This window comes from Schistocerca nitens, chromosome 4, assembly GCF_023898315.1.
Source record: "Schistocerca nitens isolate TAMUIC-IGC-003100 chromosome 4, iqSchNite1.1, whole genome shotgun sequence".
Taxonomy (NCBI): domain Eukaryota; kingdom Metazoa; phylum Arthropoda; class Insecta; order Orthoptera; family Acrididae; genus Schistocerca; species Schistocerca nitens.
This window is the reverse complement of record NC_064617.1, coordinates 850,996,260-851,068,348: the sequence shown is the minus strand read 5'-3', so window position 1 is coordinate 851,068,348 and position 72,089 is coordinate 850,996,260. Positions and strand designations below refer to the sequence as shown.

General features: G+C 40.3%; 1 protein-coding gene and 1 pseudogene across 1 annotated transcript; one reads left to right on the top strand and one right to left on the bottom strand.

Annotated features, from left to right (window-relative positions):
• The first annotated feature begins 7,312 nt into the window (after positions 1 to 7,312).
• LOC126253901 (5S ribosomal RNA) lies at positions 7,313 to 7,431 on the top strand (annotated as a pseudogene).
• Positions 7,432 to 28,007: 20,576 nt separating this feature from the next.
• LOC126253288 (ribosomal RNA processing protein 1 homolog) lies at positions 28,008 to 61,041 on the bottom strand. Its single transcript, XM_049954514.1, has 8 exons — positions 60,803 to 61,041; positions 60,514 to 60,593; positions 60,239 to 60,382; positions 49,215 to 49,568; positions 38,422 to 38,690; positions 35,434 to 36,472; positions 34,936 to 35,200; positions 28,008 to 28,254 (listed from the first exon to the last, which is right to left on the bottom strand). Exons 1-8 carry the CDS (start codon positions 60,954 to 60,956, stop codon positions 28,106 to 28,108), a joined length of 2,454 nt encoding a protein of 817 aa, XP_049810471.1. The 5' UTR covers positions 60,957 to 61,041; the 3' UTR covers positions 28,008 to 28,105.
• Between the last annotated feature and the right edge of the window lie 11,048 nt (positions 61,042 to 72,089).

Sequence of the window (72,089 nt, the reverse complement as noted above, 5' to 3'; positions counted from 1 at the left end):
TGCACTAAGCAGTGATTTGTTGAGTATAGCTGTAAGTGTAGATGGGCACAAGTTACATAACGATCTACAGAAGGCGTCAACAAGAGCGTACTCTGGATCTGAAGAGGGAGGCAACTCGTAGTAGTTTCTTGAAAAGCGGATGGTTGAAGGAAACGAAGCACAATTGCTTTCAAAATACAAGTCTGTCCTATTGAAAAACTGTGCTTAATAATAACCTAACATACTACGCCTAAACCACTTTACAACACATATGGTGATTGATTAATGTTCCGTTCCAAAACGCACATAAAAAGCAACAATGAAATCGGTTTTTTCATTGTAGTGAGACTAGCACAAGACAGGTTCAAAATACTGCCCACCATTTCCTTTCACAAGATGAAATCGAGAAACAGCATGTTCCATAACAGATTGGAGTGCCACAAGGGTCACATTCAGGATGCGTTGCACGATGTGTGCCTTCAGTTCAGCTATGTTCGTAATCGGAACATTGAACAAGCGTCTTTCAGATAAACATCGCAGTTTCACCGGTTGCATCAGACTGGTTTACTCTCTCCAAAACCAGATATTACCTCGCACTGCCTAACTGCAATGTCAGATATTTTCCCTCAGCAGATGGCAGGAAATTATTCTCTGAGTGGGTCACAATGCTCAGTTATGCTATCAAATTCGTTTTTTGCATATATATTGATTCACTACCTGATGACCAGTCACCTCACCCGCATCAGGTGACTTTGCACCAGTGCCTGCCGCGTCATGCATCACCTGTGGCCATTGCTTGCTCCCTCTCCCTCCCCAAGTCGACCTCGGGTGACACAGCAGATCAGACTCTTTCTCCACATTGCACACTCAACCCAAATTTTGCTTCTGCCGTTGTGGATAAATCACTGCACACTTCTACATTGCTGACCACGTCTCACCACGTGTTGACTCAAACTCCAATGATACAACACGTCCGAATGTGCAGGTTCCCAAAGCTGCATCAGTTACAGAAGGACAGCCCCAAAATGTGGTTTGTGCTGTTGGACAATCTACTTGACATACACGGCATTCTCGTTGACAACATCTGATGCATATGCCATATCCACAATTCCACAGGCCTCATTAGTGACTGTTGCATCTGCCAGTTGAAGCAATGCATCATATTATTCACAAGAGCATCTCGGTTCAAGATCGTCCTTGCAGCTTTGGTGCCACCAATGTGCACCAGTGGATCCAGAGGTCATGCCTGACGTAACTTTTCTGGGCACTGTGGTTAGTGAAACTTCTGCATGAACTATAACTCTAGCCTCTCTTGCAGTCATCAGACCTGTTGGAAAGATTATTTAGTTATTCATGTACTGTAAAAATATAGGTATATAACATTAGTTTATGTATATAACAAGAATACTGCAAGACAAAACTACATATAAAAACTAACTAAATATCTATATCTTAGTTCCTAATCCATATAAGAGCTGTGTCATCAGCTTTCATGAGGTTGCTCAAACACCCCTGACAGGAACGCAAGGGGCATTCCTCTCTAATGTGCTTGAGTGTCTGGTTTGGAGCCCCACAGTCACAAACTGGAGACTCTGTGGCACCCCATTTCTAAAGTGCGTCTATGCATCGACCATGCCCAGTGCAAGCTCTGTTTAATTTGACCCAGGGCTTCCTGTCAATTTCTGTGCCAGCAGTATCACAGTTATACTTTTAGAATGACTCATGCTCTTCAGGATTTTTAATAAGTGGTCAGTTCTGATTCTGTATGTCTCTCACCTCGATATTACTGGCATCTAGCTGTTCTGCTTGCTATTATGGTGAGTTTCTCGAAATGAGTCTGTTTTGTCATAGACTTTGTATGTCTTCTTGTATGGATGATTCCAGATACTCCTGTAGCTTGCGGTGTTCCCCAAGCAAGGCCTCGCTTCTGTGGAATGCAGGTGGATGGATGTTACTCAGCGGAGGAAGTCAATAAATTGGTGTTTGCTGGGTCATCCCAGTTATTAACCACATAGTGTGATTCAACTGGACGTCAACGAGATTGGTGTGTGGCAACTGTTCAGTTACACTGGGGCACAATGCTTGGCTGCTGAGAAGACCAGGACAATGGATGATGTGCACAAGGTATCTGCTGAAGCTTCCCATGTCATTCCACACAATTTTTGAATAACATTGTTCTGAGTTTTTGTCTTGGAAGTGATATTTTCTAGCTGCTTTTTATATGAAAGGGCGCAGTCAAGGGCGACACCAAGGTATTTAGGGTATTTGTTATGACAAAGAGTGTTTTCATTAAGTTTCACTCTGAGCTCTGTGTTAGCTTGTTTATTGTTCAGATGGAATGTACATACTTCAGTTTCACTTATACTGGGTTTGAGTCGACACTTTATAAGATAGGAGCTCATAATGGCTAGATCTTCTGTGAGAATTGTCTCCGCTTGTCCAAGATCTTTGATTCTACAAGCAAGAGCAATATTGTCTCTGTAGCAGAATTTTGTAGACCTGGTATTGGGGAGATCGGAGATATGTAGGTTGAATAATAGGGTAGCTAAGACGGTGCCCCTAAATACTTAATTTCCTCTTCTTGCTCACATTTTCTCCCAAGTAAATGCAGAAATATCTATTGTTTATTGTAGTGTTGATGAGAGTTACAGTGTTTCAGCATAGGATTGTTTTTAATAATTTGTATATCACCTCTTCACTCCAGACTGTGTCATATGCTGTGCTTAGGTTTGCAAACATGACAGATATCTTCACACTGTTTTGGAAACTAGCTTCCATGAAAATTGTATCTGGTCGCAGCAACTTCTCTGTAGCCTGAAACCAGCTTGCTCAGCTAGGATATGTTCTCGACTGAAGCCGCTAATTCTATCATAAATGAGCCTCTCCAAAAGTTTATAAGAACAGCTCAAAAAGGAAACTGGTCTGAAACTTTGAGGGCAGTTAGCTGGTTTACCCAGTTTCAAAATTGCCACTATTTTTGTTCTCTTTAGCTCATTGGGCAGTGACTCATTATGTAGGATGTTGGAGAAGAAGCAGACCAGCCCTTTTTTCCACCCTTACCCATGTTTATCAGAAATTCCAGGTGTATATTATACAGACCAGGTGCTTTACCATGTTTACTTTGTTTCAGGGCCTCATACAATTCAGTCAGTGTAAATGGTGAAGAGAAACTGGATTCGTTTAGGCACTGAGCTTTTAGTGAGGTAAGTTGTTCTTTTATGTGGAAGCATGCGCTGCCTGTTGGAAAGTAAACTTGACTTACAGACCAGGCTCACAGAATTATTTGCCTTAGATGGTTACTCCCAGTCGCAAGTACACTGGCAGTAGACAAGGTTGGTAATACTGTACATGCCACCCCACCTCCTCTGATATGCTTGGATGGCAGGGGATGTATCAGAACAGACTTGATACATCAGAACAATCTGCAGCCACCTGGCAGCTGCTGACAATGGGCACTACTTGTATTGGATTCCTGAACACTGACACTCCGCCTAAACATGCAACCAACTTAACAGCATTCCACAACAGATGGCATGGGTGATGAATGCCTCACCCTCCACCCTACCTATCTGCTCTGGTAGCATTTAATGACACAACGAGAAACTGCTGGCTGTCCTGCACCTATGCAAACTCTACATGCTAGCCAGTCTAGATAGCACAGCTCGCGACGAGTGTGCACGGTGCCGTCGTGAGCAGCAGTCAGCAACACTGCCACCAGACTCTACACCTTGGATCTTATGATCTTATGAGTCTTCACTTTCTTGGTGACACAGGGGCAGATGCCAGCATCATCGCCACCATTTGCATGCTCCCACCCACCATTCTGGCAAAACCCTCCTTATGCGTAGCCAACAGATCCCACTTCAGTGTTAACGGTGCAGCCGAACTTCTGGTCCAACTTACAATGGGGTGGAGTTCACTTGGACATTCCACATAGGTGACACTGATGAACCAGTACTCTCAAGCATTTCGGGCTACCACCGAATCTACAAATGGCAGCCTTACTGCACCATGCTACTGGCACGCACATCGAAGGTTCACTTGGTGCTTTGACCACCACCCCTTCACAAAATAGTGATCTACTTCAGCTTGCCCTTTCTGAGTGCTCTACACTGACTGCTCACTTTACTTCCTCACTGGTTGAGGTCAAGATTCAGAGCTTCAAGACTGATGCCCCACGCACTCACAATGTCGAGCTGAAACAGCTGATGGACACTCACTACACAATCTGTCACCTATCCTGTTTGTGACCAGCAAACGCTACTGACACAACTCCTGCAGTCGACACGCACCTATTGGTGCCTCAGCATCGACACCCTAAGGTTAGTGACATTCACGTCCCCAGTGTAGTGTCTGATTGTGCCCCCATCCCACACGAGGACACCTGTACAAGATGTACAATTAGGTGCAATCACTAATAGCACCTGCCCTGGGATAATGACAACAGAAGGCCCTCCTGTGTGCCACAAGGCTCACCACCTACAACAAAAAAAAAAAAAAATGACGCCATGAGGAATCGGCTGTTAATGACCTTTTAAACACGAGTATTGTACATCCCTTAAACAGTAAGTGGTCATCACCTATTCACCTTGTACCTAAGAAAGACAGCTAATTCCAGTTATGTGGTGGCTATTAGAAATGCTTGCACCGTTATCAACAAATGCACTATCTCCCACATCTTGTACTTTGCCCAACTGCTTAAAGGGGCATGAGTATTTAGTATTCTTGATTGCTGTGAGTGTACCTGCAGGTCCCTATGTTCAAAGATGACCTGCTAAAACAGCAAGCATTATGCCATTTGTTCTATGCCTTGCCACTTTATGCCTTACAGCCTGAAAAATGTGGTCCAGACATGCCATAGATTCATTGACTTCTCCTTCGTCTTGTTCAATCTCCCATATTGCTACACCTACCTCAACAACATCCTCATTTCTCCTCAGCTGTTGAGGACCATGAACACCACCTGGACCAGGTTTGGGCTGCCCTACATGACAATGGCACAGAAATTAACTATGACAAATCACAATTGGGCAGCACAATTGCAACCTTTCTTGGACACACTGTCACCGCTGACTGCGTCCGCCTGACTACTGATTGCGTCAAATTCATCTGTGATCTTCCACTAGCCATGACTTACCACAATTTATACTGTTTTCTCAGTATGAAAAATTTCTGCTGCAAATATTTACCCCATGCCTCTTCTATTCAAGGACCACTCATAGATGCTTTGGCTGGAATAAACACCTCTGGGCAATGTAGGGTGCAGTGGTTGGACAAAACGATTCAAGCTTTCAACACTCTTAAGACTGCATTTTTGAACACTGTCACACTTGCGTACCCTGTCCCAGACTCATGTATCTCTGTCACAGCTGACATGAGTGACACTTGGATGGGCACTGTCCTTCAGTAGCATGTTGGCAATACAACCCAACCACTCTGGTTCTTCTCAAAAAATTTACGGCTTCCCAGTGTAAGTGGGAAGTTTATGAAGTCATGAGATACTTGCATGAGGACATTGAAGGGTATGCAATTACGGCTTTTACTGACCATAAGCCGCTTGCTGATTCTACTTGCAACTCAGCACAGGACCTGCCTCTGAGGAGACTCCACCATATGGACATGATTCGCAATATCCCACTGCCATTCAGTACACCTGGGGGTCAGACAACGTGGTTGTGGATTACTTTTACAGACTGAACTTCATCACCTCTCCTTTGGACTTGGACGAGCTGGTATGAAGACAAGCAGACAAGGTCGAACTTCAAAATCTGTGACAAGACCCCAACGCAGCACTGATCCTGGTGTCCCACCGCGTCCCAGGCTCTTCACTTCCTGTATTATGTGCTACATCTATGAGTCCCCTTATCCCGGCCCTTTCCTGTCCAACAGTTTTCCTGGCTATCCACGACCTCGCACACCCAGGTATGTGCTTGTAGTCCATATCAACGGACAAGGCCAGATGTCACACACTATCACCACTAGGCAAATACAGTATACTGAATGGATACATTAACGTGTGCATGTCGACAAAGTGGCCCCCTTCCATCTTGCTCTCTTCTTTATTTTCCAAAAGTTAAAAGTTGTACTGGATTGTAATGTAATGCACGTTAGTAAGACCGAGTGGCATCTTGGGAGAAAGATGATAGAAGCAACCAGTAGGAGCCAAGCTAAAAGAAGTAGTGGTGGTAATGCATAGTAAGTTGGCATAGGTGTTTGAGAGTGGAAAGTGACTTTTTTTAGACTTGAAAGGTCAGAGATGTTTGCCTATAGAATGCAAGTTTGTAAATTTTGTGAGTTTGCATTTCTGAATGATAAGTAGCAGCATAATGCCAAAGTTGTGATTTGGATTTTTTCATGAGCCCAGTTCACATCATGACTCAGAATTTTTCTGTGAGTGAGTCTATACAACAACTTTGAAGGCTTCATAGGGAAGAGTATTGGTTCACATAGGGGAATTTAACAGTTTGTTCAATTATTTGCGAATTATGAGAGATGCTTCAAGGCTGCTTTCTGGCTGCCTGCTAGAGTTTCTGAGATTATTAGTGCCACTAAAAAAGTGTTACGTTTTTAATGAATAAGCTATTGAGTTTCAAAGGTATTCTTCGTTTCACCTAGCTCACTGGATATAATCAACTCTAGCTACATTCATTTATTGGTTTTGCAGTTAACAAGTCCGCAAAGATTTTAAAAACTTGTGAATTTTTTAATTAGGAACTATTTTGCAGTGGTGTGTGATTGTTCTCTAAGCTACAACCATTGGGCGAAAATTAATGCAGGTAAATCCAATTGTGTGTTTATGTTCTCCTCCCAAAATACATTTATCAACCCAGGCTGGTAGCTATGAAGGACCAAAATTTGTGACAGAAGCATTCAGGGGGTTGCCAGACACAGGTCACCACTGTGTATGAGCAGGATACCGGTCAGCAATAGCAGCCAGTATGAGGTCATTGGTACAGCCTGGTGAAGGAATCACATGGCATTTGGACTCAGATGATACTACAGTCAAGTTGGTGCATCCAGTGACAGTATGTGGTGACTCTACACAGAATTATGTGCTAAGTTGGCTCGTAACACCTATGTTGCAAGGATTACAGGGGTAATAGTCTTAGAAATAAATATGGTTGCTGTTTTTCTGTGCTACATAAAGGAATGAATTTCTGTCAGATTTGTAAAAAAATGCTTTTCGTTTCAAAGAGTGGCTGGAATGATGTTTTTATTAACTGATCTTAATGCTGTAGTAATGGTTCCAAATTTCAGTTACCTAAGCCATTTTGTTTGCTAAGAATACATAATTGATAAAAGATACCTTAACCTGAAGTCACTATAAATTACTCCCAATGGCCTTGCCATTTTGGATACATTGGTTCTCACCTGATCACCAAAGGTAAACAACGTTGGGCCTGGTTAGTACTTGGATGGTTCACCACATGAGAACTCTGGGTGCCTTCGGCTCAGAGGCATGCAATTTGATAAAGTGGTGTCCACTAGAGAGATTTGTGCCAGGCTGTTGAGGCACACAATATTATTACTATTATAATTATTACTTCTTTCCTTTCTCAGATGTTATGCCTGGTTAAAAATGGAAAGTGACACGGACCTTGATCAAGTGTGACTTCCTTTTAGCTGTACGGTATATGCTACATTGCATTTAGGAACTTTTGGGTAATTGAACATGTATCAATAATTACAGATTTCTGTAGTTGTATATATACGTTTGGATGTAGCTGTATTGTGTTGATGTACTGGTGAATATTGTGTGGTATGACTCCTGTAGTTGATAGTATAATTGGTATAATGTCAACTTTATCCTGATGCCACATGTCCTTGACTTCCTCAGCCAGTTGGATGTATTTTTCAATTTTTTCTCCTGTTTTCTTCTGTATATTTGTTGTATTGGGTATGGATATTTCGATTAGTTGTGTTAATTTCTTCTTTTTATTGGTGAGTATGATGTCAGGTTTGTTATGTGGTGTTGTTTTATCTGTTATAATGGTTCTGTTCCAGTATAATTTGTATTCATCATTCTCCAGTACATGTTGTGGTGCATACTTGTATGTGGGAACATGTTGTTTTATTAGTTTATGTTGTATAGCAAGTTGTTGATGTATTATTTTTACTACATTGTCATGTCTTCTGGTGTATTCTGTATTTGCTAGTATTGTACATCCGCTTGTGATGTGATCTACTGTTTCTATTTGTTGTTTGCAAAGTCTGCATTTGTCTGTTGTGGTATTGGGATCTTTAATAATATGCTTGCTGTAATATCTGATGTTTATTGTTTGATCCTGTATTGCAATCATGAATCCTTCCATCACACTGTATATATTGCCTTTTCTTAGCCATGTGTTGGATGCGTCTTGATCGATGTGTGGCTGTGTTAGATGGTACGGGTGCTTGCCATATAGTGTTTTCTTTTTCCAGTTTACTTTCTTTGTATCTGTTGATGTTATGTGATCTAAAGGATTGTAGAAATGGTTATGAAATTGCAATGGTGTAGCCAATGTATTTATATGAGTGATTGCTTTGTGTATTTTGCTAGTTTCTGCTCGTTCTATAAAGAATTTTCTTAAATTGCCTACCTGTCCATAATGTAGGTTTTTTATGTTGATAAATCCCCTTACTTCTTCCTTTCTGCTTAATGTGAATCTTTCTGTTGCTGAATCTATGTGATGTGTTCTATATTTGTGGCATTGTGATCGTGTAAGTGTATTGAGTGCTTCTAGTGCTGTGTTACTCCATTTCACTGCTCCAAATGAATAGGTCAATATTGGTATAGCGTAAGTATTAATAGCTTTTGTCTTGTTTCTTGCTGTCAATTCTGTTTTCAGTATTTTTGTTAGTCTTTGTCTGTATTTTTCTTTTAGTTCTTCTTTAATATTTGTATTATCTTTTCCTATTTTTTGCCTGTATCCTAGATATTTATAGGCATCTGTTTTTTCCATCACTTCTATGCAGACGCCGTGGTTATCCAACAAGTAATCTTCTTGTTTAGTGTGTTTTCCCTTGACTATGCTATTTTTCTTACATTTGTCTGTTCCCAAAGCCATATTTATATCACTGCTGAATACTTCTGTTATCTTTAGTAATTGGTTGAGTTGTTGATTTGTTGCTGCCAGTAGTTTTAGATCATCCGTGTATAGCAAATGTGTGATTTTGTGTTGGTATGCTCCAGTAATATTATATCCATAATTTGTATTATTTAGCGTGTTGGATAGTGGGTTCAGAGCAAGGCACAACCAGAAAGGACTTAATGAGTCTCCTTGATATATTCCACGGTTAATCTGTATTGGCTGTGATGTGATATTATTTGAATTTGTTTGGATATTAAGTGCGGTTTTCCAATTTTTCATTACTATATTTAGGAACTGTATCAATTTTGGATCTACTTTGTATATTTCCAATATCTGTAGTAACCATGAGTGGGGTACATTATCAAAAGCTTTTTGGTAATCAATGTATGCGTCGTGTAGCAACCTTTGTTTAGTTTTAGCTTGACATGTCACCTCGGCATCTATTATCAGTTGCTCTTTACATCCTCGTGCTCCTTTGCAGCAGTCTTTTTGTTCTTCATTTATAATTTTGTTCTGTGTTGCATGTGTCATTAATTTCTGTGTAATGACTGAAGTTAATATTTTGTATATTGTTGGTAGGTATGTTATGGGGCGATATTTTGCTGGGTTTGCTGTGTCTGCTTGATCTTTAGGTTTCAGTAAGTTATTCCTTGTGTAAGTGTATCAGGGACTGTGGATGGGTCTGCAATGTAACTGTTAAATAATTTAGTTAAATGTGAATGTGTTGAGGTGAATTCTTTAGCCAGAAATTTGCTATTTTATCTTTTACAGGGGATTTCCAATTGTGCATAGAATTAATTGCTCAGGTGACTTCATGTTGCAAAATTATCACTTCAGGCATTTGTGGTATCATCTTGTATGTGTCTGTTTCTGCTTGTATCCACCGTGCATGTCTGTTATGTTGTACCGGGTTTGACCATATGTTGCTCTAGAAGTGTTCCATGTCTGTTATGTTTGGTGGATTGTCTATTTTAATGTGTGTGTTATCTATTGTCTGATAAAATTTCTTTTGGTTTGAGTTGAATGTTTGGTTTTGTTTCCTTCTATTTTCACTTTTTTTGTATCTTCTAAGTCGTTTGGCCAATGCTTGTAATTTCTGCTTCTTTTCATCTAATTGCTCTATCGCTTCTTGTTGTGAGATTTTACCTAACTTTTTTCGTTTTTTGTCTGATATTTCATTTCTTATAAATTGTGTTAGCTGTCCGATGTCTTTTCTCAGTTTTTCTATTCTGATCTGTAGCCTGTGTTGCCATGCTGGTTTTGTGGGTTTCTTCTGTGTGTTGGTTGGTTCTGATCTCTGCCTAGTATGTATATTTAGTGTAGTGAGTGCTCCTATATAAACCAGTAGTTGTAATTCTTCCATAGTTGTATTTTCATTTATTTTGTTGTGTATGATTGTGTTGATAGTTGTTATTGTTGTTTCGATTTGTGGGTTATTTGGGGATCTATGCAAGAATGGTCTACTGTCTGTATTTGTGTCTTTGTATTCTATATATGTCAGCTGAAATTTTTCTTGTATATCTAACATGTGTGTCACTTCGTGTTCTATTTGTGCTTGTTCTGGTGGCTGTCTTAAGATTTCGTTTTCCTCTGATTGTTTAATTGATGTGTGTTGTTATTATTATTATTATTATTATTATTAGTAGTAGTATAAATTACTGACTCTGCCCCCATTGTAAATTTTCTTCCAGAGAATTTAGTGGAGAAACATACGAGAGCAGATATGTATCGGCCTGGCATCATCTCACTGAACTCAGTGTTATGAAGACATTGCAAGTAAGTGTACCTTCTGACTACAAAGAACTGTGAGCAAGACAATTTGAAACAACAGAATTAACTGTTTCAATTAGTTTTTGCTTAATTAACTCTGACACTGCATCAACTTCTTGTTGGAACACAAACAGCTAACTGCTGTTTTTTTTAATAATATCTCATTAGAAAAACTGGTAAGAAACTTTTATGTTCATATAACTTGCAACAGAACATGAAGTCCCCCAATATTAATCCTACCAGAAATTACTGTGCCCTAATAAAAGATTAAGAAAGCTGATAGTTTTTAACATAATACACAAGTTCTCATGTAAATTTTGAAGTAACTAAAATCATAAAATTGTAAGTATTCTGTAAATTAACTAAAATTTTATATCCACACAGAATGAATCAGTTACTAATAGTCACCATACAAGTATGCAAGCCCCACAATAGATTTTTAATTCCACAGTATGACGAATAATGATATATAAACTAATACCATTAACACGCATCTATCAGAATCAAAGTTTTCCAGTGAGCTAAATACTTAACCAATGAAAACACACCTAATCTTTTTTGACTGGCAACAGTCAACTGACTTAATGGAGGACATTATAAAAGATAGGCACTTCACTAACACACTGCAATAAATAGCACAAATTTCAACACACAAATTGGATGAACTTGCAGTATGCAGGAGTAACTTTTCACAAACACTGCAATTACGTATAAGGGAACGAGATACGATTATCTGTCGAATGCAATAACTATCACCATTAAATTCCACATAGAGATATATTTCGTAGTTAGTCATAAATGTGTGCACAGCTTGAGACACAGAACAGAACTAAAAACTAACATGGAGGCTTGGCAGAGCAATAAGAGTCCAAAGATGGTGTTAATCTTGGTCGATACAACCTATCAACACCACACAGCAGTCCCCCGCCCCGCAGTATGGAGTACCACCTGTGAGGCTTGAGTGGAGGTCATGTGGGTGTCGGTGTCGGTAGTAGTCATGCGAGGCAGCAGGTGCTGGACCGGGATTTCCGTCTTGGTCAAGGCGGAGTGCGGAGGCGGAGTGATTGGCGGCAGGTCCACCTCTTAGTCAGTCAACCAGCAGGGCTGTACGACGCGTCGGCTGGCCCAAGAGCAGGTGTGTGCAACAGCCTGCGGTGTGGTGCAGGAGTGCCCACCCCGAATTCAGATTGAGTCATCCGAGGAACTGAACACGCGAATTTCTGACGGGTCACACTCACGGGGGAGGGACAGGCTATGCACTACACTGACATTTAACTGCCCGTTGGTGGGCGAGGCCGCTGTGTCTATTAGGAGCACGAGCACACGGCCATCGAAGGTGATGATCGACACGTCGTCCACATGGTGTGGTGGCACATTGCAGCACAGGTTGAATGTGGGAGAGCGAGCCCCCGCAGTCGGTAAAGTGGCGGTGAAACCCGCAAATGGGGTGGATGGCGACGTGCCTGGAAAACCTGCGAATGGTGACGACGAATCATGGGTTGGAGAAAACAGCACCGTGAGATGAGACAAAGTATTTTCAGTCTCCGCAGTGGAAAAGTCATCAGGAGGGTTCGACTGAGAAGGCAGAGGAGTGTCGGAGTCCACGAAAGCAGGTTTGAGCCTGTGAAATGAAACAGTTTGAGGACGATCTTTAATCATAATGCCGAATGTTGTGTCACCCTGCTGGAGTACTTTAAAGGGGCTGGGGTAGGGTGATTACATGGGTTGTCTAATAGAATCATCCCTGAGCATAATGTGGGAGCAAGTGTCTGGCAGGGAATGGCTGATAGGCAGGTGTAGCTGTTCATGTTTGAAGTGAGTGCACATGCAACTAATGAAATCTGGGGAGGGGGGAAAATCCCTGGATGCTTGAGGCAGGATAAGTTCCCCTGGTAGGACTGGGCTCTCTCCGAAAATGAATTCAGAGATGGTTCCCTGTAAGACTGGTTTAAAGGTCGAACGGAGACCGAGTAACACCCATGTAAGCGCCTCAGACCAGAGGCAGTCGTGGTACCTGATGGCAGTTTTGAGGGTGCAGTGCCACCATTCAACTAACCCGTTACTTTGTGGGTGGTAGGCTGTTGTATGAATTTTTTTAATGCTGCAGATGTTACATAAAATGGTGAACAGGGCAGACTCAAACTGCCGACCTTGGTCAGTGGTGATGGTGGTTGGGCAACCGAACCTGGCAATCCATGAGGAGACGAAACCCTTGGCCACGGTTTCAGTGGTGATGTTGGGTAAAGGAACAGCTTCCACCAAGCGAGACATGTGGTTGATTGTGGAGAGAATATATCTGTGACCCTCCGATGGTGGTAGGGGCCCGATAAGGTCGATATGTACATGACAAAGTCTTCCTTGCGAAATGTGGAACTTGCCTAGTGGAGGGGAGGTGTGGCGGCCGATTTTGTTGCGTCGACAGTAGACACAGCTGTGTGGCCAGGTCTGACAGTCCCGCTTAATATTTTTCCAAATGAAATGCTCGAATACGAGCCGTGTGGTGACACGGACGCCAGGGTGGGCGAGGTTATGCAAGGCGTCAAAGGATTGCTGGCGCAATGTGGGCGGGTGCAATTGCCACATGGTGCCGGTAGAAGAATCACACCACACATCATCCAAAATGCCGGGGAACTTAGCTTTGGTAAACACAAGAGATGTTTGAGGATGTACAAGGAGAGCTTGAGATTCCTCGTCAGAGGCCTGGAGAGTGGCCAGGTTGGATAAGTTGATGATGTGTGAGACAGTATTGATTCAAGAGAAAAAATCAGCGGGGATGTTTTCTGTGCCTTTGATGTAGTGGACGTCTGTTGTGAATTGAGAGACTAAATCAGAGTGGCGGAAATGCCGAGGGGGTGGGTCCTCAGGAGGGTTGCAGAAAGCGTCCACTAGTGATTTGTGATCAGTAAGGATGAAGAAAGAATGGCCCTCGACGTCAGGGCGAAAGTGTTTGGCGGCTTCATAGACCGCCAGAAGTTCCCTATCAAAAGCGGAATATTTCTTCTGAGCTGTAGACAGCTTTTTAGAGAAGAAATGAAGAGGAGAAACCATGTCACCTTTGTGTTGCTGTAGTACTGTCCCCACCGTGATGTCGCTGGCATCCGTAGTGATGAACAACTCGGCCAACGGGTTGGGATGGGTGAGTGTCACAGCGTGAGCTAAGGAAGTTTTTAGAGCCTTGAAAGCCTCCAGCATAGGTTCAGTCCAGCGAACTGGTTTAAGGCCTGAAGTCTGTTTGCCCAACACCTAATCTGTCAGCGGGGCCTGCAGGCGGCAGCAGAAGGCAGATGCTGACAGTAGTAATTTATTGTATCCAAGAAATGTCAGAGCTCTTTTTAGGTAGCCGGAGGCGGAAGTGACATGATGGCCTGCACGCAGGATTTGGGAGGCTGTATTCCGTCTGTGGAGATGGTGTAACCCAAAAATGTGACAGAAGACTGGCGCAGTTGGAATTTGTCCTTGTTGACCTTGACGCCGTTGGAGCTCAAGGTCAGGAGGACCTTGGATAAATGATTTTCGTGTTCCTCAGCCGATTTTCTGAAAATGAGTATGTCATCCAGATACGCAAAGCAAAACTCGAACTGTCGTAAGATTCAGTCGATGAAATGTTGCCATGTTTGTGCTGCGTTTTTGAGGCCAATTGGCATGAAGTTGTATTTGAACAAACCGAGTGGCGTGATAATAGCTGTCTTTGGAATGTCTTCTTGTGCAACAGGAATCTGGTGATAGGCACGTTTACAGGCAATAACACTGAGGATTGTGGCACCCGATAACACATGAGTGAAATCATTTATGTTCAGCACTGGGTAATTGTCCATGATGGTACGAGCATTTAAGGGTCTGTAGTCACCACACATTCAGAAAGAACCGTCATGTTTGGTGATGAGGTGAATCGGTGAAGACCAGTTGCTGTCCAACAGTTGCAGGATATCTGCCTCCAAAAGTTTGTTAATTTGCTGTCGGGCCGCGTGCAACTTAATGGGGTTGAGGCGTCTAACCTTGTGCCTAATAGGAGGGCTGACAGTAGTAACTATCTTGTGTGTGTCAGTGACGGAAGAAACTGAGAACTGCACATGAGACTGCGCAATGTCCTGATGTGAAGTTTTTTTGGACGAGTGGGGCGCACCGAGGTGTAACTGATAGTGCAAGTGGGAAAAAGCAGCACAAAAGTCACATGTCTATTACGTGAGTGCGGGGTGTGCTTGTTCGGCGAGGTCGGCTGTGCGTGCAGTGTGGAGTGGGTTGGGATGTGTAGAAACTGTCTGTTGTCAGCCTTGCAGTGGGTAACCAGCGCGGGCGAAGGAGGCATTGGCATTGCGTGGGGAACAGCGATGTCTGCCGAGTCACATCGCTGGTGCGCAAGAGAGGGGGAATGTTTATCAACACGCGGGGCGGCTACCTGCGCTGTGGGTGTGGTCGTATCGCGCATGCAACTGTCATTAGAACCACTGTTTGAAACACATGGCAGTGAACGTGGCAAGCGTGTCAGGGGTGCGGTGTCACCGGACGTGAATTGTCACACGCAATTAATGTTTTTGGACTAACCAGCTGAGTGTCTGAGCTGGTGTCTGCTGGAGAAACACAATTAGGTGGCGGCACTGTGGACTGCAGTTTCAGCAGCGAGGTACGAGCCGCGACAAGCTCGTTGTAAGTGTGTGCTATTCGTTGTCACAGCTCATTGTTTTCCTGGCTGAGTTGTGCCGCCAAGTTGTATTCTGACAGTATGTTAGTGACGCAGGTCACAATATTGCCCACGAGGGCGGAGCATTCACGAACTAACTCACATGTCGCAAGAGAAACAGAATGCAGAACATAAGTGCGGGAGCACAGTATCTGAGTGTTAGTGGGATGATCCCTGAACCATGTTAGGAGAGAGTTTGTAATGTGACAAAAAAATCCATACCGAGAATTGGTTCATCAATGTCGGCAATGTAGAAAGTCCACGGAAAACACGGAGAAGAAGGTGTAGACGGCACGGAGGTGGAGCGAGCTCTGCCTCTGCCCACAGACAGCTGGTAAACAGGAGCAGTTGTGCCAACCAGTGGTGAGTGGTGTGCTGGTTGGTGTTGTCGTAGCAGTGCATACAGCTGGTCTGCGATGTGAAGAAGAGAGCCGATTGATTCGAAGGAGAGCAGTAGCAGGTGATTCTGTAGGTCAGTAGGTAACTTGGCAGACCATACCCCCCACAGATTAACATCTGGCACCGTATGTTCACTCACAAGTAATCGAAGGCGGTGCCAGAGTTGTGATGGAGTTCGGTCCCCAAGGTGCTCTTCGTACAAGATCTTGATGATTAATTCTTATGGTGAGCAGGCAAGTCGGTCTAATATTGTTTTCTTTGCGAACTCGTACTTCGGTGGAGGTGGTGGCAAGAGGAGTAGATCACAAAAGTCCGAGTGATCACGGAGGTGCGTGACGAGACATAGGAATTTAAAGTTGTCGTCGGACACATGATGTAACTTGAACAGTTGCTCCACAAGCATATAAAAGGGGCAGCTCTGGCAGATGGCCAGGGGACGGAGGGGGGCGATGAAGGCAGCTTCAGTGTATCTTGAAAGGCCTGCTGGTCCATGGTAGGAGGGGCTGTACTGCAGCCCGGCACCACAGGCGTAGATGTGCCATTGACAAGTACGTCTGAAGCAATGGTGGCTTGCATTGTCCTTGATGTGTCATGAAAACATGCCGCGGCATGCATGGACGGTACTGTGGGAACGAGCAGTCGTAACACGTGTGGCGGTCCCGTAAACTGGGCCGGAGGTTAGAGTTACAGATTTGAAACTGTCCACCTCGGAAATGACACGGAAGGCCAGCACAACAGACACAGGTGGAACTGTGGGAGAGGCGAGCGGCTGAACGGTCGGAATTGGGGCCCCCCCATGCGGGTGGGGAGGGGGGGATAGAGAGTCGGGTTAGTACTTTGTGCGACAACAGTGTGCGTTTTCTGTGCACACTGGGAACACACCCCGTGTGGTTGGACTATAAATTACTGGTGAAACTTGTTGAAGATCACATAGTTGCGTTAAAATGTTCCTGGAAGGTGAAGCGCCGTAAGGTGTACTTGAGCCCAAGTGGTCGAAAAACTGAGCAACAGGTCTGGTGGGTGAGCAAGGGGAATATGGTGCTTGAAAATGCCCATTTTTAGTTTGTGAGTGAGGCAAAACTGGAATAGGTTGATAGCAGTTGATAGCATGTGCGTTTTGCACAAATGGTGACATTGCATACGGCACGACTGTAACTGACATTGCAGCCCGTTGAGAGTCAAAGTACTTGTGCGATTGTAGATCACTTTGAACATTACACGATCAGTTGGCAAGTACATAGTTCTGAAAATTATCCACATCACATTTCACACGTTGGCGAGCACAGTCTGGTGACACGAAACCTGAGTCCATTATTTGAGTTAACGGTGTAGCACTCAACCATTGTAGAACAACAAAGTTTGAGGGTAATTTTGTTGGAGATCGCAAATCACTGTCGATTAGTGGAGAGCCGGCCGTTGGCAAAGGATTGGAGTGGCCTGGTTGTCGTAGTTGGACCTCCAAATCTTCGAACAAAGTGTTGGGTGAGGTGGCCATGGCGTCGTGTGCATAACCTGTTGATTTACAACACCTGGTTCGGAAGTCGCGGAAGACGTAGAAACGTTGGGGGCCCCAGTATGGGAACGAGATATGATTATCGGTCGAATGCAGTAGCTATCTCCATTAAATTCCACATAGAGAGATATTTTGTAGTTAGTCATAAATGTGTACACAGCCTGAAACTAACATGGAGGTTCAGCAGAGCAATAAGAGTCCAAAGATGGTGTTAATTGTGGTTGATATGACCTATCGACGCCCCACATATTTATATGTAGCAAGAGAGGAAGAAAACACAGACTAAAAAATTCTGTACTACAGCAAACAGGTATGAGGTGCATGTAAATGCTGTAGGAATGGAAGCAGTATCAAAAGATAAAGTATTCACTAAAAAATGTAATATTTGTTATGGAAATTCATTTAATAAAAGAAATTAGTTTCGATAAATTAACACCATCTGGATCACAACCTTTTATTTACTGACAACTGGTTTCAATTTGCACAGCAGATCACCTTTAGGTCTGGCACGACAAAGTGCAGTTTGTCAATGTTGTGTTAACTGGACCTTGCAGCATCAGACCTGAAGATGAGCTGCAGTGCAGACCAAAGCCAGTTGTAAGTAAACAATAAGTTGTGATCCAGATGGTGCTTGCTTGTTTACTATAACAAAATGGTCACAGAACTATGATATTAGTTTTGGTTTTAAGCTTTTAAAAATTAGAGAAAGTATTATTCAGAATTGATTGGTGTTTCAGTCACATGAAAAGGTAACAACAATAAGATGTACAAATAACTTCAGCCCAAATTAATTGTTTATTAAAAAATCCCTTCTGTCACTTGTCTACAAGAGAAAAGCTTCTATCGTTTATAAAGTTCAGTAAACAATCACTTAGCTGATGTCATCGGTGTGTCATCATTACACAATGCCGGTCTGCAAACCATAAGTGTAATCCATATAATATATGCTGCTGTAATTGTCCTCTTGAAAATTACCACTAGTTTGTAGATGTAGTGGGATAGTGCAATATTTACAGAGACTACTACCTTAATGATTGTTCTGTTTAATCATAGTGAAGTCAATTCTGCGACAGTATCAAAATCATGGCCTGTTGTATGTGGTTTTAAAACATTTTGTGACTCTGATGGTTTTCAACTTATCTAATGGAATTGTGGGTGGAGCTGGGAATAGTCTTGATAGTGCCACATAGTATGACATATGAGGTGACCTGGAAAAGATAGCTACTCAAACTGGTGGAACAAATGTTCACCTAATGCAGCTGTTTCAGCATCATGATAAGATTCTTCTTAATACAGCTGTTAGGTGTATTAACATGGGGTTTGAGAAGGCACTGATGATGGAGGGTGTGGCTTACATTGCTATGATGCCAGTTGAGTCTGTTTCATCAGGCATAGACTGGACCTCAATAGGTGTGGGAAAGGGAAGTTGGCAAAACTTATAGGTGATAAGGGTATCGGGGTGCACTGACATCACTGATGAGAAAGTTCCTGTCATAACTGGTTTTAGACTGAAGTCAGCTGATTGGTATCCCTGCTTTATGGATGTCTCTCTAACAAAGTACTCCCCTTCAAAAAAGGCAAGGTATCAAAATAATGAAGGAACTAGCATATTTCATCAAAATATAAGGGGTATTAGAGATGAGGTTAGTGAACTGCTTATAGATGTTGATTCGGACATTACTGACATACCAGAGCGCCACTTACTGTGCCAATTCAGAGGCTGCTTATACTGGAATACATATTTGCTGGCTATTTTTCATGCAGCTGCTTTTGGAGGGTGGGAGTGGCCATGTATGTGAAAAACGGTTCCATTTGAATCTGTTGATGTATCAAAGCGCTGCAGTAAACAAATCATTGATTGTTGTGCAGGGGCAGCTAAAGTTACTGAAACTGAACTTTTAATTATAGTTATCTATAGGTCTCCTAGCTGTGATTTCAGGACGTCTTTGCTCAAGCTAGTGTTTTTGGATCACTTTGTAGAAAATATCAAAAATTAGTGGTATGGTGACATTTAATATCAATTGTGTAAGTGATTGTACAAGGAAAAACATGCTGGAAGACCTAAGTTCATATCATCTGATGCAGATTTTCCAGACTGACTGCAGGGGACCAGTAGCACAACTATAGACATTTCTGTTTATTTTTCACTATCAGAAGAGGTATCTTCTTAGTAACATGCACACACATGCACGCGCGCACGCACCCACACACACACACACACACACACACACACACACACGCACGTTAAATATAATTAACAGTATAAGGAAAAGGATAGATTGCTACTCATCCTAAAGAAGACACGTAGAGTTGCTGGCAGGTGCAATGAAAGGATTGTTACACATATAGCTTTTGGCCAAAGCCTTCTTTAGCATAGACACCATGCACAAATTCACACAAGCAAGCAAATCTCAAGCACACCTGACTGTTACAACCAGCAGCTTCAGTTGGTGAGCAGCAATCCATCCTTTTCCTAATACTATTGATATTTCAACCTGGAGTTTCCATTGTTTGAAAACACCTGGAGTTTCCACTGTTTGAAAACACACACACATTCCTTCATAGAAGCAAGCACACCCCATGCACATACGACCACCATCTCTGGCAGCACGGACTGGAGGTGAGGTGTGCTTGCTTGTGTGGATGAATGTGTGTATGTTTTCTTTTCACAAGGAGGCTTTGGCTGAAAGCTAAATCTGTATCATAAAGAGTCTTTTCATCGTGCCTGTCTGCAACTCGGCATGTCATCTTTAAGGTGAGTAGGAAATTATCCTTTTCCTTCTACTGTTCATATTACAACACGAGGTTTCCATTGAATATCATTAAACTATTTAGAAATGTTATTCCAGTATAACAAAGATATTTCTGAACATCATTAAAGAATCAGAGTGTCTTGACTTTTATAGAGCTGATAACATATAGGATAAAGTTAATGCTTACCTCATTACATTTCTCATGCGCTTAGAAAGCAGCTTTCCATTAAAAGGTCTAAAACATGGTACTAGCACTAACAGGCAACGTGGGTGGCTAATAACTAATGGGATAAGAAAATGACATCTACATCTATACTCCGCACACCGTAGTGAAGTGGATTGCAGAGGGCATGTCCCATTGTACCAGTTATTAGGGTTTCTTCCTGTTCCACTCATGTACGGAGTGTGGGAAGAACAATTGTCTGAATGTCTCTGTCCATGCCGTAATTAATCTAATCTTACTCTCAAGATCCCTATGTGAGCAATACATGGGGGGTTGTAGTATATTTCTAGAGTCATAATTTAAAGTCAGTTCTTGAAATTTTGTTAGTAGACTTTCTCGGGATAGTTTATGTCTATCTTCAAGAGTCGGCCAGTTTGGTATCTTCACTATCTCTGGGACAACCTCCATTGGATCAAACAAACCTGTGACTATTCATGCTGCCCTTCTCTGTATATGTTCAATATCCCCCGTTAGTCCTATTTGGTATGGGTCCCACAAACCTGAGCAATATTCTAGAATGGATTGCAAAAGTGATTTGTAAGCAATCTCCTTTGTACACTGGTTGCTCTTCCCCAGTATTCAACCAAAAACTGAAGTCTACCACCTGCTTTACCCATGACTGAGTGTATGTGATCATTCCATTTCATATCTCCACAAAGTGTTACACCCAGGTATTTGTGTGAGGTGGCTGATTCCAACAGTGACTCATTGATATTACAGTCATAGGATACTGTTTTTTCGTTTTGTGAACTGCACAAGTTTACATTTTTGAGCATTTATAGGAAGTTTCCAATCTTTGCACCACTTTGAAAGCTTATCAGTATCTTACTGAATATTTATGCAGCTTCTTTCAGACATTATATCACTACAGATAACTGCATCATCTGTAAAAAGTCTGTTACTATTAATATTGCCTGCAACATCAATAATATATAACGTGAACAGCAAGGGTCCCAACACATTTTGCTGGGGTACACCCAAAATTGCTTCTACGCCTGACAATGAATCTCCATCAAAGGCAACATGCTGCATCCTCCCCACCAAAATGTCCTGAATCCAGTCACGAATTTCACTTGGTACTTGATATGACCATACTTTCAATAGTAAGTGTAGGTGTGGTATTGAGTCACATGCTTTCCACAAATCAAGAAATAATTCTTCCACCTGCCTGCCTTGATCCAAAGCTTTCAATATGTCACGTGAGAAAAATGCAAGTTTGCTGGCTGGCACGGAGGAGCTCATTCTGTTCAAGATACCTCATTATGAAATTTCAATGAATTACAAACATCAGCTGTGTACAGGACATAGATAACAAGGGGAAGAGTTGAAAATGTGCCTGACTGGGATTCGAACCCGGGATCTCCTGCTTACTAGGCAGGTGCTCTAATCCATAAGTCACCGAGGACACAGGAAATGGCGCAGCTACGCTGACTTATCCCAAGCATGCCTCCGAGCAGACTCACATTCTCAACTTACTCCACACACTACGGCAGTAGTGTTCCCTGTCCATTAATCTCAATGCTCATGGCAAGGTCTATTCCCGCATGAGTTCGAGCATATGTGTGCATCCGCACAGAAATGATCCTTGGCTTGTGATCACTGTAATTATATATGTATGGTGTCTGTTCTTTTGGACATGTCCGCGGAAGAGACACCATATATATGTAATTCTTTCAGACATGTCCGAAAGAACAGACACCATACATATATAATTATGGTGACCACAAGCTATGGATCATTTCTGTGCAGATGTATACATACACTCGAACTCATACAGGAATAGGCCTTGCCATGAGCATTGAGATTAATGGGCAGGGAGCACTACTTTCGTACTGTGTGGAGTAAGTTGAGAATGAGAGTCTGCTGGGGGGCATGCTTGGGATAAGTCCGTGCATCCACGCTAATTTCTGTGTCCTCAATGACTTAGGGTTTAGAGTGCCTGCCCAGTAAGCAGGAGATCGCGGGTTCAAGTGCTGGTAGGGCACACATTTTCAACTCTCCCCAGTGTTATAAATGTCCCGTACACAGCTGATGTTTGTACTTCATTGAAATTCCATTCTTCACGGCTGTCATGATCCACCGTGGTGTCTGTTCTTTTGGACATGTCCAAAAGAGCAGACACCATACATATATACCTCATTATGTTTGAGCTCAGGATATGTAGAAAAAAGTGAGCATTACATCAAAATGTCAGGAGTAGTCACAACTGAGCTGCAGTAGCCCATTACAAACATCACTGTCAGCTCTTTACAATGTCTTTAGAAAGGTTAAAAGCATGTGGTATGCAAAGGAATAGTTAATTCTCAAAATAAAACTAAAACAATGTGGTCAGTCACGAAGTAAGTGTCTTGCCAACAGCACAGGGTCAAGGATATAAGGTCAATACATAGTAAAAATGTTTTTGTTACTCATAAGTCAGATAAATGCACATTAATTAACAATCCCTTTTGAATATAGCAGGTGAGTTAAATACAAACATACTTGCTACAAGGAATCACAAAACTCTCTTAGAAAATGTAACAATATTGTGAAATGCTGAGTCGTAGTTAGGCACAACAAAAAGACTGTCACAAATATAGCTTTTGGACAGTAAGGCCTTTGTCAAAATTAGATCACACACACAAACACACACACACACACACACACACACACACATACAAACGCAAACACAACTCACACACATGACTGCAGTCTCAGGCAACTGAGACCATACTTTCACAATCTTGTTATATTCCATCCTGGATTTTCTGTTGTTTGTCTCTTAGAAAATGGGTTTCCAAGGCTCTTTGAAACATAGCTAAGGACTCTCATGGATATGATGGAGTTTCTAGCATGATACTAAAGTACCGAGCTGCATATGTTAGCCATATATTTAGCCACATTTGTGATTTTTCCTTTAGAAACAGCCAGTTTCCTGGAAGATTAAAATACTCAGTTTTGGTGGTGGTGGTTAGTGTTTAACGACCCGTCGACAACGAGGTCATTAGAGACGGAGCGCAAGCTCGGATTAGGGAAGGATTGGGAAGGAAATCGGCCGTGGCCTTTCAAAGGAACCATCCCGGCATTTGCCTGAAACGATTTAGGGAAATCACAGGAAACCTAAATCAGGATGGCTGGAGATGGGATTGAACAGTCGTCCTCCCGAATGCGAGTCCAGTGTACTAACCACTGCGCCACCTCGCTCAGTATACTCAGTAGTGAAACTGCTTTATAGGAAGCGGTAAAGGGATAATTCAGACATATTGAGACCTATTTCTATGCCACTGGTATATAACAGTAACTGATCATTTCATTTCACATAATTTGCTGTTAAGCATACAGTTTGGTTTTAGAAGTAGTTTAACAAATGAAAATGCTGTATTCTCTTGCTCTGTGAGGCAGTGAACAGAGTAATCAAAAGTTGTGAACATTAGGCACCTTGTTTAATTTAATTAAGCTGTTTCTTGTGATCGCAAAACATTACAGCAATAAGATGGATTGTTATGGAATAAGTGGAGATGAGTATTAAATGATTAAACTTAGAACTGATGTCCACCATCAACATCAGTATGAGGTCTGACACCTGTGGGCACGAATACCCTCTTACAGTTCATGAAGATTGTTGGCTGGAGGCTAGCATCAAAGAATGCTTCTTACCATTGTATCCCAGCCACAATCTATGGGGACACACAAGGGGCATTTGCTGTGTGAACTGCTGTGTGGGATCTTATCCTGCTGGAATGTGGTATTTGGTACCTGGTCATGAATGGTTTACCATTAACGTGGTTTAACATTCTTGCCACAAGCTGACAAACATACAGCCTTCTTTCGACAATTAACAAATTAGTTCAGTTGACATATCCAACACCTTCCCATACCATGATGTCAGCAGCTTGAGAGAGATGGATCTCAAGAATTGCTGCTTTGTGACCTGTCACCAGACATCTATGAAGATGGTGGTACCAATCTGACTATTACAAATAGAAGCAAGACTCATGGCTCAACTAACATCACAGTATGCAGTGCAGTATCCCACATGATTCTGTCTGTAGGCCATGCAAGTCTCTGTTACTGTGGTATGATGTCAACGATAAATGTCACATGGCAACTAAAGATAACACACTTTGCTGTACTCTGTTCGTGGAGTCATTTTGCGTGTAAGGTCTGCTCAGATCTGAGGTGTTGTCATCAGTCTATTTGTTAGAGCCAACTGAACAAAGCTACAATCTTCTCATGATGTAGTCCACAAATGAGCAACAGGGGACCCACAGGATTCACCCCGCAATTGGTTTCAATCTGACACATGGAAGAAATTCGTATGACATAAAGCAAGGCACTCGAATTGCACCCTGCCTAAGAAATATTAGAACACTACAACTGTTGAAACTGAGGGTAACTTACAGTGAATTAGCTGCAACCAGTTGGCTTTGAGGGCATTTCGTTTTCCGTGGCGCCATTTCAAGATGCCTGGTATCCCATATTTGGATGTTTACAATTATTGTCATGTCATGAACATAGTGCATTTAGAATTTCGCAATGGAAGTTTTTAAGGCAGGTACTGTAAAATGTCTTAAGTAAAGAAACAATGTTCACAGTGTGTGAACAAAAAATGCATGTTTTGAGGTATAATTTGTCGGCTTGGCTTGTTGCAAAAGGGGTGCCATTCATATCAGTGGTTTTATCTATAAACATTAACATCATGAACACTAAGTTTGACATGTGCTATGAGCACTGCTGTGGTGTCACATGACACAGCAGCCCAAGAGCTCAGTATGTGTATCAGGCCTAAAGGTGACAGAAGATTGTCCATGTGTGGTGTAGTTCTTCTGGAATACAGTTGTTACGAGTCCAGGGAATGTTCTGCAGTCATTGCACTACAGCCGACTGTCTTGGGTGATAGGTATGATGCTGCTAAGTCCACCATGCTAATGATTTGACATATTTCAAAGTTGTTAACGTGGTCTTAACTGCATGTGCACATAGGGTTAGAATCACCACTTGAAAAGTTCCAGTAATGTTAGGACGTATCCAACAGCCACCATGCACTCACACTATTGTTCATCTATGGGAGTGACTTTTCCATATTGAAAATAAGCTCACATAAGAACGATAGTTTGATGAACATACGGTGTACTACAGGCACTGAAATACTTTAGTATCAGTTCAGCAGCATTTAGTTCAGATGTTCCCCTTTAGATTTCTGTCATTGTATCTTTCCTTCGATAAGAACCAGAATGTTCATATCACATACTTTCCTTTCGATAAGAACCAGAATGTTCATATCACATACTTTCCTTAGCCTTTATTTAAATTCTGCACCATTTTCCTTCATGGTATACCATTCTTTTCATTTCTTTTACCTTTCCTCATATTTCCTCCTGCTTCTCCTCCTTCAGGCAAACCTTTATCATAACCTTTTCTCCTTCATTTTCTTCATAACTGACAGTACTTTGGTATAACAGAGCGACACATCTAGGGGAGCAAATGTAGTGTGGTTGTGCATATGCACAGGCACGTGATGCAGGAGGGAAGCAGACAGTGTTTTCATTGCAAAATGACTGAGGAGCAGTGAAGCGTCATCAGATTTTTTACTGCGGAAGGGGTTAAACCACCGATATTCTTCAACTTATGGTGGCTGTGTAGTGGGGGGGGGGGGGGGGGGGGGGTGAGACAGTGTGTCCAAAAGGTCAGTGAGAAAGTGGTGTGCCCATTTTTGTGAAGTGACAACTTGAGACCAGGCCAGGCACACACAGTAATCATGGTCGAACTCATCGACAAGGTGAATAACCTGGTAGAAAGTGTTTGGTGTGTCAAAATGCAAATGTTGGCAGTAATGGTGGAGGCCAGTGTTGGGACAGTGTGGACAACTGTGCACAACAGGTTCGGTTACTGGAAGTGTGTGTGCAGTGGATTCTGAAGCAGCTCAGTGAACCGCAAAAGGCGCTGCATACAGGGCTAGCACTGCAATCCTGCTCTGGTATCACAAAGACTCTGCTTTCCTGGAGCAGATTATCACTGGTTTTGAGAGCTGGTGCCATCACTCCCGAGCAAGAGACAAAGCGGGGCAGCATGCAGTGAAAATATGTGTTGTCACTTCTCCCTAAAAAATTCAAAGCTGTGCCCTCAGCAAGCAAGATGATGCTCACTGTCGTTTTCGACATTCGAAGTCTGATACTCATCGAATTCCTCGAGCATGAAAAAATCATTAACAGTGATGTGTACTGAGAGACACACCGTAGCCTACAAAAATCCATCAAGAGCAAACAGCCTGGGCTGATTACAGAGGGACTGAGTCTGCTCTATGATAATGTGTTTCCACACATCTCTGTGGTCACACCCAATGTAATGGTCAAGTTCAAGTGGGAGCAGCTTGAGCATCTGCGCTGTGACTTCAATGTGTTTGGCTGCTAAAACATCTCAGAGAGAAGTGCTTCATGTTGGACAGCAAACTGAAGGACACAGTGGAGGACTGGCTCCTGTCAGGGCCATACGAATTCTGGAACATGGAATCCTTCAGCTTGTGAAACAGTGGGATAGTTATACTCAGGCATCTGGTGATTACTTTTGAATAAAGACCTCAATTATACCCTAGTGTTGTTTTGTATCTTTCCCTTTAAACACCCTTTACACTGTACAATGTCAGAACTATTAGTTCATTGCTCCTTTTGTAATCAATTGTGTATCTTGAAATCTAGAGATTCAACTGTATCCCTGTATGGCCCTACAAACTGGAGTTCAAGTTATGTAGTTGAACACTTCTTTCAGTAACTTGACCTTATAGTTTGATATAAAGTAGCTTGCATTAGTAAAATATTCAGCTGGATAGCTCTCACCACCAATACATCACTGGGAGCAATAGTGCCATCGTCAGCCCGTGTTGTGTTGCCATTTCCACAGTGCAAAGCATTGTGCCTGCCAGATCTCATGTGGAAACTGTCCTGAACACATTCATTTTGCGCATTTCAATAAAAAATGTAAAACTCTGGCCAAAATTAAAACTAAGAACAGATTTTTGACATGCTTAGAGACGTTATAAAAATGTATACCATAAGATTTAACAATGTACGAAGAGAAGACAGATTGATACTTAACTTTTTAAGACACGTTAAGTTGCAGACAGTTACCGTTAAAAAGCACTTACATAAAGCTTTTGACCATAGCTTTCATCAGCACTTCAAAAGTGAGACATACACCATTCATACACAAGGAAGCACACGACTGGTGTGTCTCTCTCTTTTAATGAAGGTTGTGTCCGAAAGCTTTATGTAAGCGTCTTTTAATTGTGCCTGTTTGCAACTTCGTGTTTTCTTTATGGTAAGTAGAAATCTGTCTTTTGCTACATTGTTGATTTTCCTACGTGGAGTTCCCATTGTTTGATATTGGACTTTTTTTTTGTTTTTTGTTTTTTTAAGGAGGTAGATTTTTTGACAATTTTCTATCACTGCAACAACATTGGACCTTAAACATCAGATGCCAACAACTGTAAATCACACTGCAACTGTTCTCATATAACAATGAAACCTTTTTGTGTGTGTGTTCTCCTGCCACCACTTGGTGAGTAGGTTTTTATCTATCCGTTTACATATATAATTGTTCTCAGGAATTTATAACTACTGTCTCCCATAAAGAACCAACAAATTAATTAAAATAATAAAAATATTGCTTTATTACATTGAGGTCCTTTACAAAAGTATTTACAATTACAAGAAAAACATTGTTAAGCGCAAACAATTTCAGCAGTTACAATTTAAGTCTTTGTGACTTTCTGTAGAAAGGATTGATAGGACTTGGTAAATGACCTGCTTTAAGCACTCCCTGAACTGGTTTCTTGTTGGCATCAAAAGGAATACTGGGACTCTGTTTGACAGCTTTGGGGTAGTCACGGAAATCTGGAACAAGATAAAGTGATGTATATTTCATTAATAAACGTTTTCTTTATTAAAGCACTTAAATTAATATTGCTTGTTACCCTTTTCTCTACACAGTCCAATTTAATCAGTTAAGTACAATATTATTATTTTGAAAGTTACAATGAAATACATCCACTATCATGCTTTTTATAACAGGCTATGTGAAACAATGTTATATCACAAGTTAAAATTAAGTGTTGGTCTGGAATTTAAAAATGTACAACTTCCTTTTGTTCCCCCTTAGAGACTGAATCAAAGCTGCAATCTCCTATGACCTGGTAGAACACAGTTCTAATTCAGCACATATAAACACTGAATATACTATTTGAAGAAATGTAAATATTCCATTCAGTGCAACACAATGTCCTGTGTTCCTAATAAGAAGGAAGGAAAGTCAAGCAACTACTAACTTTATAATATGAAGGAATCTTATTGTTATTTTCTCAATACTCTGCTGTTTCATTTAACTTGATATCTGAAAGTAAAGAGCAAGGAAAACTTGAATGAAGCATTAAACCAAAAATCAAGCATTTTCCTGTATGTATGTAAATTCTTTACAATCAGACCAAGGAACGCAACATGAAATTACCAAACAAATCACACTGGAATCAGCTCGTAGACACAGTTGTGTTGTTACAACAGCAATAGAGCTTAGAGCCGTAAGTTCTGTGAGAGAACTTAACAGTTGCTAACATGGCAAACTAATCACAAGCAGAGTCCATATTCATAACTAAAAGGCAGCTGTGACAGTAGAGGTGCTGTCTGGCGGCCAATGCCAGTTATTGGGCAGCTGTCAGATCTCCATCTTGGGTGGTGGTGTGATTCACGGCACAACAGTCAAAAAATGCTAAAGTGCATATCCACATATGGGCTTGGTCATCAAATCAACTGGAGACTTGAGCACTTTGGAAAGCTCGTGTATTAACACGTTCACTGCCACTGTAATTGGCCTTGCTTTGCCACGTAACCAATATTTTTCTTAATAGAATCTGAAAATATATTGCTAAAAGTAATATAACATGTATTTATTTTATAAGTACACAATCAAATTTACTCTCGTGAATCAAAGTTGTTTTGGGGCGCACTAAGGCGTCAGTGGCATATCAGGCCATATTCTGTAGCGGGTGGCCGTGGACGCGCCAATGCGTCTAGTGTATTGTTCCTGGTTAGTGTGACAGTTTAGGTTACTACAATTTCATTTTATATTCATAAATGAAACGAAACATCCTACTGACAAACGACATATTTATTGGACAAAAAATATAGTAGAAACATTCAAATACAAACACAAGATCTCGAAGAAACTTCTGAAATAAAATGTATGTCAAATCTAAGAAAAATACAATCTAGAGCTTTATCCATTACTCTCAAACAAATAAAATAAATACAAAGTTTAAGAATAGTACCGACACATAACTGTCGAAAAATAAATGAGCAACGAAAGTGCTATCTGCCTTTAGAGGTGGTGAATAACACAACAATTCAAACAATATCCTGCTTTATTTGGGCAATCTAGGCACTCGTAAATCGTGTCTGTTCGTTGTCCACGGCTGGCGCATGATCTGCACTTTTTTCGCGGTGTTTTTGATTTTCCATTTGATTCTCGTTTTACCACAACATGTTGGGGATTTCTGACTGGCCGTTCTACCTGCTTTCGTGGCAATAGTGCTCTTATAATACTGAGTCTAAATTCTTGGAGGGGCATTTTTGTGCCACAATATTTATTGTGTAGGGCATGTGCGTTTGTCAGTATCATTTCCACAACGTGGATAAAAAGTTTCTTGTACCAGCGTATGGTTTTGCGTTCCGAGAGGTAATATGATAACATCTGATCGTGCCGATCAACTCCCGCCATAAATTTATTGTAGTTTACAATGGCCAAGGGCTTAGATTTCTTCTCCTTTCTTTTGGTTTCAACCTCAACCATTTCATTTGTAAATGCATTAGAAATGTAGCAAACCTCCCTCTTATCACGCCACTTACCTATCATAACTCCTTCCGCAAATCTGGCAACGGCTTCACCTTTTCGTAGTTTTGCTTCCTGTATTTCCTTGGGTGTATCCTTCCTATTCGCCCTCAGAGTTCCCGTGCAGTGGGTCTTCTTATCCAGGAGCAGCTTTGCCAATGCGAAGCTGTTATAGTAATTGTCCATGTACACATGGTGACCAGCATTCAACTTTTCATCTAGTAAATGAAGAACAATTTTTTGCGCATGGCCTCTTCCTCCTAAATCGTCCAGCATGCCAGTGTATACCGCGAATTTTAGGACCATTCCAGTGGGAGTTGTCAAAATATATAGCTTTATGCCATATTTGTGCTTTTTGTTTTTGATGTATTGGCGGAAAAGTAATCGTCCACGCCAAAGGATCATTGATTCGTCCAGAGACAGTTCCCGTCCAGGGTAGTAAACTTGGCACATCCTTTCATTGAAAAAATTGATAACGGGACGTATTTTATACAACCTGTCGGATGGTGTTGGTTTGCCCTGTTTTGGATTTTCAGAAAAGTGTAATGCACGTAGTATTAGCAGAAAACGATTTCGTGAAATACTATCGGCAATTCCTTTCACGTTGAATAAAGCGTCCTTTTTCCAATAGTCCTGCAAATTCCTCATCTTTACATTTCCCATGTGCAGGAAAACTCCCAAGAACACTAACAATTCGCCAACAGTCACATCTTTCCAACAGTTTATTCGTGATTGTCCTTTGGTTCCCGCAGAAAGGAATAATTCAATCGCGTTTCGATTTGTTTCTTCTACAACTGTCAATAGAAATTCGTCCGTCAGCAAAAGACGAAAATAATCTAAGGGAGTGTTTTCCGTCGGTTGAATAAGCAGTCCCTCTTTTTTTATAAATGGGCAATTTATCATTCCAACTGGCTCTCTTTCCCACGCAACAGTTGTATCAGCTGCGTTATCTCTTGTTACCACTCCTTCTGCCATTTCCCTGTCGCTAGGATTCACAGCCATTTCTACAGTCTCATCTAAAACAAACTCGGCTCCGTCAGACTCTTCACTGGATTCCACGCCGTCCTCCTCACTGGCCAGTTCCGTTTCCGAATCGCTTTCTTCTAATATTCGTAATAATTCCGCATCCGTTAGTTTTTGTACGTTTCTTGTGTCCTGTGTTTTACGTTTCTTAGGTTCTGAAGGGCCCGCCGTGTCACGATTGTCTTCCATTTTCAGTCCCACAACAGAGAAAAACTGTAGGGAAAACACACGAACCGCACCCGCAAAAATTGAAAACAATACGTTCTTAGAGTGCCTGCGCAATGAACCACACCGAATGGCTGTGCCCGACTAAACTGTGGCGCTGAGAAACAGCTGAGTGTCTCGCCGCGCAGGCGCGTCGACGGCATATGCACTAGTATCGGCCGGACGCGCTGGTGCGCCGATGGCAGTGAACGTGTTAAATTGTGCTTCTCTCATTTACCCTGCTGACAAATTGGTAAAGAATGGAAGAAAATGCCTGATCCAACTCAATGGCTGTAAGAAATGCTGTTTGCCAAGCTAATGACAATGAATGAGTTAACGTTAATATCTTAAAAAGGGATTGCAGAATGAAATGCAAAATACAGAAATGAATCAATACAGCAAAATAGCATGACAGAGTGCCACGAAAGAACAATGAATGAACGAAGTTTCACAACTGGTTAATTTTTTATCCTCAAGCTTTTGCTGATGTGTAAACCATATTTAAGTCCTAATCCTCCATATGGTGCAGCATCAAATTGTGCATAATTTCAAAAATTTAATAGTTTCCCCCCCCCCCCCTATGGAATTACTCTGTGCTCTGCCATCAACAGTTTTCTCTTCTTACACGAATCCAGCTTAACCAAGGGATTCTAATGTCTAGACTCAAATGAGACCAGCCACAGCTCTAACAAAACAGTTCCCTTAGTTTGAAACTCTGCTTCTGCAACTTCTCAGAACTGCCAAAAAGTTTTATCTCCAACTGTGCCCCCAGTTTCATTAAACTATTCCTGTCAAGGACTGATTATTTTTCATAACACAGCACGTATCCATCTCCTCTCCCCCCCATATGACTAAACTTAACCCAATATTGAGAACAACAGCACTGAACCCTATCCTTCATTTTTCTCGAACATCTCTTCTTTCAGGCTCTCACTGCATCTAGCCATGTGTCAATACCATTTCCAATCTCTTTAGAATACAAGGCAATGTAATATGAGTGCCATTTACTCATTGGAAAGTGGCCACTATAGCATGAGTATTCCTATAGACATGGTAAACTGTAACAAAGCTAGCCATCTATATGCATATCACAACTTTCTGCAGTGTAGCCTGAAATACCAATCAATTTTCTTTGTTTCTTCCTGTTAAACAAAAAGGCTATTTAAAGTGTTAGTAGTGCATGGACAATGATGATTCAAATTTCACTTTGTATTCACTACAAGGACATATTGTGGTATGCCTTACTGTGAAAGAATATCAGAGAGTACTGTAATAATTAACAGTTGCAGCAATTCAGGTCTTCATTTGCCTTTGATTGAGGAAAATCACTTTGATGTTAACAAAGCTTTGGTAAATTCATATTGGACTGAAGAAAACAAAGAATAAAAATGTGTGCTGTCAAGATAGCCAACTATGCAGTTATTTCAATGAGAAACTTTCTGTAATGAAGTGACAGTATTTTACTTACAGTTAATAGCACGTTTGAATCATCTATTCATCAAACCACAGATAAAATCATTAGCACACAGAAAAATAATTACAGTTTTTCTCTACCAATGAACAATAGTGCAAGTTAATGGATTTAGTAACTTTTCAAATAATTACATTCATTTGGCCAGTTATACAATACAAATGCTTTCATTGCAGTTTCTATATTACAAAGGGCTTCCTTTCCCACACTTTTGCTTTCTACCAGCTTTTTAAAGATATGCATACAAAATCATCTATAGTTTTACAATTTTCTTGTTTTAACAACACATACAACTGACTGGTATCATTCATCCTATGTTTAAGACATTTACTACTTCCTGTAATACTTGAAATAGTTTTAGCCCTACTTTCAAGGACAACCGTCTTCAAGGACCTTTGTCTTTGTGACTCTATTCTAGTATTCCTTAACTTCGATTAAAATTAACTTTGTGGCTGATGCTTTCATGTATCCAAAGGTAAGGGTCAACCATTAAACAATTGTAGTTTTTGCTCAAGTGCCCTGTCTTGCCTGTATTGTTGTGCATGTGTTTGGGTTATACACTGGCAATTACCCCCCCCCCCCCCCCTCCTACTCAAATATTCTTACATGTGAAGATAAAGAATTAAGGAAACGGGTACAAAAGTTACTCTTTCACACACTACATGCTAGTCCTATTTATGATACTTTGTACACAACAAGGAAATGAATAGGATTTACCAAGTTCCAGTTTAACATGTCAGAGGAAATCCTATATACTCAACTCGTAGATGCTCATTACGTGAGGTAACAGTGATTAAGGGCGTGCATTTGGGAAGACCACAGTTCAAATCCTCATCAAACCATTAAGAAACAGTGTTCTGTGGTTTTTCTAAATCAAAGGTGATTGACGGGGTGCGTCCTCTAAAATGTATACAGTCAATTTCCTTCCCCATCATTGCCAATCTGAAGATGTGCTTTGTCTCTAACGGTCTCATTGTTGACAGCACATCAAATTCTAATCTTCCCTTTTTCTTCGTAGATGACCCAAGCACGGGAGAAAATCTCCTAACATCCAAGGGCCAGTCTTGGACCTATTCTCCAACGAACATTCCACCAACTGGCAAGATGGCTGGGCTTGCAGTTGTAGAATATGATATGGAAGAGAAGAAATGTATTTTTGCACTCAAATGCAAGGATGTCTTAAAAACAAACAGTTTCATAGTTTAACATGCAGAAATGGCTTATAGGAAAACACTTATTACAGATAATCTCTTTAAATATTTACAGTCTCTGCATCAAGTGCTTTGTGTAAATTAATAATACCACCTAACAACATTCTGTTGCTGAACATGGAATGCATTACAATAGCAGGGCCTCCCATTATTAATGATTTGAAAAAATGTGGATCCCATCCAATTCCTCAACAAGTACTTCCAAGCTACAGAGATGGCTACTGGCCCTCCAATATAAATATCATTTTTTAAATATATGCAACTTCTTTCTTTTTCTTGTTCTCAGTTTCTTAGCATATCTCTGTATTTTTTATCAGAATTTTCTCCGTTTCTGACATACTACTACTGCTACTACTATTTCCACTACCACCACTACACCTTTCTCTTTACCACTTCCTCTACAAGCATGTGGATTTTTTCCAAGTTTTAGTTCTTTCTAACTGTCTACAGCTCATTATTAAAACTCTATAATTTAAATCTCTGTTGCTATAATACTAGTGCCATGTACAAAATGGCCTTTCACTGTAATCCAGATTCAATATCACAAAGGTGAAGCAAACATTCTATTTTTTGCCACAAATCCATGAACAAAGCAGTCTCCATCTATTGCTAAGCTATTTCTAGCCCCCCCCCCCCCCCCAACCTAATTACAGTCAAAAAGTCTCAGATCGTTACCTGTGAAAAATAAACCTTATGTTCATACCCTGATGTATCCCACATTTCTAATCAGTAAAAATAGATTTTTTTTTGCATACAGTAAAATTAGACTAGTTGAGAATTTTTACCATGTGCTATGTTTTTATTGAGAACTATGTTCACTTTCTTTGCACTTTTTGGTGTTTTGGCACAACTGCTGTTGGAGTCCAGTGTGGTTGTTAGCAAAGAATTTTCATTTGGACTGGTACTATATTCATTTTCTGCTTTCTTTTCTTTCTTCGGTGTTTTAACAGAACTCTTCATGATTTCTGGTGCGGTTCCTGGCAAAGAATTTGTAGCAGTGCAAGTGGTTGATTCTGGAAGTTCTTTTGTAGTTGCATTCATACTAAATGGCTGTTGAGGTGAAAAACTCATTAGTAATAATTTTTTACATAAAAAATTACACAAGTAAAGTCTATCAGTCTAAATAAACCACATAAAACTACAACATTATAAACCTATAAGATAAAAAACAATAAAGTAGATACACAGACTTTAATTTCATTTTCACAAATTAGTTGGAAGAGATAAGACTCTGAAAGAAGTTCCAGATAATTTTATTAATGTTTCAGACGTAGTTGACTTACTTGTGATACTTCTGTTACAATCCACGATGAAAGACTGTTTCGTTTCTTTGGGATGTATGGCGAAGAGGTCTGCTGTAAGGGCAGGCTCTTCCTTGTGGCCATCTTAGTTACATTTACATTATTTCTGAGAGATTGGAGGGTATTTCCTATGCACAAACCCATTTCTTCTCCATGGATTGAGCCATTTAGTTTCTTTTTTGCACGTGTTTCTGGACTCTGCCTAGCAGCAAGTAAAAAGTTGCTACCGCCTGTAACAGTATTTGTTGTACGCACATTATTAATTTGATTACAATCTGATGCACCACTAACTAAATCCAGATCAGAATGTTGGAAGTGGTTCTCATCATTCTGTGCTACATTGAAGGCTTTACTATGCTGTTTACTCTTTTTAGTTTTCCTTGTTTGACTGGCATTACTAGCCGTATGTGTGAGCAGTTCAACAGGAGCAGCCTTAAGTTTCCTTTTCTGCCTCCCCTTCAGAAGTTTGTCAGATAACTGCACTCCAGCATTAACTTGTTTACTTGGTACATCATCATTCTCATTTCTCTTCTGAGACAGTACTATTCTGTTAGATCTTTTTGAGTCTGCAACACTATTGTTAAATGTCACATTATCATTGCCCTCCGATGTTAATTCATTTCCCTGGCTTTCCTCCCCAGCTTTTTTAACAACTGTGGAAGACTTCTTTCCTTTATTCAAGTTGTGGGTGCCTTTCTTTGGTTTCTTTAGGTCACCACCGCTTTTCTGCAAATCACGTGGGTGCTCTGAATTTTCCTCAGACAATTTATGCTTCTTTCTTTTGCCTTGAACTGTTTCAGCATCAGCATCAGGACGCTTCCTTTTCTTGAGTGGTTGTGAACTACTGTTATCATCACCTTCATCATTAGGGTCCTTTCGCAGCAGATCTTCTTCAAATCCAATTAGATCTTCTGCTGCTTGCCAGAGTTCTTCCTGGTGGTCAGCACGACTGGGACGATCTGTGGATCCTGGTGGTTTCTTAAACCCAAGTGGATACTTGCCATTAGAAAGAGTAACAAATCTGCCAAGAGAATTGGAAAAGTTAGTAAAAATGCTTGAAAGATTCTACTAGTTTCAAAAGATAAAAAAATTACGCACCTTATACAGAGCACAAATGAAAGATGTTAACTAGGATTGTGTAAGTGAATACAAAATTCATAATTTTAGAACCAACTGCAAAGCAGAGACAATATCATAAGTTGCTTTATTTTTTGTGGTGATGTAGTATGGTTTATGAATACACACTATTTTCAGTGTAGTTGCATACTGAATATAAATTTGCAGTACTACCAGTCAACAAATAAAATATCTTTAAAGCAAGATTGGAAACAGTATACTCAGCAGGAACACTTTCTGCTACAGCAAGATGACCAGGAAGAAGAAAACACACACACACACACACACACACACAGACACAGAGAGAGAGAGAGAGAGAGAGAGAGAGAGAGAGAGAGAGAGAGAGAGAGCACTCCTCCCACCCTGCAAAATGGAACAGTTTGCAGTTCCCTATGACTGGGATGTCTCTTGACTGGGCATAAGTGTGACAGTCAACTTCAATGTGGTCAATGCACATGGTAAACACACAGCTCATTGTGGGTGACTGAGCACGTAACATTACATGTAAGGCATGTAGGCACTGGGAATTTCAAGTATCAAACTGTCGAAGGTGCACCTCAGTTTGGGACAAAACAAATCAGTCAACTGCCACAGGAGACAACACGCTGATGTCACGGGCCACCACTATCATATATCGTATCAGTGGATAGACAGGTCACAGTGTAGGAAATCACTTGCTAATTCAATACTGAATAACCACAAACTGTGAACAGCCACACCAAGCAAAAATTCACCTCCTCCTTGTAGCATACAGAAGCCACTGTACAACAGGTGTATCTCTGCTAATTGCATGCCACAGGGGACAAAGATTTTATGGACACAGGAAAACTACTTTTTATGCTCACAATTTCAACTGGATTAATGAGTTACAGCACACCTTACAACTTATGAAGTGGTAAGAATACTTTGAAAAACAGATGAGGCAGTTCATTTTACTTGACAGACACTGGTCAAACAAACAGTGGACATATTCCACTGTGAAGGACATTTGTGTGTGAAGAAACTGGACCCCAGATACACCTGCCTTCATGGAGGGAGAAACACAGGAAACTACTGTGAATCATGTCCATCTAATTGTTTGCCTACAGCACCGCACAAGTATCTGCCCTCTGAGCTGTCAGAATGGTTTGAGGCACATTTAACAGATATTATGGCACTTGTAGAGCAGGTCAGGTAGGAGAGAGATATGCTCATCTTGAAATCTGCTCTGAGCAGTCGCCCTGAATTGTAGCCAATGGCTGAGCTATCGTGGAGCAGGCTCATTCTCAGTGTCCATCCTAAGATGCATAGCTTCTGTTATCTGTTTGAAAACAACCATTATACCCTACTAATTCTGTTGCTCATAAGCAATATAATATCTGATAAATTTGAGGACTTGGACCCCATTCTTCCTAGCTTGGAGCCCACTGTTTTAATCATTGAGCTATCTTTCCCAAATTTTGGCTCATGAATTGGGAAGTGCAACAAATGAAGTTAGTGGTGTGATTATTATTGTCTATATAGTGTAAGGCTTGTGATCAGAGTGTCCACTAATAGTACATACAATTACAACTATACCGCCAGCTTCTGGAAGAAAGTTGCAATCTTACAACTAAAAATAAGAATTACAAAGTAATAGAAATCAGTGGGCATCATCTTTGGTCATACTGGCCTGTATAATTAAACAGAGTACACAAACCATTTGATCAAGTTTGTAAGCTATATTGTACAATGTAATCAAATACTTGTAGTTTATTATCTTTCATGGTAATTAGATTATTCCAAGTTTTATAAAAGTTTGTGTAGCCTGTTGTACATGAACAGCAAAGCAGGAAAAAAGGGGTAGCATAACTAGAATTTCATCTGTGCACTTACTGTGATACAAGAACATTCAATGCCTTCCTCTGTTTCACATTAGCAGCCTTCTGCATTTGTGACTTAAGTAATGAAGCAATTTCAACAGCATCAAAGTCTATAGTTGGCAACACTATATCAACCTTCCCAGCTCTAGGGTCAAGAAGCTTTTCTCCAGTCACTGAAGAAGAAATTTCATTTTCATCCTGTTCTTCATCTGGTTCATCACCTTCATTATCACTGACATCCACTGGTACCATGTCACGCCAACTGTTCCCTGGAAATCCAGCCTGAAATGACACAACAAACACAACTGTTTCATTAGTTATTATATGACTACGTTTTCCTCGTCAAGATATTTTACCTGGCCGACAGAAGTAAATATGTGGATGCAGGCTGTCACTCCCTCCCCCATTTGCATATGTACAAGTTCCCCTCCCCCACCTTGTAACACCAGTATCGAGTGTAAGTAGTTTAAACAATGTAATTATGTGTATGTAACTATGAAGTAGTTGTTCTTTACTGATTAAGATCTTTGAATTGTCAGAGGGAAGTGGAAGTTTGTAAAGTATATCTATTGTAAAAACTTAATAATGTTTAAAAATAATGAAACTTTAAAAAATGTGTGTGCTCGTAAAAGAGAAATTGTGCTTTGAATACTGGTTCATAATTAGGGAAATTGTACGATGTAACTTAAAAGAGGTAGTGAACCCCCCTGTACTATGGAAGGGCTTGGTGCCTGGGAAAAGGTGGATTTGGCAGTCAATCTGGGCGGCAAGAGAGAGAGCATGTTACACAGTCAGTGGCTAGATGTTGTACTGTTAACAATGCAGGTGCCAAGTAAGGCATTGGGAAGCAAATTTATGTTGAAATTGCCTCGGATGTGGTTTTGGCTGGCGTATGGTGCTCTTGTTTTCATGGAATGGCTCTGAAATGAAGGAAATATGTTGACAAGAAGAATTTATAAAGAGCATTCAACTTCAAGAGCATGGGACCACTTAGCCATCATGTCCTTGCCACCACTATTGCGCCACTGCTCCACCAACTGCAGGAATTCAGATATGTATCACAGTATGGACCAGTATATTGATGTGAGTGTTTTTTTTCCTTTTTTTGTTTTTTCCTTCAATAACAATTCCAGTGACATAAAACTGTGTTTGCACCTTAAAATTTGTCCTAATTACAAACTGCAGGGTCCTGCCCTTAACATACAGATAACCAAGCACCATGTTTCTGAAAATATAATGGTTTGTTGTTGCACTAAAGGTGTTAAAGTTCAGTGCTAAAATATTTGAATGTTATCAAAGCTACCTGCTTCACAGGTGGTGAGAAAGGCACTTATGTTGGACTACGGTGAAAAGTAACGGGAATTGATTAGTATTATGAACTATTTTCTGAAATTGTTTGAGCTTAATATTTGACTAACTTGTGTTAAAGCTTTAAAACATAAACTACTGCAAGTGGGGCTAAAAATGTAATGTTATTAAACTGCAACTGGTGCCAGAGTTTGCATGTAGAGAAAGTAACAGTTTATGGCTCCCCACAGTAATCTATTCTCAAATTGAAAGATAATTGGGTTTTTCGTTGCTATTAAAAGAAATCTGTGACATTGCTAATAATGAAGGCATAATAAGTATAGGTGTAGAATTATTTAATTTCATTTGTGGTATGTATGTGTTAGCTGAAATCAGAACTCTTTCCATGCCCAATTTCAGTCCAGTGTGTCTTTAGTAAAATTTTAATGTTGAATTAGTACTGAATCAATTAATGATTGCAATAGTAACTTTTATTACTATGAGTGAAGTATTATTTATAGGGTGGCGCACAAAATGTGTTACCATTTTGTTTTTGAATATAAACTTTATTGCCAATACAATCTGAAAGGAACACATACTACAATGAAGAGCCGTCCATGGAGATTTGTTCTAACTCAGCACATGCTCAATATGTCCACCATTTCGTTTCCTAACTTCCTTCAAACGAACACTGAAGTTAGTGATTACCCTACAGCACACGTCTTCCGTAATTTCACTGCATACTTGATGAATAAGTCTTCTGAGCTCCATTAAATCATGTGGATATTTTGGGAAAATTTTTTCCTTTAGGTACCTCCAAAGAAAAGAGTCACATGGATTGAGGTCTGGACTACTGGGGGGCCGATTTTGTCCATCATTGAAGCGACCTGGAAACCTGAGCGAAATGATCTGCATGTCGAAATGCTCGTGTAAAAACTCCAATACAGTGTTTGCAGTATGTGGCCTTGCTCCATCTTGCATGAACCACTGCGTGTTGAAGGGCAAGGCAGTAACAAGAAGCTGTGGAATGAAGCTATTGCGAAGCATGCTCAAATAACGCTCACTGTTCACAGTTTCTTCAAAGAAAAAGGGTCCAATAAGTCCGTGACTGGAAATTGCTGCCCACGCTGTAATCCTCGGAACATAATGTTGTCGTTCATGAAGCACTTGTGGGTTTTCAGTGGCCCAAAAGCGTACATTTTGTTTGTTAACCACACCGTCTAAATGAAAATGCGCCTCGTCTGAAAACCAAACGTTGTTGAGAGTTTCTTCCCTATCCTCTGCCCACTGAGCAAACAGTAGTCTCTACTGCTTGTGTTCTTCAGTGAGCTTCTGTGCACAGGTCATCTTGTATATATGGAGGTCACTTTTAAGAATGCGTTGAACGGAGCGTCTGGATATTCCCAGTTGCACTGCTCCCTTTCTACACGATTTCCCGGGACTTCTCTGTACAGCAACTCGTACTGCTTCAATATTCTCCGATGAACAAACGTGCTTAGGCCGAGGTCACTTCGCTTCCAATACTGTTCCTTCCTGTACAAATTTATCGTACAACCTGTGGATGGTCTTCTTGCAAGGGACCCATCGTGTGTTAAACTGTTGTTGAAAACACCTCTGAGTCACAACAAGGCTTTTCGTTTCATGCAAAATTAACACAATGGCCGATCGTTGCTGTGTTGTCAGTCTTCCATTGTCAGTCATTGCTGCTTATTAGTCTCCTACCGGCAGTATCGTGAATGACACGTCATTTCGTAACTCATTTGTTTTTCCAAGCTCTGCTGGTACTGCTGTAGAGATCCCAGCGGGATATCTAATGTGAGTCGTAAATTGTGAAAGAAACAATTGGTAACACATTTCATGCGCCACCCTGTAGTTCTCTATGTTTGCTGGTTTGTGTAAAAGCTATCTATTGCTAGCCACTATGTAATTTGTTCGTTAGTTGTGTGTATCCATTGTACTATTGAAAAGGAGCATTAACAAAAGTCACTTCAGCAACCCATGTTCATTTTTCTTTAAACTTAATGTTTCAAAGTATTATGCCTAATTAGGTTGGTGACCGTAGATTATTTTATTTGTATGCATTTTATTACTTTCATTACCTCCAAAACTCAGTCTGTTAGTCTTTCTATTACTTGCCATAGAAACGAAAATACTGTTTGATACCCTCTTCCTATTAGGTTAGCACATGGTCAAACTTCAAAAAATCATCCCAGATGGTAATGCTAGATTGCAATAGAGCATTATACTATACACAAACTTGCAGTAATAGTGTTAAAAATTGAATTACTTTTTCCACACTAATTAATTTTTACTCTAGATGATAATACAGGAAGATCCCAAATGTAAAGCCGTCTAGATATTGCAAGGTGAAGGACAAGATTTAATCACACAAATTAAGTTACCTATGGAAACCATCAACCACTATGTATATTTCAAGTATATGCTATGACTAGAGGTCTGCGCGGATGTGGATATCCGTGGTATTTGTTACTTGGCAGATAAAATCGCAACCGGTATGATTATGGATATTTCAAACAGCCTGTAATCATGCAATTGTTTTGAAGAATACAGTGGCATGAGTGCAACATTAAATTCTGAATGTTATGTCACAATACTACACAATTTTTTGTGGGCACAACTTGAGGCTTTGGGGATCAACGTGGCAGAAATGTAGTTCCAAAAAGATGGAGCCACAGTCGAAATGACTAATTCATTCATGGCAGTTGTACGAGAAATGTTTCCTCAATCTCACATTTTGGTGGTCTCCACTGTCCGGCATGCCACGTCTGTTGGTTTCTGACTATTTCTTATGGGGGTCATTCAAAATACAAAATATATGGCTGCAAACCTTGTTGGCTCTCAATGCTCTAAAGGCTGCAATATGTGAAGAAATTTCTGCTGTTTCACAGGATACTTTGACAAAAGTTAAGCAGAACTTTAAGGAAATACTTTTAATGTGTGTACACAAAAGAGGACAATCTCTTTCTGATATCATTTTTAAAAAATAATTGCAATTCTTAAATTGGTTAACTTACAGGCTGCATTTGTGTAAATACATTTTATAATGACCAAAATAAACCTAATCATAGTAGTTCGAAATTCCTGCATTATTTCTGCACCATCACATGTATCTAATAAAATGACTAGAAGGGTGAAATCGGAGAACTCTAAGCTCATATGGAAGTTTACCAACTGTTAATCTTCTAACACATCATTAATGAATGGAACAGGAAAGGGGAGAAATGAAAGTGGTACGAAAGTATGCTCTTCCTTTCATATAATGTGGCTAGTAGAGACCATTTGTAGTAGATATAAAGCCAGGCACAAGAAGATACAAAATATAGTTGGTATTTATAGTCACATATATCATTCAAGACCATTTCTACTTCCATGCTTTGTTTGGAAAACCAGAATGTCTTGTTATCGGCTGAGAGACATTTTCATTGTTGGCCCTTGTTACTTGCTGAATGTGGTTTCATATTCAGAGGGCCAGAACAATCTACATATGTACAGGTGTTTGTAGATACCTATGAAAGACAACTACAAAGACACACTATTGTTTGATTACACCGTTCATGATAAATCAACTAAAATCATAAAACATTTGAGAGTATGTAAGCAGAGTGATACAACATGTAATAGTCAAACAAAACCGGTAGCTCAAACAGTTGCCAGCCATTCAATGGAAGAATTATAAGGAAGTATTTACCTATGACAGAGATACTTTACAAAATCTTCATGTATGACCAGAACTTGACTTACTAAACAGCCTAAAATTAATACAGGAGATAGAAGAGATTGAAGGAAGACCTGCACATTTCATCATGGCCTTTTTAGTCAGTGTGAGTGTGTCACAGAGATACTTACTCAGAGTCAGCAGTGGACACAAGAGGCTTTAAGCAACAATAAGAAGACGAATTTTAAAATTCCAAGAACAAATACATTTAAACAGAGTGTGACACAAACATACTAGTTCCACTCATAGAAATCCTACAAAATGACCAGGCCAGTAAAATAAGAAAAACAAAAGTTTATACAGAAGTTTACAACAGTCTTTCTTAATAGATACCATTTGCAAATGCATTTGAAGGATATGAAAAGTGATAGTGGAACATGTTGACTCGGCATAAGTTGGTTGGTTGGTTTGGGTATAAAGGGACCAAACTACAGGGTCATTAGTCTCTTTTTTCTGACGCAAGCAAGGCTCAAGGTACAAAAACACCCAACACCATACGTAAAAAGAAAACGAATGGAACAAACAAAAAAACTGGGGAAACATACAACACAAGGAAAAGTAGAAGACGGTATTAAAACCGTAGAGCATACGGTCTGGGCTGGCTGATCACAATAATAAAAGAGGATAAGCCAACCACTCTGCAACACATTAAAATGTCCACGCCAAAAAGACAAGGTGAGATGAACAGCCGGCCAGTGTGGCCGAGTGGTTCTAGGCGCTTCAGTCTGGAACCGCGCGACCGCTACGGTCGCAGGTTTGAATCCTGCCTCGGGCATGGATGTGTGTGATGTCCTTAGGTTAGTTAGGTTTAAGTAGTTCTAAGTTCTAGGGGACTGATGGCCTCAGATGTTAAGTCCCATACTGTTCAGAGTCGTTTTGAGATGAACACATGAAGGGAAAAGACAACTACCAAAACAAATATATGCAAAGAAAGTGTGACAGAGTTCAAATGGGGGGAGGGTGGTGACATCAGAGAGAAGGCCAAATACCCACCCTTACTCATATAATGTGGCAAGGATATGACGTCGCCAGGTCATGTCGTAAGCTTTTCGTAAATCAAAAAAGATGGGAACCAAGTGTTGGCGGCTGAAAAAAGCTGTTCGGATGGCAGACTCAAGGGAAACTAGATTATCAGTGGTAGAGCAACCCTGGCGGAAACTGCTCTGGCATGGAGCCAGTAGGCCATGTGACTCCAGGATCCAACACAACCACCAACTTACCTTACGTTCTAAGAGCTTACAAAGAACGTTGGTGAGGCTGATGGGCCAATAGCTACCCATATGAAGTGGGTTTTTACGGGTTTTGAGCACTGGAATGATGGTGCCCTACTGCCATAGTGATGGAAAGACGCCATCACACCAGATCTGGTTGAAGATGATGAGGAGATGTCGTTTGTAGTCGGATGAGAGAGGTTTGGTCATCTGACTGTAGATCTGATCTGGCCCAGAAGCTGTATCGGGGCAATGTGCAAGCTAGAGAAGGGTGCCGCTTATGTCAGTGTTGAGCTCACCGATGCTCTTTAATGACCTCAGTGATTACCGGTGACCAGCAAGGTACTGATTTTCGCCGCGGGCACTCTACAGAACAAGGGATTGTGTTTTCCGCTGCAGAAACGATCATTCTAGCGACCTGCTCAACTACCACATAGATGGTACCATGTGAGGGAGATTCAATAGTGACAGCAGAGGTGAAAGCTTCCCAGTCTGCCTTGTTCAAAGCCCATCTTGGTAGATGTCTGGGTGAATGGTGCTCGGGGATTGACAGGAAGATGGGAAAGTGGTCACTATCACACAAGTCATCGTGGGCTCTCCAGCGGACAGATGGGAGAAGTCCTGGGCTGCAGAGGGATAAATCAATTGCCGAATAAGTGACATAAGATACTGAAATGTGTGGGGCCTCAATATTTAAGAGGCAGAGGTCGAGTCGAGAAAGGAAAGTTTACACATCTCTACCTCGGCCACGAAGCACAGTATCACCCTACAAGGGGTTATGGGCATTAAAATCTCCTAAAAGTAGGAAAGGTTTAGGGAGTTGTTGAATCAGGGCAGCCAATGCATTCAGGTGTACTGCACCATCTGGAGGAAGGTATACGATGCAGACAGTTATTTCCTGGGTCGTCCTTATCCTGACAGCTACAGCTTCAAGAGGGGTTTGGAGGGGCACAGGTTCACTACATACTGAGTTCAGGACATAGATGCAACTCCACCTGACACTCTCATAGTCACTACTGTTCTTGTAATATCCCCAATAGCAGCGAAGAGCAGGGGTCCACATTGCCGGGAACCAGGTTTCCTGGAGGGCAATGCTGAAAACAGGTGTAAAGCTTAACAGTTGCCATAGCTCAGCCAGGTGGTGGAAAAACTGCAGCAATTCCACTGGAGGATGACGTTATCATGAGACTGGGAAGGCATGGAAGTGTGCAAGGAGGTACGTTACGCCTCAGGGTCACCTGCTGCCACCGAGTGAGTATTTGTATCCATTCCTATTGTGGATGAGGCATTTGTGAGTTCCAGGTCCTCAGGGGATGCTGAGATCTCCACCTCATCCACAGGTGCGGAATTAGTAGGGAGTGATGGTGTTGGGGCCACCGGATGGTCCTTTTTCTTGGCAACCTTGTTTGTTTGCTTGTCCTCTCGCTTCTCTTTAGGGGCTTGCTGGGCGGACTTCTCTGAAGTAGCTTCATGCAAGGAGAAAGACTGAAGCTCTTCATCAAGCAGCTTTTGGCTCCTTTAGCCACTGGTGAGTGTCTGCTGTGGCATTAGTGGAGACCTTGGGAGAGAGGGTCCCAAGGGACCCCTTCCGCACGAGAGGAGCCTGTTGCTTCTCCGACTGAGGGGAGGGGACCGATGTCCCTTGCATTTGGGGGGGGGGGGGGGGGGCTTGCTCCCAAAGTAAGTTCTTTTGGAGCAATGGAAGGAGATTTTCCCCCTACCACCAAGGGGGAAGATGTATTCTGGAGGCCCGGAGGACCCACTGTCCGTGGCACAGTGTGTGGTATGACTGGTACTTGTGATGGCGATGGTAATGTAGCTGCAGCATATGTGGATGTCAACTGAATGGGGTGTAATCGTTCAAATTTACGTTTAGCCTCTTGGTAAGTCAACCGGTCCAAGGTCTTGCACTCCATAATTTTCCACTCCTTTTGGAGTACTATGCAGTCTGGCAAGCAGGGGGAGTGCTGCTTTCTGCAGTTGATACACGTGGGAGGAGGCGCACAGGGAGTATCTGTATGCAGTGGACGTCTGCAGTCTCGACATGTGGCATTGGAAGTGCAGCGGGAAGATATGTGCCCGAATTTCCAGCACTTAATGCACCACATAGGGGGAGGAGGGATGTATGGTTTAACATCACAGCAGTAAACCATCACCTTCTTTTAAGGCAATGAATCACCCTCAAAGGCCACGATGAAGGCACTGGTAGCAACCCTGTCATCTTTGGGTCCCCTGTAAACGCGACGGATGAAATGAACACCCCACTGTTCTAGATTGGCACCGAGCTCTTCATCAGACTGAAAGAGGAAGTCACGATGGAAAATAATCCCCTGGACCATGTTGAGGCTTTTATGGGAAGTGACGGAAACGGGAATATCACCCAGCCAGTCACAAGCAAGTAACGACCGGGACTGGGCTGGGGATGCTGTCTGAATCAAGACTGCACCGCTTCTAATCTTGGACAGTGCTGTCACTTCCCCAAACTTATCCTCAAGATGTTCAACAAAAGATTGAGGCTTCATAGGTAGAAAGGAGTCCCCACACCGAAGTGAATATGCCTCTCTTCTTTCTGTAGCCCTACGTTCCTACCATGGTGTAGCGAGGGAGGGAAACGATTTAGGGTCATATCTGTCAGCATTGAACTCAATCTTGCCCTTCTTAGAGACTGCTGGCACCGTACAGTCACCAGCAAGAGATGACTTAGTCCACTTCAATGCGGGTCATCCACCCTGATGCCACCCACTCGGATCACAGGCTCTCCCCACGGGTGCCACCTAGCCACAGCAAAGGCCACCTGGCATGATGACCGTTGCTGGGAGTCCTGATGCTCCAGGAAGACAGGCATCTACTCCTTGGCATACGTGGGGAGTTTACAGCTCAGGCATCAGCAGTGCAATCCCTGTGTTGTCAGGGGGCCAACCACCAAATGGGTACATGATGGCACCACCACAACAGACTGGCTACTGTGCTGAACATTGGGCACAGAGAAATCCAATACTGTCATGGGGCAAAAGAGGACAGGAGACAACGGAAGAAGATGACATACCCCAGAAGTGTCCTTACCTAAATAGTTGAACTGCAGGTGGAGACGCTAAATGATGACAAGAGGTTCAGGAGATTGAATCTAAATTGATAACTCATGCCCCACGTAAGGCGTCCTTTCTCATATGGCCCTACTTCTGTAGAATTTGAAAAGTGGCAGGTCAAACCATAAAATGGGACCTGAACTTATAGGGCCGAAAAGTGACAGACTCCTTTTAGTCACCTCCTACGACAGGCAGGGATACCTCAAGCCTATTCTAACCTTCGGACCCACAGGGGGATTGGCATAAATTGTTCCTGACAGTTGCAGTGTGTAGCTGTCAGGGATCATCTTGCACTGACTCTATTATAATTGTTAAACACTGCAAGGTGATGTAATACAGCAAAGATGACCAAGTATCCCATATTTAAACAAGCAACACTTTCTGGTAGTGAATTATCATTCTATGCAAAGAAGATGCTGCGTTGATTCATGACAAGTTTTTAAATGAGAGCCAGATTGGGATTAGATCTCAGATCTCTGCCTTTTTAGAGTAATGCGCTAATGATTACCTAGTGTAAGAACACCTCATACACCAACTCTGAGCACCAGCTTCTCATAGGTTCCTCTTCTTTCCTTTTAAATACTGCAGAGGCTTTCCCACAATGCTGTGAAACTAGCAAATATGCATATGTTAAAAGCATTCATTCTCAGCAACAACCCTGAAAATGTCGATACGCCTAACCCCATACTATATGCTGTGTATGTGTTTCACAGGTTTTAATCTTACAGTATTTTGAGAGAACCTTTGTAGAGATTGGAAAGAGAGGGGACAAACCCACAACAAATACTGTATTGGTGCTAGAGGCACACTCAATAGCTTGATTAGTGCATCGCCCACAAAAGTCCAGCAAACACTTTCGATTTGTCTCATACAAACAAGCAGTAATTTTGTCATGACCTGTAAAACTCTGCTGACCCACTCAAGATAGCGAGAGTTTCATTGATGACTTAGTACCTTTATTTAGTCCCTCAACTACATGACAAAAATCCTTATTTACATGACTGCAACCGTAATTTTTATTCTCATAACTTGTTGAGGAATTAACTGTTTTATCATTGAAGCCTGGAACTAAACCGAGCAACAACTTCAGCACTTCAATAACTTGCATAAAATATATCATTGTCTTCAACTATATTTTATGACAAGTTCAGAAAGTGCAAAATGCTGCATATTGAGAATTTTAGTTTCATATCATGTTGATGGAAATGTCATTAGGGAAAAAGTATAAAAGATGCACCAAAAGGATTTTACCATCATCTTTGAAACAATCACACTGAGAATTTATAATGAACAATATTGTATGAATCCAAGTCAAATTCTGAGCAATGTTTTTTTTTTCTTTTTTTAAAAAAATATTGCCACTGAAAATCTGCTGGGCCATAATGTTGCAGCTGCTTCAAATCACACACACACACACACACACACACACACACACACACACACACACACACAGGTGGTAGTAAATCATGATAAAGATTTAACAAACCTGTTTCCAGGCTTCAAATTTTTCTTGAAATTCAATACCAAGTGGAGACTGCTGGATCAAGTGATGAAACACCCTTTCTGAAACATGCTGCCGAATCCGTCCATCTTTACTGCAAGCAATTAATGCAGCAAAGGGCAAGAGAACAGCATGAAGGCCCTTTTCAGGGCTTTCCACTTTTGCCAGTTCTTCAAGTATTATGTCAGCCATATGAAATAACAAACCCAGCGATGGGGATGACTCAGCAGACGATGTGATGCCCCGTTCCAACAAGCCTGAAATACCTTCACAAGTTTCACTGGGCCATGAGTGTGACGAGCAGTATGCAAACAGTTGACGTATGCATCGACGAACAAGCTGAAACAATTTCAGAAGAATTCATTACTTTTATTTCATTAGCATATAGCTATAAAACAAGTAAATAAATATTCAGACCACATACCTCAGAAACCACTATCAACAGAAAAATATAAAAAGTGGACCTGGCAATAGAACTAAAATAGTGTATAACCAACACACTGAAAAGAAAACAGTGTAATTTAACAATGAAGTCACGGAGTCAGTAGTGGAGTTTTGGTATTTAAGGCTGTTAAAGTTAATGAGTTGGTGGCCTGGGGAATAAATAAATGTCAGAGTAAAAGTGACCAAGAGTTCTTCCAGTAAACTAAACAAGAGTTTTTAAAACTAAGCTTCCAACGTGTGTGAAATGGAAAGCTTAAAAAATTAATGCATACTACCTGTTTGTCTTATGCCAGAGAGACATGGACTACTGTCTAATAAAAATGAGATAAAGGTGAGCAGTACAAGTATTTATAGTGGTATGCACATAAGACGATGCAGGAGGAGGAGATTAGTGTTCAACATCCCATCGACAATTAGGTCATTAGAGACGGAGCACAAGCTCTGATTACAGAAGGGGGTAAAAGGAAATCATTGTGCCCTTTCGAAGGAACCATCCTGGCATTTGACTTACGCGATTTAGGGAAATAAAGGAAAATCCAAATCTGGATGGCCAGACGGGTTTGAACCATCATCCTCCCGAATGTGAGTCCAGTGGGCTAACCACTGTGCTTATCCACCTATAAACCCTTCCACAGTGACCATATTCCAGAAATCCCACAGGACCTTCAGTCTCTCAAATCCTTACGGCTATCCTAGAGCCTCTCCTCTGAAACTCACTCTCTCCTCACCCTTATCACTCCCCACATTCCTACCCTCTACATGCTTCCTAAAGTCTGTAAACCCAACAACTCAGAAGCCCCACTGTGGCCGGTTACTGTGTCCCCACTGAGAGCAACTCTGCTCTCATGGCCCAACACTTTCAGCCCATTACCTGTAATCTACCCTACAATACAGGAAGGTCAGAAACAGACTGGAAATCTTGTAAGGGTGTTGTAGGGGGTGTTGCACAGAGAAATAAGAGTTAAGAAAGAAGTCTGTGACCATGTGCAGTTTCTGAGTTATTTAGCACTGAAGTTAACCAATCAGGCCATCACAGGTGCAAATTGAAGCAGCCTGCCAGAGGCAGTCTTGCCAAATTAGTTCTCCCCAAACTGGATAATTGTAACTTTTGCTCACCTGGTTTAAATTAATAACTTTTGAAAAAGGCACATATTAACTAGTAATGAGCATTTCAACAAGTGGTACCTCAAGGACCCACAGATGTTGGTGCATTACCACATGTTGGTGTATGCAAGTGCTTGAATTTGCACACACATAAACTTGATTGGCTAACTTTCACACTACATAACTCTGAAAAAGTGCAATGTTTCGAATTTTTTTCTTGACAATTATTTCTCAGCACAATCTTCCCTCCGCCAAATACCCTTACAAGCTTTTCAGACTGTTTCTGACCACCCTGTATAAAAGACAGCAACCACTTCCTCCACCAAATTTCCACAGTTCCTGTTCCTTTACACCATAACACGCTCCTTGTCACTATTGATGGCACCTCTCTCTACACTATCATCTCTTATGCCCATGGCCTTGCTGCTACTGAATACTACCTTTCCAAATGCCCAACAGACTCCAAACCTACAATTTCCTTCCTGATCACCATGATCCCCACAATTACTTCTACTTTGAAGCCATTATCTACAAACAAATCGGTGGTATGGCAATTGACACCTGCATGGCATGGTATGGGCCACTTAGAGGAATCCTTCCAAACCACTTAGAATCCAAAACCTCTCACCTATTTCAGATTCACTGATGACAGCTTTGTGATCTGCACTGAGCATAAGGATACCCTATCCACATTCCTCCAGAACTTCAACACTTCTCCCCCCGCTATATCAGTTCCTCAATCCACATCAAACTGACCAACCACCAGCAATACCTCCACTTTGACATCTGCCACCCATTCTGTACCAGCATGTCCATTCTATACAGCCTAGCCATCAGTGACTGTCACATCTGTATGGACCAACAGGCTCTATCCAAATATACCGAAAGTCTCACCGAGGCCTCTGCAAACTGAAATTATGCTCTTAACCTTGCATAGAAACTTATCTCCTGTGCCTTGTCTTTCCAGTCACCTACTGTCTTCCACATTCCCACTATTCGACCACAAAGGAGCACTCCCCTTGTGACTCAGTACCACAGGACTGGAACAACTGAATCACATTCTCCACCAGGGTGTCGATTACCTCTCATCGTGCCCTGAAATGAGGAATATCCTACCCACTATTCTTCCCACCCCTCACATAGTGGTATTCCGCCACCCATAGGACCTACGTAATACTTTTGTCCATCCATACTCCAGCTCTGATCCCAGCCCCTTGCTGGTTCATATCCCTGCAATAGACATAGATACAAGACCTGTCCCATACATCCTCCCACAAACAACTACTCCATTCTGGTCACAGGCATCACCTATCTCATCAAAGGCTAAGCTACTTGTGCAAGCAATCATGTGATTTACAAACTAAGCAGCAATCATCCTGTACCATACATCCTCCCACCACCAACTACCCCATTCTAGTCACAAGCATCACCTATCCCAGCAAAGGTAGGGCTACCTGTGAAAGCTATCATGTGATTTTCAAACTATGCAGCAACTGTACTGCTTTCTATGTGGGCATGACAACCACCAAGCTGTCTTTCCGCAGGAAAGGCCATTGACAAACTATGGCCAAGAGACATCTGGGTAATTCAGTTTCTGAAAATGATGCCCAACACAATGTGCTTCGCTTCAATGACTGCTTCATATACTGCTCCATCTGGACCCTTCCCACCAACACTCCACTTTTCTGAAATGTGCAGATGGGAACACTCCCTGCAAAACATCCTACTTTCCTGCAACCACCCTGGCTTCAACCTTTGCTTGTTCTTGTACTTCACCCATTTACCACCTTCCCTGCTCCCACTGTAGCACTACACAGCTTTCTATTACACCAACTACTCTTTTTTCCCTCTACTTTTCTCCTTTTCCATCCCCCTTAAACCTTTCAACTTCATCTAGCAGCCGTACTGTGTCCCCACGGTGTCCCTTCATGCTACCACAATCAGCACTGCATCCTCCACCTCCCCCAGCTTCCTTCTTACCTCCATTAAGCACAGTTGCAACCTGGCCTCAGTGGCTGGTGACAGTGGTCAGTGTGTATGAGTTGTGTTTGCGTGAATGTGTGTTTTCTATTTTAGAAAGAGACCTTTTGGCCAAAAGGTTAAATGTATAGCTGTCTTTTTGTTGTGTCTGTCTGCAACTCAACAGCTCCTCTATCAGATGAGTATTTGTGCTGCCCCCCCCCCTTTTTATGTATATGATCAATATCCTTTGTTAGTCATACTTGGTACAGGTCCTGAACACTTGAGAAGTATTATACAACAAGTCGCACGAGTTTTTCGTAAGCAACCTCCTCTGTAGTCTGACTGCATTTCCGTAGTATACTGCATATGAACCAAAGTCAGCCACCTGCCTTACCTTCCACTGAATTTATGTGACCATTTATTTTCATATGCCTACAAATTTTTATGCTCAGGTGTTTGTATGAGTTGTCCGATTATAAATGTGACTTGGTATTAGAGGCTTCCACTATATTATTCTTTTTATTTTGTGAAGTGCACAATTTTCAATAAATCTCCAATTCAGTTACAAATTTCATTTGATACACCTTATATGGTTAAATTTTTTGATAATAAGTGTAGGTACTGAATTTATTTAACATAGACAGGGGTATAAACTCAGCAAGGTATGGGATTTCTCTCTCTCACCCCCCCCCCCAAAAAAAAAAAGGAATGCTATTTTTGCCTTGGTGGCAAATGCGCATCATATAATTCAAGTCCAACAAACACATTAACATTATATAACACTGTAATATGATTCACATTAAATGCGTAGATAGTTTTAAAAGTTACAAGCGAAAAGGAAGCCACAGCAAACTTCCACATTTTGTTTGGCACTGCCGATTCCTAACACAGTGACTTAACAGGAATGCTGTTTTTAATTTATTATATTTTGCTACTTTCTAATGCTTTAAATTAGCACTTAAATGGCTATTTCCGAGTGTATGGGTTTGCAGAGATATGAAACTTTTGGGATGAAAACAATGGAATAAACAAACATAACTAGTCAGTTGAGCAGTAAATAGGCATTTAAACAAGACCTGAAACACTGTAGCTCAGCTTGATATTTTTTTATTTTTATTTTTTCAGAAACACACATAGGAGAAAGACTGAATGTAGAAGGAGCAGTATAGGATCGAGAGGAAATCCAAAGAGTAGTGCAGATGAGGTGAGTGAGTCAGAAGTGAAAAAAAAAAGCCACCTGGAGAAAGGCAGAGTTGTTGAAGGGCAGACTCTAGTGATAAGTGAAGTGAGGGTGTGCTGAGTGCGTGCAAGGGACAATTCTTGCGCAATGGTCTTTCACCTGCATATGACCCATGTGACATGGCATTTGAGATAGGAGTGCCATGGTTTAGGATGTTTCATACATTGTGAGGGTGACAATAACAATTTGGGAGAAGTGGGAAGGGTTTTGGGGAGCACAATCCTCATCTGAAGGTAGGAAAAACAGTACTCAAAGTCTGAGCATAGGATGTAATGCAGCTGTTACAGTCTGTGGCAATACTGCATAATAAGGGGGAGGTAATAGTTGGATTGTTGGTATAATCTGTCTGCAAACTGATGGATGAGCAAGCAATTGCCCACTCCCTCTACCCATCTACATATCATGGAGCAACTACAAGCCGTTTCACACAGTTACACCGGCCCTTCTGCAGTGCACCTTTTAAAACAGAGGGTCCACATACATGCCTGGAAGTGTTTTATTTTCCACTAAATGTGTAAACACTATACTGAGTAAAGGAATTAATAACTAATACAACTACAGTCCAGAGAAATGAACAAGAACAGAATATACGTAAATCAGCACACGTTACACTGTACTTCCTGACGAGAAACTCGTTTTTAGTTAACCTGTATGGCAGTTGAAGCATTCTTCTGGGAAAGGCCTCTTCCTTCCACAACAAGCACTGCTCACTTTTCAGTTTACGGACAGACTATAACTGCCCTCCTATCCACTGGAAACCTCCATACCCTGCCCCAACAACACAGATATCTTTAAAGATGAATGAGCATGCATCCACAAACTTGAAAGATACTTCACTCGTGATTCTCCAACAGACAACGGCTCCATTAATGTTGCTATGTAGTCTCATGTGATCTCCAATCCCCAGAATCCTAAAATCTACAATTATAAAACACTGTGGACACCCCACTGTGTCTGTTTACTGTGACATCACACAAGAAATTTATGGTCTAGTTGATCAACTTCAATATTGTTTGCAGCCAACTTTCTACATTAGGGCCACTAACCATATCCTCCAGTGCTCTCCACAATACTTATCCCATAACTACCTGGCCTCTGAGTTGTTACTGCTTTCAGTGCCTCCATATACGTCAACATTCCCCATGCTCATGGCTTTCCTGAAACCAAAGACTACCTTCCCATGTCTTGCTGATTACAAACTTTCCATCACACTTCTTATAATTATGAAAGACTGTATAACTCACAACTACTTCTCTTCCGAAGGGTATATATAAAAACAAATCGATGTCATGGCATGAGCACTGGCCTGGTACTTTGGAACAAAGATCAGTTTATATGCCAACTAGAAGCAACATTTCTACACACTCAAATTCTCAACCCTTTATTCACCTGGTTCAGCCTCCAATATCTTCATGGTATAAAAGCAGGACCAAGGCTCACATTCACTGCAGCATTTCCATATTTACCATTAATTTTGCCTCGTTGTCCTTAGCTAAACACTCCATATTCCTTGAGGTCAACCCCCCCCCCCCCCCCCCCGAGCTCATAAAAGCCCCTGCATACATGAAATGACTAACTCCACTCATCAAATATCAGTCAATGCTTTTGCACCAAAAAGTGTCTCCAGCACAACCTTGCCTCTTGCAGACTGTTCATCTGCAATGATGAGCAATTTCTTACTCAGTACATTATATGGAATGTGTTCCCCCAAAACCTGGTCCAGAAGTGTATCCTCCAAGATCCCTAATATTCCTACAGACCAACTATAAAGGACTGGTTCCTTTATTACGTAATATACATGCTCTGAACAACTACATCACATTATCTACCAGAGCTTTGACTGTGTGTCCCATGCACCCAACCTCTATAACTTATTCCAGTCCTGTAATAGGTATTTTTTATTTTTACACCATAATAAGCAATATTACCTCTGAAAGCAGCCACATTACATACCAGCTGAACAACTTTCACACAGCCTTTTAGGTGGACATGACCAGAGGTCCAGATGAATGAATAGGCACTGTTACACTAAAGACACGAGTAAGGTTTACCATACACTGGCCAAGAACACAGGTGAGAACAACTCTGATGACTTGAACATGAGCTTCAGAAGTGGTAACATACAGATCCCCATCTCCTAATACTTGCTTCTTTGAACTGTCTTATTCTTAACATATTCCTTGGTCCTGCAAATGAAATGGCTCCCTGCAACTTCCAGTACTCCCTCTCTGGCAACCACATCATCTGCCTTTGTCTACTTCCCTCACTACTGCTATCATTCAGCCTCTTACTCCCAACTAATTCACTATGGTCCTCTCACTTAAATCATACTTTTACAAATATGAATTTTTTTTGTCCATAGTATTCTTTCAATGTCTCTCTATCTTCTTCACTCTCTGTATGTATAAGTGTGTGTGTGTGTGTGTGTGTGTGTGTGTGTGTGTGTGTGTAACTTCTAATGCTGAGAAGAATCTAGGAAGGTGTAATAAAGTTGCAAAGGAGACCACAAATAAGAGACTTGTGCAACTTTCTATCAGCACTGCTCGAGAATAACACTACTGATCATACATAAGTGTTATTACTTATGTAGCCTATTTAATGGAGCAAGATTGGCACATGGCATGTGGGCACATTACAGAGCTTTTCCGCAACTGATTGTAAAAAAAAAAGGGAGGAGAGAAGAGAAGAAAAACTGGTAAACTTAAAAGATAGCTGCTGTAACATTAAAAATAAATTGGTGGCACATAAAATATAACTGCAATATTGACACAAAATACAGAGATGTTTTTAACATGCGAACACTGACGAAGGTAAGCTGTGGTTTTGGCCAGGAAGTTTCAACAACATTAATTGTTTGGTAAATGGAGGCAGACTTCCCAGCATAACAACAAATTTGTTCTCTTCACCAAATCTCAACCAAACCATCACCTTTCACGATGGATCTTGGGTGATTCTACAAACAATATGTCACCATAACCCCAATTTTAACAAATATCTTCTTTTTATATCACATTTGTTGGTTTCACCAGCTCACAACCAAACTGTCATCTTTCAACTTAACCGTGACCTCAGGTGCCACTACATACAAGTATCATCACAACCTCTATTACAAAACAGAAGTAAACAAACTGTCAAGCTGCTGTCCCAAAAATTGAAAGAAATCACGAACAATGTACAGTGAATATAGAACAGTTTCAATTTCAGTGCTTGACATCACCTGTTTTGTCACTGCTCAAAGGTTAATTACACAACAGTCCTTTCGTTGGCTAAACAAAATTGACACTGTCAACCTGTGTACAACAGATGAATAATGCACTGCCTGGCACTGCCCTTGGTCTAGAAGTTAGCTCTCTTGAGAGATTGAAAGCACCCCTTGTTCATATTATAGGAGAATATCAATGACATTCACAACTATGCAACGACTAAAATTGTAGACAGTCAGTTCACCAATACTGGAGTGTTAACTTTCATGCTCAGTGATCTTTAATATAGAGACTTTCCATGTAATCCTGCTAGAATAGTTTAAGGGGAGTTAAAAATGGGAAAAATATTTTTTTCACATTTTCGGATTTTTATCTCATTATAAAATTTGCAATTTTCCAAATAAAATAATATATATCGCTTACAAACTCAAATGGGAAGTATTTTATTTTTTGGATATAATCTACACCATTTGAAAATGTTAAATTTTTTACATGCATTACTTCAAGATCTAATTTATCGGTAATTTTTTACATAGAAGGCTGTGGATTGCTGTGTTATAAAGGTTAAAAGAGTTCGTCATGTCCAGAAGAGGATGGGCACCAGATTGAGGAAGCTGAAGCAAAGTTTGAGAGACAAACTTTCTGATGGTAAAACCATAAGAGGCAGGCTTACAAACAAAATGATTAATGAACTACAGCAGTATTATGGCATGGCCGTTACAAATAATACTGAGGAACTATTGAAAATGAAGCAGGCAGTATGGACTACCTACTTCCATAGACTGTCAACAGATGAAAAACCAGTACACCACCTTTGACCTCATGGAACTGATTCATGGTGCAATTACCGCAATGCCCAGAACTGAAACATTCCATCCAAGCAGCAGTCATGGATATCATAATACCTATTAATCGAGACCTGGAAAATCCTGAATCACTGAAGAAGTGTCTGCATGGTCAGACTCAAAATCCCGAGTCCTTCAATACTCTTATATGGACTCGCTTGCCAAAAACTGTTTTTGCTGGAATGAAGACGCTAATGTGGGGTGTCAGTGATGCTATTATTGTTTTTAATGATGGCAACATTGGTAGGGTGAAAGTGCTACAGCATATGGGAATTAATCCTGGAGCAAACTGCATCAGAGAACTTCAACATATGGACAAGATTCACATTGATAAAGCAGAGTATGCAGCACAGTTGGCCACTAAGGAGTCCAGAAAGAAGAAAAAACATGGAAAAATGTTAAAGAGGAAGATAGACAGTATGGTGCAGGGTGCTTCTGAGTGACTAAAAATAAAAAAAATAAGCATATATTAAGTGAGTTATAGTCTTTAGAAACTTCAGAAGCCGTCCCTGAAAATTTACATTTTCCCCTAAATCTCAGAAACCACTTCGAGTAGAATATTCAAATTTTTCAGGGAGTAATAACATACAAATCCTGAGTCTACTGAACTATAAGAAGAACATAATGTTATGTATAATTAAAATTATTTAGGATAACATACAAAAAAGTACACAAAATTTTAACTGTGTAATTAAAAATTGTATTTCTGAAAGCAGTGCTGAAATGCAATTATTGTAGTTCAGTAGACTCAAAACATACAGTTTAATGTCCTGTAAAAGTTTCATGTCAATGGCTACAGTGGTTCCTGAAATACAGGGAGGCCAAGTCACTAAATTTAACATTGTCGGGATAATGTGTTCCAACTCCCCTTCAATGACAATCATGTCAGGTGGCTAAACTGATTCTATTGCCTCAATTGTATATCCCACACAATAACCATTATAACAATTTGTGATTAAGACATGTTGGGATGCTGCACTTATGACTAGAATAGGAAAGTGCATTGTTCTCTTCACAGTGCACTCTACAGTGGCTTGCAGAGATGTAATGACAGCATCTCCCATAGTGTGGTGTGCAGCTAACTGGAGCCTACACATATCGTGAAAAGGAAAGCTGCTACTCACCACACTGCAGAGATGCTGAGTTGCAGATACGCACATCAGAAAGATTGTCACAAATAAAGCTTTCAGCCATTAAGGCCTTTGTCAAAATTAGAGAGGAGAAAACCACACACACACACACACACACAGCCATTAAGGCCTTTGTCAAAATTAGAGAGGAGAAAACCACACACACACACACACACACACACACACACACACACACACACACACACACACACACACACACACACACAAGCTATATGATGAGTAGCAACTTTCCTTTTCGCAATATTGTTTGATTAGGGCCTACACATGCAAGTCATTTTAATTTTGACACAGGGTCTGTCATTCACATGTACTTTTGCCTTTGATCATTCTACAGTGCATATTTATATTTCATATGCTTTACTGCTGTCACTTAAAAATAAAACTGGTGTTGTTAATAAAAACAAGGCCATTTGGCACTGTACAAATCTGACTTAACTCACAGAAGCAAGTGCTAATGACAACAATTATTCAGACTTGCGTTGTACTAGTATTTATCAGCTAATAGTGGCACTCAAAATTTCATGGATATCCCTTGAATAAATGTTAGAGTTCTGTAATAATCTACATATGGTGAAATACAGAAAATTTTTATTTGTGATATTTTCAGTGTTGGTGTGGCTGTGGGTTTACACATGCAGCTACTACTGGCTCTGAGCACTATGGGACTTGACTTCTGAGGTCATCAGTCCCCTAGAACTTAGAACTACTTAAACCTAACTAACCTAAGGACATCACACACATCCATGTCTGAGGCAGGATTCGAACCTGTGACTGTAGCGGTCACGCGGTTCAAGACTGTAGCGCCTAGCTACTACTCTTTGTCGATGGTGGATGGGGAGTGAATGCAGTCAGTCCACGTTCCTACATCTTAATTGTTAAATAATCATATACTCCATACAAAGAAACTTGTAAATTATGACCAACTTATGTAACTAATTGCTTCCCTGCTATGATTTACTTTTGGATGTTATTTCTAATATGAACAAAATGTATCAGCTCGCATAATTTACTATCCAGAAAATCACAGCCACTAACTTTAGAAAGTATTTACAAATTTTACCATCATGAATTTATCCAAACGGTGTTGGTCGATTCCAAACCATTCCCGCCTCAATGTTAGAAGGAAGCACTCAGCATAAAGTAATCCCTGTTCCAATTTCTTGAAACAATGAATTAAATTTGCAATTCGTTCTGCTAACTCCTCCTGTAAACAAATCAGTGTAAATGGCATGTTGGGTATTATATCGAGTGCTTGGGCACACATATATATGAAAAGTTATATGGTATGATGTTCGTTATATAATAAACATATAACCATACATTAAAGTGTGTTACCTGGTACAACGGTTTGTCAGCCATCCACATGCAGTAAAATAAACCTTTCCATATAGTCATCAAATCCTGTTTGGTAAATTCTGCAATGGAAAATTAACTACCTACGTCAAAAGTCACATTGAAACAATAAATAAACTCCACTACCATTAAAATGGACGGAAACTATATGTTGAACGTAAATTACACATACAAGTTATATTTCAAGTATGCATATTTATCGTACTGAAGGAAAGCTAAGTAACATGAATGTTAACGAATAACTGTCATGATATGAACGACCTGGTCTCACCTAATTTGCTACCTGATCTGGCAGTTATCCATTTGCTTAATCTTTTAATGCCTTTGTCACGTATTGCTTTATCATTTGATGCTAAAACTTTAGCAAGGGATATTTGCTGAGCTGTTAATAAAACTTCTTGCCGAGCTTTTTTCGATGTTTCCATTTTGCACGTGTTTGGAAACACTCTTCAAATTCAGAACTTTGTAAACACGCAGGTTGACTATCGAACAAATCAACTCGTAACCAAAGTCGATAGTCTTGAATGAGACTGTTGCGAGATACATGCCAGCACCAGTGAGCTTACAGGCCAAGAGAATACACGCATCGGGAAGGTGGAAAAAATTAGACAACATAAAATAAACTGAAAAGCTAAAGCCCGGTCCACACGCAACGATCTGTCTGCGCAGACATCGGCGCAGATATCTGTACATGCAAAAGATCGCTGCAAATGTGGTGTGTTCACACGACACAAACCCCAATCTACTACTCGCCCGCCATCTGTCGGTGTAGAAATGAAATATCAGTGGCAAGCGACTACGCTCCCCGTAAACGTCGAAATTTAATTCAGTTATTTTGAAATATAGAAATGGAGGAAGTTCTGTTGTGGTCTGTGTTCGCAACTTGTGTTGCAAAAAAACATTCATACCAACCGCAGGAAACAGAGAAAGCGGTCAAAATGGTGTAGACAGTGGCTGCTAAAGCGAAAGCAGTTTTCTCACGTAAATTTACTGCGAGAGTTGCAGGGCGAACCAGTTTTGTTTTACATTACATCGTGTTCCATTTCCTCGCACATTGACACTCCAATTTCATCTTCAATTGTATTCCTGCTTGGTCTTGGCGTTTCTTGATCACTAAGAAAGACAAGTAGATCAAAATACCATAACGTTGGCTGTTATACTTGATCTACTCCTACACCAGATCTTCTAGATTTCTGAACTTTGGATAACTCTTTTCGGTAAACAATTCGCTGACAGACTTAATTCACTTGACTTGCCTTCATGAACTCATCCTTCAGGAAAGCGTAAATAGCTTCACATCTGTTGGGTATTATTTCACTCATTGCTTGTTTCGATATTGCAGATGAAAATTCCGAATCCTTGTAGCTCCTTCCTGTTGCTAGGAATCTTAATGTTACCGCCAGCTGTTCATGAGGAGAAATTGCCCTTCTCATACAAGTATTTTTTCTCATAATATGAGGGGTTACAAGCTTTAAGAGATAATTATAAGTTTCGACATCCATCCGCAAATAATTTCGCCAATTCGCAACGAAATTATTTTTTTATTACCGTTTCTCTGCTTGCCGAGGCGTCAACTGCCCGCAATTTTTCAATTAGAGCATTGTATGCTGCTGTCTTTTTGTCTCGGTCACTATATTCTTTACTTTTAATCTTCCACAAACATGGGTGGTTTCTGTATATTTCGATGAATTCACTTACAAACTCTCGAGAACACTGACGAGTATCAGCCATTTTAATGCTCTGTGCGTACAAATACAAACACTAGACTGAGCAAACAGCTGTTTCGCACCAGATTTGCGGCGATCTCCTGTCCACACGCTCCAACTTGTCTGCGCAGATGTGGTTTGAACCTACAGATTTGAGAGGTTTCGCTCAAACCTCCAATTCCAACTTCCAGGTTTGCACACACCTCAGGTTGGTGCAAATCTTCTGTCCACACGCAACGATCTGTCTGCGCACATGTGATGTGCGCAGACATTTGCGCAGACAGATCGTTGCGTGTGGACGGGCCTTAACAGAGAACGCGCGGCTAAAGGTAGCAGCAACACAGGCAGTAGGAGAACTCCTCAGATAAGCCGCCAACCTCATGAATAAAAGAACGAAACAACAATGGTTCAACTTTCAGTAGTGGAGACGAGCGAAAGAAGTACTGGAAAACCTTACACTCTCAGAAGTTCCATTGGAAAATTATAAAACTACAAGAATAACTTAAAAGAAAAGAACTTTCTGGGAAAGGGAAGGAAATAAGCTAGAGGAAAAGACAATATGGCGGCTGGTAATGTTTATACTTATTCAAGCGGTGTATCGAACATGACAAACGTAAAACAAAGTCCTGAATATGTGAAACCATTCATGTAAAAGGCGGAAAGTATTCTGTTCTTTGCGACTTAATGCAAAACACAATACAAAATGATCTGCAGAAAGAACTGTATGAACTTGATGCGGTAATGTATATAGACAGTAAAATCATTTATAAAGATTGGATTTAAATAAGTATCGTGTAGATCAACATTCTGAAGTTTGTGGGACTGAAATTCCTGCAGAGGACATTGTGAAATGGCAAAAGCAATTTATCTAACTACTGTCCAATATCACTACTGATTCTCAGAAGTATTGGAGAAACTAATGTATAAAAGTATTGTAGAACACCTTAACAACCACAAAATACTCAACAGAAACCAGTTTGGTTTCCAAAAACATGGATCAACAAAGCACAGATTAGATTAGTACTTGTTCCATAAATCATGAAAACGACACTTTGTAATGATGTGGAACGTGTCAGGTTAATAAAAGGTGTCTATACAAGATCTTTCACTACACAAAATATTACATGACAGTTAATATTTTTAATTTTTTGTTGGGGTTGGGGAAATTACCCACTTACTATATCCAAAAATTCATCTAATGAGTAGAAGGAGTTGCCATTAAGAAATTCTTTTAATTTCCTTTTAAATGCTATATGGATATCTGCCAGACTTTTGATGATATTACGTAAGTGACCAAAGACTTTTGTGGCAGCATAATGTACCCCCTTCTGAGCCAAAGTTAGATTTAAACTTGAGTAGTGAAGATCATCCTTTCTCCTAGTGTTGTAGCCATGTACACTGCTATTACTGTTGAATTCGTTCGGATTGTTAATAACAAATTTCATAAGCGAATATATATATTGTGAGGCTACAGTTAAGATCTGTAGCTCTTTAAATAAGTGTCTGCAGGATGATCTTGGATGAGCTCCAGCAATTATTCTAATTACACGCATTTGTGCAATGAACACTCTTTTACTCAATGATGAGTTACCCCAGAATATGATGCCATACGAAAGCAGAGAATGAAAATAGGCATGGTAAGCTAGTTTACTGAGATGTATATCGCCAAACTTTGCAATGACCCTAATAGCATAAGTAGCTGAACTCAAACGTTTCAGCAGATCTTCAGTGTGTTTTTTCCAGTTCAACCCGTCATCAATGCGTACACCTAGAAATTTTGAATATTCTACCTTAGCTACCAATTTATGATCAGGCTATTTTTTGTCTCACAAATGAAATTTTAGGGTCAATAAATACTAAAATGTCGCCTATTGGAATATTGTGTGACTTGTCAAAGGCCTTTGACTGTGTAGACCACAACATTCTCTTACAGAAGGCAAATTCTTATACCTTGAGAGGTAGCTTTGGTCGGTGGATAGAATCATATCTACAAAAAGAAAACAGAAATTGATAATTAATGGTGCTGATGATAGTCCCGTCTCATCTGATTGGGACATATTAAAGTGTGGAATGCCTCAAGGGTCCATTTTGGGACATTTACTTTTTCTTATCTTCATCAATGGTCTCTCACTTAGTACAGACACCTAGTGTAAATTTACTCTTTTCGCTGATGACACCACTATTCAGCTTGAAAGTCGAACAAACAATGACCTAGAAAATAAATATAATGCTGTACTTGTTGACATACTACACTGGTTTAAGTGCAATGGACTTACTGTAAGTAATGAAAAACTCAGTTTATGCAATTTCATACATCTCAGCAAGAAAGTGAAGTATGCCAGTTACACTGTGGTAAACTAAATATATTATTCCATGTATCATCTAAGTTCTTGGGCATTCTAATTGATGGCAAGTTGAACTGGTCTGTTCATATCCTAGACCTACATAGAAGGACCGAGCGAGGTGGCGCAGTGGTTAGACACTGGACTCGCATTCGGGAGGACGACGGTTCAATCCCGCGTCCAGCCATCCAGATTTAGGTTTTCCGTGATTTCCCTAAATCACTCCAGGTAAATGCCGGGATGGTTCCTCTGAAAGGGCACGGCCGACTTCCTTCCCCATCCTTCCCTAATCCGATGAGACCGATGACCACGCTGTCTGGTCTCCTTCCCCAAACCAACCAACCAACCAACCTACATAGAAGGCTTGGTGTGGCAAGTTATGCTCTGTGTGTAATCACCCCCATTGGTGGCGTGGACGCTATCAAAGCTGCCTACTTTGGTTATTTACATTCTATCATGTTTACCATCCTTTTTGGGGTAACCATCCTTTATCCAAAAAATATTTACTGCACAGAAGAGAGCTTCGAGAATTATGAGTGGTGTTTATCTACGATATTTTTGCAGAAATCTGTTCCATAAGTTACAAATATTAACAGTCATCTCTCAATACATATTTTCTTTGATGATTTATGTTTCTAATAACCAGTCTCTTATAAAACTAATAGTGAATGTCATGATCATGACACTAGGTCAAAAAATAATTTACATAGGGATCTGAAACGTTTAAGTCTTGTAAAAAGAGGTGTTCATTATTCTACCACAAAAATTTTCAACTTTCTTCCTTCAGATATTAAAGTTTACATTGATGTCTTACCTACTTTTAAACATAAATTAAGAGAATACCTAATGGGAAATTCCTTCCACTCTGTTGAAGAGTACCTGCAGATAAAGCAATGAATGTTTTTTGTAAATTATATTGTGATTGGTGTTTATGTTCTTAAAACTTTGTTTAAATGTATGTTGCAGTAACTTATCTTAACTGTTTAAGGTGAACAAAGTACTATATTTTCTTTTTCAGTAATTGTTTTATATTACTTGAGCTATACCTTTGATTTGTTTTGAACTGTCAAGTTTACTAATCATTTTATGGGGCATTTTTGTCATTTTTATATACATGTATTATATCTGTGTTATGCAATTATGACTCGTTCCACATCCTTGTGATTTATCACAATATGGATTAATGGAATATGGAATATATAAATAAACAAAAGAAAATGGGATTACCAGTATCCTGCAACATAACAAAATCGAAGAAAGTCGTATGACTATGCAAACAGCTCAACAGAAACTCAAGAGAGCGCCAACTGTAGTTCAGGAATGTGTAGGATCTGAAAATGAACATATGGAAAACAGACAAAAGTGTTCATCTCGATAAGACGACGATGTATGCTGTGAAAACATGTTCAAAGCATGTTATGTTATCGAAAAAGTAGCAAACAGAAGCAGCAGTGATGTCGAAAGTGTCTATAAAAGAACACATCTAGATCCAATACACAATTTTACAACGAACCATGAAAATCTCTGAACACAAATGCCTATTCCTGTAAGAAACATGGTATCAAGATATAATGTTCTTAAATTGCAGAATCACTTCAACTATGTTAGCATACATTCGAAAAGAAAAGTGTGGCTTTGTGCAAAATGTGGTGAGCTGGGCCAAAAACTGGAGGAAAAAGAACCATAAAGATGTAATCATTACAGTGCTTTTACAAGAGATACGCACTTTAAAATATAAATATTACCAATACAAGCACCCACCCAGTAACTGCAAGAGTGAATAATATAGTGATGAGATAAAAAAATGTGGAAAGTCTTTCAGTTTCACGTCTCAACAGAGCCCAAGTGCACAGTGGTAAAAATCTGTTAGTTAACCAACGTGAACAAACTTCGAAACAGCGCTGGACTAGCGTTACAAAACATGTAAGTAATATACTAGTGTTATCAGACAGTCTTGGGCGTGGACTAACTAAAATTATTAACCAGTCAACACTGCTGAAAGCAAGCAGTATTATGGAACCAAGTGCCCCATTGTCAGAAGTATGGAAGCTAGTAAAATTTGCAGACTGTGCCAGTATAAACCAACATGGTTTTGTTATTTTAATAGGCTGGAGGGGCAGGGGCTCAAATGACCTACTCCATTGGTCACAGGTTTCATACTGCTCACAGCTTGCATCTCAACAAACAGATAAGCAACTGATAGCCAAACAAATTGTGAATATTGTTACAAAACAGTTAAAGCAGCTATGCCAAGGACAGTACTGACAGCAACAATATCACCAAACATCAGACTCACCTGCAGCATCATCATTGGATCCAAATGAAGAACATCCCTTTCAAAATCTGGCAGCTGATACATCACCATCCACCTTAGAGACATATGGAGAATCATCTGGGGATACACCAGACTCCAATGGCTACATCATCAATATTAATATCAACATTAATTCCAGCACTGACAAAACTTGCAGCATTTGCGCTAACTCCAGTAAAAACATCAACAACAGTGGCAGAAGCAGCGCCAACAACAGCAGTGTAGCAGCAACAGTAACAGCAACAGCAATACCATCAAACAGAAGGAAGAGAGCCAAGGTAGACGAAACAGTGACAAATGTTGTGGATAAATGAAAAACAATGCCTCCTCTCTATCTAAATGATTTTTTATTGAAGGCAGCAGGTAGAAGAAGCCCATAAGATAAGTAACAGTAGTGTAAAAGATTTTATAGCCCCTCAACAAAATGTGAAACTTAAAAAGAATAACAGTTTTGATCTAAGAAAATGCTATTTGAACATTCAAGGAGTAAATGATAAACAGTTTAGTGTAAATAATTTTGAACTTGAGAATAAGTTGATATTTTTTGGTTGAGTGAAAATTGTGTTACTGAGAGTGAATTTACAGTTGTTAAATTTGGTAACTATAGTATAGTCAAGAGTTACTGTAGAAAATTGCACTAAGAGGTGGTGTGGCAAGTTATGTTATTCAGTCTCTCCATGGCTCTGTTATTAAATTGGATCAAAATATCTTTTTTGAAAAACTTTGAAGGTGCTGGTATAGTTATGGACAGTTTTAAATTAGCAATAACATCCATCTACAAATCACTTAAGGTTATCATCAGTGTATTTTTAGAAAAAATTGGGTGTGTTGTTAGATGGCTTTAGAAGGACAAGATGGATGCATTATACATTGTAATAGGTGGAGATCTCAATGCCGATTTTAATATAACAGTACGTAAATGTAGTGTTACAGAACTGAAAAAAGCGACTAAGATAGTGTAATTTACACTCTGTTAAGAATAGCCAACAAAAGACCAAGCCAGTCTTGACAATAGTTCTGTCCATTTTAAAACAACTGAAGAATCATGTGATGTGACAGTGTTTCCACTTTCTGGTCATAATTCTGTCTCTTTAATTTACAGAACAACAATAATGTAACAGGGCCTGTCTCAAAAGTTGTCATCACCAGGCCCATCACTGATGAAAAAGGCTTTGTAAGAGTCTTGCTAACAGAGACTGGTTTGGAGAATGTTATGATGACACACAATATATTTTAAGTAATGATCTGTCAGCAGAGGTAGTATTTGATAGGATTTTTAAAGCATTTCTGATTCATTTTAATGACAGCATCCTCATAAATAAATGCAAATTAATTGACAAAGGTTTCAAAACCAAGGTTCCAAGCAAACAAAATCCATGCTACACTAAGCTGCTGACAAATTTGAAATATCAGGCTATGTAGTTGTTCAATAGATTTAATAGTCTGAAGACTGACTGTTCCAGATTAGCCTATGTTGCATGTAGCAATAAGTATAAAAAAGCGATTGTGGAAGCCAAAAAAGCACACAATTGCAGCAGTATGGAGAATTCCTCCAATAAGTGCAAAGCTGCAAGGAAACTAATAAAAGTTGTTGCAAAAATCCAAGAAACGAAAGATTGATATCTGCTCCCAAAAACTCAGTGATGCTTCTTTATTAAATCAAACATTGATATCTGCTCCCAAAAACTCAATGATGCTTCTTTATTAAATCAGTTGAAGACGAACGAAAGTATAACACCAAACCTGATATCAGTTCATCACAGTTACTTTCAAAAAATTTTTGTAGATCATCAACAAATACAAGTATATTTACCTTCACTGTGATCTCACTTAGTTGCGTTATAAAAGTAATAAAAAATTGGAATCATCAGACAGTTTAGAATCAGAATTTTATTGTCTCGTAAAATACAAGTAAAATCGTTGATTTTATGTACAGGAGGCTCGTCACCTTATAACTATGATAAATTATACATGGAATACAATATTTTTATATAATAACAATAAAATCTGAATATTAGTTATTGTTATTGTTTTTATCCTGTTCATATTAACATTTCTGCACTAGGGTGCTATACAATTCTCTTTTTACTGCCCCAGTTTGGACCTTTCTAAAATTTGTGTCTTTCAGTTTATTGTATATTTTCATTCCCATATATTGTGGAGTCTGTGCAAAAAGATTAAGCCTGTGCGTAGGCAGCATGAAGCTTTCTTTGTTTCTAGTTTCGTAACTATGCTGGAAACAATTTGACAAAAAGAGTTAAGGCTTATTACTTGCAAAAATAATTATTTCATACAGATACAATGAGGGAACGCTTAGTATCTTAAGATCTCTTAATAATGGACGACAAGAATCTCTTGGCTATGCACTGCATATGTTTCTGATAATTTTTTTCTGCAAAGTTAATATTTTTGTCATGTTCTTAGCATTCCCCCAGAAGACAATACCATATCTCACTAATGACTCAAAGTAACTGTGGTATACTACTTTTTTGTGTCTATACTAATGACATTGTCTAAGATTGTCATAGCAAACGCTAGGCTTTTTAATTTTTTTAGATAATCTATGTAGGAGCACCATGATAGGTTTCTGCCCAATTACATTCCTAAGAATTTAACATGCTCTGCTTCATTTAGCTCCTGGTTTCTGTGTGTAATGTGAATATCATTTATTCGAGACTGTTTTGTCTTAAATTGTATCAGTTGTGTTTTTGAAATATTAAGCTTTAGGTAATTTAGATGGAACCAAACATCTAGGTTTTCTAGAGTTTCAGTGAGATTTTCAGGAATTTCTTATGTGTTTTTATTATAGATGTATATAACATATCTTGCAATGTGTTAAAGAAAGTAATCGACTGTGTTGTGTACCACTTAATAGAGTGTATAAGCAAGTGTATATCTGAGGGATATTTTCATGATGAGCTGAAAGTGTCTAGGGCAGTTTCAGCATATGAAAAGGGAGATACAGGCTCACCTTTCAAGTTACAGGCCAATTTCCATAGCTCCAGCTTTTTCTAAAGTATTTGAATGTATTACTTACCAACAGTTATATGATTACTTTGAAAATATAGGAATAATTAGTTGATCACAATATGGCTTTAGGAGAAACTTGTCAATGGTTGATGCTGTAGACTCTGTATTCAAATATCTTCTTCTAGTGTTTGAAGACAAAGGCTTTGCTCAAGCCACTTTTTCTGATCTAAGCTGGGCTTTTGAGAGTGAAGGGCATACACAACTTCTTGACAAAATTGACTTCTATAGTATCAGAGTTGGCAGCCTTAAATTATTAAAATATTATCTACAGAATCATAACCAAGTTGTCTGTGTTAGGAAAGAAATGTACAGTATAGAGGAAGATAAGGTAGATGTTCCACAAGGTCCTGTACTGGGCCCTTTCCTGTTCCTAATAATGATTAATGATCTGTCATCATTTATCAAATCCAGTACAGAGCTATATGCAAATGATACTACTTTTCTTCACAGTATTGTTGATATTGTTGTTATTGTTGTGGTCTTCAGTCAAAAGCCCGGTTTGATGCAGCTCTCCATTCTGCTGTATCCTGTACAAGCCTCATCATCTCTGAATAACTACTGCAACTTACATCCTTCTGAATCTGCTTAGGGTATTCATCTCTTGGTCTCCCTCTTCGATTTTTACCTTCCACTCTTCCAGCCAATACTAAACTGGTGATCTCTTGAAATCTCAAAATGTGTCCTATGAAATGATCAATTTTTTGGTCAAGTTGTGCCACAAATTTCTTGTCTCTCTAGTTCTGTTCAGCACCTCCTCATCAGTTATGTGGCCTACCTATCAAATCTTCAACATTCTTCTGTAGCACCACATTTCAAAAGCTTCTATTCTCTTCGAATGTAAACTATTTATCGACCTTGTTTCAGTTCCATATATAGCTATACTCCAGACAAATATTTTCAGAGCAGACTTCCTAACACTTAAATCTGTATTTGATGTTAACAGATTTCTCTTCTTCAGGAACAGTTTTCTGGCTATTGTCATTCTACATTTAATATTCTCTCTACTTTAGCCATCATCAGTTATTTTGCTGCCCAAATAGCAAAACTCATCTACTACTTTAAGTGTCTGATTTCCTAGTCTGATTCCCTTAGCATCACCTGATTTAATTCCACTAAATTCCTTTATCCATTATCTTTGTTTTGTTTTTGTTGATGTTTGTCTTATATCCTCCTTTCAAGACTTCATTCGTTCTGTACATCTGCCCTTCCAAGTCCTTTGCTGTCTCTGACAGAATTACAGTGTCATCTGCAAACCTCAAAGTTTTCATTTCTTCTTCCTGAATTTTAATTCCAACTCCATTTTTTGTTTCCTTTACTGCTTGTTCAGTGTACATATTGAATAACATCAAGGATAGGCTACAACCCTGTCTCACTCCCTTTTCAACCATCACTTCCCTTTCATTCCCCTCCACTGTTATAACTGCCATCTGCTTTCTTTTCACATTGTAAATAGTCTTTGGCTCCCTGTATCTTACCCCTGCTACCTTAAAAATTTCAAAGGGAGTATTCCAGTCAACACTGTCAAAAGATTTCTCTAAATCTACAAATGCTATCCTATCTTTTAACATAAGTTGTAGCGTGAGTGTTGCCTCAGTTGTACCTAAATTTCTGTGGAATCCGAACTGTTCTTCCCTGAGGTCAGTTTCTACCAGTTTTCCCATTCTTCTGTAAAAAATTCATGTTAGTATTTTGCAACCATGACTTATTAAACAGGTTGTTCAGTAATTTTCATACGTGTCAGCAACTGCTTTCGATGGAAATGGAATTACTACATCCTTGTTGAAGTCTGAGGATATTTCGCCTGTCTCATACATCTTGCATACTGGATGGAAGAGTTTTGTCATGGCTGGCTCTCCCAAGGCTATCATTAGTTCTGACAGAATGTCATCTACCCCTGGGGCCTTGTTTCGACACAAATCTTTCAGAGCTTTGTCAAATTATCCTTGCAGTATCATATCTCCAATCTCATCTTCATCTATATTCACTTGCCTTTCTGTAATATTGCTTTCAAATTCTTCTCTTGTGTAGGCACTCTGTATACTCCTTCCACTTTTCTGCTTTTCCTTCTCTGCTTAGGCCTGGTTTACCACCTGAGCTCTTGATATTCATACAACTGCTTGTCTTTTCCCCAAGGCCTCTTTAATTTTCCTGCAGGTGGAATCTATC

Coding starts and splice junctions, on each gene's coding strand:
- LOC126253288 (XM_049954514.1), bottom strand. CDS start 60,956: ATGGAAACATCGAAAAAAGCTCGGCAAGAAGTTTTATTAACAGCTCAG. Junction 60,594..60,802: donor CAGATCAGGTAGCAAATTAG/GTGAGACCAGGT, acceptor TTTCCATTGCAG/AATTTACCAAACAGGATTTG. Junction 60,383..60,513: donor CTGACAAACCGTTGTACCAG/GTAACACACTTT, acceptor ATTTGTTTACAG/GAGGAGTTAGCAGAACGAAT.